We start from the raw sequence: 65299 nt of genomic DNA on the forward strand, positions 1-65299 counted from the left end.
AATTAGAGGACTTTGTAATTCAAGATTGGCATAGCAGTTGTATGAGAGAAAAAGGAGTTTGTTTGAGGTTCCTAGATGAGGTATGAATAACATAAATCCCTAACTCACATTGAGCTTTTACCGAGCTTTACTTCTAAAAGTAACGTCTTTAGAATACAAGACACTTTGTCATCTTGACCCAGTGGAAATTTTGATCTCAAGCTCTTGACACTAAGGACCATTTCTACCCATGTTTTAATTAGCATGATATCGATATTGATGAAGAACCCATTTTTCAGAGCGAATACAATTAAGCCAGCCAATTAGTTAAGAATTATATTCAGCTGTGAGTAAACTGAGGCCTGAAAAAAATAGTGTGTGGATCACACAAGAGTTTATGCTCTCATGGGAAAGAAGTCTTGGAGAGAGTTTCTCCAGGGAAGAGACTAGGATTCTATGAAGTCATTAGGACCCCCGCCTCTCCCATTGTCCTACTCCTCCATCCTTGGCCCATGGCTTCCATCTTTAAGGACTCATTCCAACATAGGCTGCTGGCAATCCAGCTATGACAGAAGGAAAAAGAAAGAGCAAGGACTAGTTACCTCTTCTTAATGAACCTCTTCAGAAACCCCACCTACCAACTCTGCTTATACATCATTGGGCACATCACAGACACTTAGCATCAAAAAAAAAAAAACAAAACTGGGAAATGTAGTTTTTTGGGAGGGTACTTCACCCAGCATCCCCCTGAGAAAGTGGGGAAAACAGTTATGGAAGGCCACCTTTAATCTAACCATACCCGTTTAATTTTTTTATTAATTTTTGACTCATCATAGTTCAAAACTTCCAGTTTTTTCCATATTTTATTTTACTAAAATTATTTAATTCATATTAATTCCTTCTTTTTTTTTTTGAAATTTACAATGGAAATTTCATTCATTCCTACATTTTAGTCTGTAACTAATTTTACCATCCACAGCTTATGCCATCGTGATTCTCCCTTTGTGTATATTATTTCTGCCAAAGTAAAATTTTCTATTATCAGATTTTGCACTTTTAAATTATCTCAAGAAAATTTTATTCTATTCCTACTGATATTGTAGAAAACAACACTGCTTTTACTCTATGATTTTTCAAGCCCCAGAATGTTTAAAATTACAAAGGCAACTACTACTAAACATTTCTTGTGTATCCTTCCACAAAAAGCCAAATGTATATTATATTTATTTCTTAGCTAATCTGGGAGAAAATAGAGACTACTTCGGTAAAAGAGATCGTTAGAAAAGCAAAGAGGAGAAGACTGCGAAGAGAAGAGACCCACAGAAGGAGTTTGACCTGAGGAAGCCCAAGCAGACAGGAAGGGCAAGTGAAAGAAAAGCCTTCCCCATCAGTCCAAAAGGATTACAAGGTGAGGCAGGTGAGACAGAGGCTGGGGAGAGAGAAGGTGGAAATATGCCCATCTCCCTGCTCCTGACTGGAGGAAAAGTATAGTAGGTAAGTCTGGAGGACCTCTTGCTTTGCAGGCCATTTGGACCTCGCTAGAGACTGCTCTGCAAGATAACCTTGCCTATACCCCTGGTGGCCTCCGCGACAACAGATAGAATGCTCAGGCAGAGACGGGATTTAGTTTGCCCTCCTGACCATCCCCCTTGCTTTCTGTGTTTCCTGAATGCTGGATTGACCAGCTGGTCGGCCATGGTGCCCACCTTCTTGGGAGACACACACTGCCCCTACTACAGGCTAAACAGCTGGACCAAGAACTGGATGGATCCATGGCAGGGACTCCCAAAGGGGGATGGGGATAAGGGAAGATATGGGAGATCTTCTAGGTCCTAACCTGTCTGAGAAAGACTAGAGACTCTATACGTAGAACCCACAAACACCAACAGAGATACCAGTGGAACATTCAAGGCCAGGACCAGGCCAGCCGTATCTCAGGGGACACAAGCTGCACATACCAAAAGTCTAGCCCAAGGTCACAAGACCCCTTTCCTATAGGGCCATGAGGTTGTGGAAGCCTGTCTTCCACATACTCGGGTGCCATCTTGGAGAAGAGTAGAGGGAAAAAGGAAGAGATCTGAAGTACTAGGAAATTATCCTCCCGACACCCTGGATTGACCATGCATAACTTTAAAGTGTGGAATCAGACCAAGTTTTAAATTGAATTGGGTTAAATCAGTTCCCATTCCCCAAAGGAATGAGAGATGAGAGGAGTTCTTGAGGCAGGATTTATCAGTTATATTTAGCTCCATAAACTTTCTTTGCAAGTAGGATTAAGGAGAAGCCATCTGTGACTTCACCAGCGCTGGTAAATTCTTTAATAATCTGAGGGTCAAAACGTTCTGCTTCCTCCCATAACTGCTGTTGCATGTGAGCCTCACTTGAGGTAGGTCTGGAGACATTGTTACCTCCATAGACAAATAAAGAGAGACGAAGGAAGTGGGTCATAAAAGAAGATGTAGTGGAAATGGTGGAAAGGGCGCAATTTCTCCAGAAAGTGCTCTTTCCACTGGGCAAATGAATGTGAGGCTCCAGATTCACCATCAAAGACCAAAACAAAAAGAAAGAAAGAAAGAAAGAAAGAAAGAAAGAAAGAAAGAAAGAAGAAAGAGAAGAAAAGAAAAGAAAAAAAGAAAAAAGAAAAGAAAAGAAAAGAAAAGAAAAGAAAAGAAAAGAAAAGAAAAGAAAAGAAAAAAGAAAAATCCAGTTTTTCAGGGCTAATGGTTATATCCCGGGCACTGCTCTCTAGATTCAGTGAAGTTTCTCACTCCAGCCAAAGAGTAGGTTTTTGGACAGAGGAGCCCCCACACACCAAGGGGACCAAAGCAGCTGCCCTCCTTCTCAGTGTTCTGTTCTCCCCAGGCATTTACAAATTCTGTTAAAGCTCCAGACCGTGTTCCTCATTTCATTTTGTGCCAAGGACAATTTATTTGCAGCTTCCCCAGCTCCCACAAGACCTCACTGTACCTCCGTTGATCTGATTTAATTAAAATCAAATTTTGGAAAAGCTCACACACAGGACTTGACTTAGAACAATGTTCATTGTTCTTCCTTGCTAATGTACTGGAAAGCCATATTTAAGCCCCGTTGCACCCACTCACTGGAGACCCGACAATATATGATCATCCAAAGATCACTTCTGAAAAAAAAAAAAATAAGATTCACTTCTCACTTCCTAAACTAGTTATATGGCCAGGCCCAGGTTCACAGGAAGCTCCGAGATCTCATGCACCTTTTCCAGGAGCCAGAGATTTGAGTTCTGTTTTCCTTTAAGATGCCCTGGAAATCTCAAGCATGGAGATGCTGTTTCTAAATCACATTCTCTCACTCTGTGGGCTCCAGCTGCTCAAGTTTCATGAGGATGACTTCTCAGGGCCTTCAGATCTTATTTCACATCCAGCTAAGTCTGGTCTTGATTAAAGCTGCAGTGGGGAAAGCATATGGCAGTCAGAGATGCAGAGACTGGTTAATAAGCCCCTGCAGGTTCACGCTGCAGAAAGTAGGAGCCCATAAACTGTCTGCCGTGCATTGAAGTTGGGCTCCAAATGAAACACGAGCTCGCACATTCCCTGTGTTTATATTTTGGGGTTAATTGAGTTCTTAATTATTAAAAGGGATTCCAGCCAGGCAAGGGATTTAGTGAACTAAGTATTAAAATAACACATCACTGAGGCAAATTTTCTCCAAAGTTCCCCTCATACAATAGGTTTGGAGAGTCTCTGCTGCCCTATATTTTTACAGGAAAGGAGGGGTGGAGCTGAGACCATTCGAACTTCACTAAGCTTTTGCATCTGCAGAGTGGAAGGGATAATGCCTTTAGCCTTCGAACTCTGTTAGGACCAGACAAAAACACTTCTCGGAAACACTTGCATTTGCTGCAAGTACCAGCCATGCGAAGAGGAAATGGAGCCTCTCTTCCTGTCGTCAAAGCTCCAGGCCAGACCAGACCAGACCAGAAATTGCACTGGGCACTTCTACAGACGTGACATGGGGACAGTCTTTGCAGAGAGATGTCCTGACGGAAGGGATAGGTACATGGTACGCTTTGTCCTAAATTCTGAGGAGCTCTTTAGGCTGTAGGAGAAAAGACTTAAGAGGCGAAGTTCCCCTGCTTCATAAATATTTTGCTTTTTTATTACAATCGTGTGGAATATTTCAAAATAGAAGGCTAGTCTTGCAGCAAGGCGCTCCTGTTTTTTAAGACGTCTGCTTCCTTTCCTGTTAAAATAATGTGCTAGTCAGTCTTTTTCTTCTTATGCGCAATTTTTAACCACCACTTTTCAAAAATGTTCCTTCCGAAGAAAGAACAGTGATGTGTTTTCACTGCAGCCCATAGGAGAACCAGGCTTGACCTGGTAACCCATACGCTCGACGGTGGATTTTTCTTGGCTACCAGTGTCCTGCCTTCGTTGGGCAGCTTTTCACAAGTCAAATCCCAGGATTTCTAGAAGCGTCCACAGTGACGCATGCCTGGGACCTGAAGGCCGGAAAACTGAAAACCTAAGAAGGAGGGAAAGGAGCCCCATCACTAAGGGAGAAAGGAACAGCACTGGGGGGGGGTGCGGGGGGGCAGGCAGACAAGTGAGATGCTCAACAGCTTCAGAGAGAGACAGCTTAACTTTGACAGCTGCAGTGTTGATGTTCTAAGGGAATCTGGGTTCTCAACACACCCATTTAGCACCTGCTCTACATAGTTTCAAGCTTAGTTCTCATGGAACCATCCCATTTTATCCATCAAGAAAGTGAGTCTGGAAGGTTAACTGACTTGCCCAAGTTTACAAAGGAAGCACAGGCACAGTAGGGATTCCCGTCCCAATGTCCAGTAGCCCAAGATCTGGGCACTTGTTCCACAGACCAAAGAACCTGATGATGCTGCCCAGAGGGTCAAGAGTTGGCTCTCCTTGAGCAATGGCATCACTCAGGGCTCTGCAGTTCTGGGGGTAGGCTTGGCGGAAGGAGACAAGAGGAACTGGACAGTTTGGCCGCCACCTCAAGGTAGAAGCAAATGGTGAGACCTCAGACCTACCCGGCTATTTGGTAGTTATTACCTACCCCTCTTATCTACCTATTTTCACTCCTACCAGCACTTTCTCTTCCCTCTCTCTCTCTCTCTACTACTGCCCCCCCCCTTGAAATACATCTCTCACCCACCCAATCACCTCTCTCCTTCCTCCCAGGGCCCAAAGGGAGCTCCCTCCTGCTGGCAGGATAGCCTAATTCTTCCTGGTTAGGGCAAAATCCTGAAAGAGAGAGAAGCAGGGAGAAGGAAGAGAAGAGAAGGAACCCAAACTGATGCCAGAGTGTCTTCAAGATGATCCCTCAGTAGGAGTTAGCAGGGGCCAGGGGGTCACTTTAGGTCCTCCTTCTGTATCCTCTTGTTCCCAACACATGTCCCTACAAGGCTCTGTGTGTCTCTACAGAACCCAGGCCCTGCAGAGCCCGGTGGCGCTCCTCCACCCCCAACACAGACGGAGGAATAGCCCTACAGATGGGACAATTCCTTTAACGTGAGTAACACTCCTTATGGAGCAATGGTGGGAGCTTTTGCCACCTGAATGTCTTCAGGGTGGAGATTCAGGGCACTGGGTGAAGTCTCCTGCCCCCTGAGATATGGGGCTGCCCCGAGACCTGTCAGGAACCTCCCAAGCTCTGTGCCAAACTGCCTGAGCACAAAATGGCCCCTGAGCAAACTTGTTCTGGCAGGTGTGTGAGGGCCAGTCTCTTTTCTTCCTGGGAGGAAGAGAGCCCTCAGGTCACCTCTCAGAAAGCCAGGACACCACCACCCCCATCCCCAGCACTTCATTTGATATCAAGGGGGTGAACCTCTGGGGAGGGGAGGAGATTTTTCTTCCCTCACAGGAATCCTCGAAGCCTCCTTCTAAAGTTTCTGGCCTGAGGATTATTTCTAAACTGGCACCAACTCAACACTAAGGCTACTTTTCTAAGGTGCAAATGCTTTACTTCAGGAGGCACGCGTGACTTTTGTCGAAGACTCATGACCTGGGTGGAGTCCCCCCGGACGCTCCCTGTCTGAGGCAGAGTTCCAGCTTCAAGGCAACCTTCAAATATTCAAAGTCACGTTGCCCCCCACCAAGAGTCCAGCCTTCATCAGCGGGTCCTTGTATGTGGCAGACGTGCGCTCACGTACAGTGGACAGAGTGTCTCCCTCAGGCTGGCTCTGGAAGGTCATGACGTCTGTTGGTCAGAAGGTGGAAGGCCTGTCCTCCTGTCAGTTATGCTTCCAACGTCCCTCCTCAGCAATGGCCCTATTGCACGGAACATCCAGAGTCCACTGCTCTGTAAGCTTAGCCAGAGGAGAAGTGATGAAGCAAGCAACCCAGCTCTCTTCTCTCAACCAAACCTGAGGAAGTGTTCTATCCATGGAGACAGCACCCTACTGTCGCCCCCATTCAGCTTCCACATTCTTCGGTGTGGTTCTGAGACGTGGCAGGCAAAGCTGCCTCTGTGGCTAGAACTCCCCCATCAGACAACCGTGGTACACCTGAAGTTTAGGACCATCTGCCTGGGACCCTGTGGAGGGGACTTCCTTTGTCAGTCGAGACCCTCGCTGGACATGGGCGAGAAGAAGCACATGAGTCTGTGGGGCCCACATATGCCCACCAGGTCCTCTAAGGTCTTGGTTGATAGAGAGGCTTCCCGTTGGACTCCCATAAGTGGTATTTTGCTCAAAGACTTGAACCTTGAAGAAATGAGTGTTCCATGCTCACACTTACTTATAATTCAATTCTTTCACTGCCAACCAAGCCTAAGGGAGCCCAGCAAAATGCTGATTTTTCCTAAAGTTACTTATTTAAAATAGCAGACCCTACGTTGTTTTCTTTGGGGGGGGGGGGTGACCTTGAGTGGCTGATACCCTAGTTCATGTTAAGTCACCAGAGGCAGCCAAGGATTGCTCTTGGTCTTGTTTCCAATTTCAAAAATCAAAAGGGAACAGCGCTGCTCCGGGTTATAAGCAGACACAGATCTGCAGGTTCATGGGAAGAGGGGGGAAAACAAGCCTTCTTTTGTTTTCAGGACTTCTATTATCATGATTAAGAATATTTAGAAATAAACAGCTTCAGTTAGAGGTAGTTCCTGCTTTTGGGAAAGAAGTGTTCCAACAGAGGAAGCTTCCCGGGACAGCAGGAATATTTCCAAATGGAATGTCTTTTCCAAGTTTCTGCATAAAATTCTCATTGTCTTTCAAAGCAGAGAGTGCTCGAGTGCTAGTGATCACGGCACCATCCTGCAGTTGCTAGAGCATTGACTTTAAAGCAACCCCCCAGTGTATAAAGACTGATGCCAAACAAGACACATATTTCAGAGAGCTCCATCCAAGAAGGCACAACGGAATCGCATCCAATAATCAACAAACCCCCATTATCTTAGATTTCCCCAAGGAAGTGTCTGTCTGACTGACACAAGATGTTCTCTTTCAGCGTGAGCGAGAGAGACTCTATTCTGCTCAAATAAAACAGTTGCCTTGTTGAATCTCTTTAAATTGCTACCCACTGAACACTTGATTAGAGATGCACTTTAGGTCCACCAGCATGATTGGCATGTATCAGACTGGCAATTCCATCCCTCAGTCCATACTGGTCGGAAACACTTCTAGGAATGAAAAGGAAAGGGATTGATCAGATCCACGTAACACAGCTCATGTGAATAGAACCTGAAGTTCTCACTCTTTTTTCTTTTTTTTTTTTTTTAGATTTTATTTATTTATTTATTTATTTATTTATTTATTTATTTGACAGAGAGAGAAAGCTCACAGGCAGGGGGGAGAGGCAAGGGGAGGAGAAACAAGCTCTCCACTGCACAAGGAAGCCCGACGCTGGGCTCGATCCCAAGACCCCAGGATCATGACCTGACCATGAGGCAGATGCTTAACCAACTGAGCCACGCAGGTGCCCCCTCATTATGTCTTGGATTCAACATTTGTCGCTTTTATGGCTGACAGACAAAAGTTGCTGATGAATGTAATTTTGTCTGATACAAGAAATTTTCTATCTTGGGTTTAGTTTGGTTTCCAATGTGATTTACTGGAAAAAATATTGACTACAATGAGATTCTCTCATCAAAACCCAGAGATAGTAGCCGTGTACTGAGCTTGTCTGTATTCACAGCACGCATCCAGAACCCAGGAGACTGCACTATCAGTATTATCCTGTCTTTACTTAAAATGCTGACACTTTGTTCACCATAGTTTTTTTTTCTTCATTAACTTTGATTTTTAAGTGAAAGGGAATAAAGGGGAAAGGAGAGAAAATGAGTGGGAAATATCAGAAAGGGAGACAGAACATGGAAGACTCCTAACTCTGGGAAACTAACTAGGGGTGGTGGAAGGGGAGGTGGGTGAGGGGTGGGGGTGACTGGGTGACGGGCACTGAGGGGGGCACTTGATGGGATGAGCACTGGGTGTTATTCTATATGTTGGCAAATTGAACACTAATAACAAATAAATTTATGATCTTAAAAAAAAGGGAAAGGAGAGAAAATGAGTGAAAATATCAGTGAGGAAGACAAAACATGAGAGACACCTAACTCTGGGAAATGAACAAGGGGTAGTGGAAGGGGAAGTGGGCGGGGGGTTGGGGTGACTGGGTGATGGGCATTGAGCGGCACTTGGCGGGATGAGCACTGGGTGTTATGCTATACAGTAAATTTATTTTAAAAAAAAATTTCGATTTTTAAATATATCACATTAAAATATTTTATTACTGAGGGGTTTTTGTTACCCAGTGCAACCATATTACTTGCTAGATAGACCCTAGTCCAGATCCTGGTGCGTACTGCTCTTCCTAATGAATCTCAGAAGAAATGCAGAAGCCCTGTTTGAAGAATGCAGTTTATATTCCCTCAGCAGGGGAACGGCAAAAATGGTTCTGACAGTGTCTTATATGAGTCTTTCCAAGAACTTTGAAGATGCCATTAAACCGGTGTTGGGCAATGCACAATTCTAGGGGACATTGTTCTCATCATAGCCCAATCAGTACTCTGCAGTGCTGCCCGCTGTCAGTCCACAAGCTGTTGGTCCTCGGTCCACCATTAAATAAAGAGCTTGCATCAGAATTTAAAACAACTGTGTCCCTAAGCACACTGGTTAACTCTTTTTTCTTTTTTTCTTCTTCTTTTTTTTTTTTTTTTAAATAGCAAGACTTTGTCCTTGAAGGAATCGGTGCATTGATTTACATTCTGGCCCAAGTTCTCTGAAGACGGGGACTTTGAGTAGCAGTAGTCCAAGTGACAGGAGCTCCCTCAGACCATGGAAAGCAAAATGTGCACAGCTGAATGTGGACTTTCTGTTTTCACCTCTCCTGCCTTCGTGATAGATGCACCTCCAATAGCAAAACCTGTTCAACCTCTCCCTCAATCCTCACCCTCTTTTCCTAAGATCTCCAACATTTGCAACGTTTCCTTTCCCCTTCCTGGATTGCTTGTGAGGTAAAGGTTACAGGACACGGTTCTGGTTAAGAGAGAAAGCTACCTTACCCAGGAGGACTTCCACAATCCTGACACCCATACACAGCATCTATTTGTTAAAATTAAATATAAATAATGTAGAAGCTTTACTACACCGAGGAAGAGTTTCCTTTCCTTCAGCCAACCAGTCACATTATCTTAAACTGTTATATCTCTGGAGATGCCAGAAGAATTGGGGTTGGAGGCTCTTTCCCAAAAGTCTAACCTGGAGGTGCAGAGCCTAAAGAGCTGGGTGAAAGCCTCAGTGAGAAATTGGGGAAGAGGAAATCCTTTGTCCATTTTTGCTCTAAGACTAGTATTTTAACTTAAACTTTGGTGCGTGGCCATTGGCAGAAGGGATATTTAACTTATCAATTCACTGACTGTAAGGATATAAATTTAAAGATCGATGTTCTCTGACAAAGTATCTGGTTAAAAAACAAAATAGAAAAAAAAAAAATCAGGCTTGGAGAAGCCAAAATGGCAATCTTCATTTTTGACAGGAAACATCTCTGCTTCTGAGACGTGATTTTAAAGGAAAGAAAATAGTTATTTAATATTAAACATTTGTCTTCCTTTCATACGGAGTTGTGGCTTTTCAAACACTAGCAATATTATTCCGATGAGTCTCTGCAATTTCTTGAGAGTTTCTTAGCAATATTACTCCATCTTCCAGGTGAAAACTAAAAGATTTGCTTAGAATAACCCTGAGAGATGAGCACTGGGTGTTATTCTGTATGTTGGTAAATTGAGCACCAATAAAAAATACATTTATTATAAAAAAATAAAAAATAAGAAATAAAAAATTTCAAAAATAAATTAATTAATTAAAAAAAAGAGTAACCCTAAGAGTTTCTGAAACTGAGCTCCCTGGGGATTTGGGGCCATGGGAAATGCTAATAATTTGAAAAATATTGGGCATCATAGAAGATCATTAAAGAAACTAAGTTCTCCTCTTCCCTGTTTAAAAGCAAAGAGCTTTGTTTAAAACATTTATTAACAAACTGAATTATATCTTAATAAGAACTCTTGGTTGACAGGGTGATGGTGTTAGGTTGCATAAGAGGATTTTAAAATTAACACACACAAATTTTGTTCTCGCTGAGGAATTGCTTCCCGGGCCTTGGGTATTAAATGTCATATCCTTTATTAGGTATAATGATATAGTTATTAAACACTCACATTTTCTATCATACTCTTTGGATTTTATGCCTGGCTATCCTCCATTAATTTAAGTATTCTCCAAATTTATGGAGACCTGTAAAACTAGTAATTAACTTATAGATTTTATCGAAGGAATTGCTGTTTATTTCCCAGTTTGTCTTACCACCACTGGCATCCTCTCACTTCTTAAGCAACATTGCCATCTCGTGGCTAAATCCATAACTTCCCAGGGAAAAACACCAAGCCTAAACTATGAATGAACTAAAGAGACCCAGAAAGCACCAAAGATTAGACTTGATTTACATCCCTAGAATTTCCTCCAATTGTGGATCGACTTGGTTAGGGAGGGAGAAATCATCTCAAGAAATTTTACAACTTGGGGCACCTGCGTGGCTCAGTGGCTGAGCGCCTGACTTTGGCTCAGGTTGTGATCCCGGGGTCCTGGGATTGAGTCCCACATTGGGCTCCCGGCAGGGAGTCTGCTTCTCCCTCTGCCTATGTCTCTGCCCACTGTGTGTGTCTAAATTTTACAACTTTAGTTTCCAATAATCAGTGCTGTTTTGTCTTACCACTATTTGGCTCTTCAATGAAGAAAAGCTGAATTCAGGCAAGGAAAACTTCAAAAAAGAAAATGACTATCATTTCCACCAAAGCATCTCCGCTAGAACTATCAGCCCACGCATTTCAGATCCTGGCACATTCAAACTGAGGTTACACTTGGCCCATCTGAATCAATATTTCTTCTCTGGAGCTAGTTTAGAACCTGCTTTTCAACTCAGACACTGTCTTGATGAGAGAGTCATCAGGCTCTAAAAAGAAAAGAAGACATGCTTTGGTTTTCATGAATGGAAGGTGAAACAGGTTCACTAAAAAAAAAAAAGAAAGAAAAAAGAAACAGGTTCACTTCCAATCTTCTCTTTGGGTCATTTGGAACTTTGCAAAGAAAACTGAAAGAGTCAAATTTCTCTCCTCTGTTCAATGTTTGGGAAAATCCCAATGGAGGTAGGCCATCTGTGAGGTCTAATATTTGGATGTCAGTTGCACTCTGTTTTCGATTTTTCTCTAGAGACTCATATGAATAATCATAAAGATGCTCTATGTCTGAAACATCCAGGTGACTAGCTGCATTTGGCAGACAATCATGACGAGGCAAACTATGGCCAATGGGGACTCATTCTTCTATGACTCTCTCAGTTACATACAGTGAACATAGATCTACAGGGTTGAAGGAAACAACTTAGGAGTTTGGTAAGAAATACACTTTCTGACAACTCAACAAGGAAGCTATCCAAACATGAAACACAAGAGAGGACAATTTTAACCTCTAGGGAAGAAAAATAAAATTGCTTTTCTTTTTCATCTTTTCCTTTCATTGAAAATCTAACTGTATAGCCCATAATTGGCCATATTTTTATACGTGTGTGCAGAAAAAGAATGAATGTGCTAAATTTCCATAATTTACCTATCACTGGAGTGTGACAAATAATTTAAAAATCTCAGAGGTTTTGAAATAAATACATTATTTTCCATTTAGAAAGTTAAGGACAACATAATACGTGCAATAAATTATTTCTGTAATATTTTGCTTATGGATCATTAGAGCCAGATATAGACTAGTGTTTTTGAAACTTGTCTGCTGATATTAAAAATACAGATGCCCCTGGAGATTCTGATTCAGACACTTGGACAGGAGCCCAACAATCCATCTCTGATAAACATGCCAAGTGATTTTCATCATCAAACAAATTTGGGAAATACTAGTCAACATTTTTATTGAAGCGACTTAAGAAACATAGACATGACCACTGTTCAGACTCACTGGAAAAATCATTTTAAGAATCGATTGTCATTTTTAATAACCCAAGTATTCCAAATTTTAGAAAATAATTATTTGAAATTTTCGTAGAAGTAATGCATTGTATGAATCAGGATATGTGCATCTTTATATGGCACGCTAGTCAGTGTTTTAATTTTGAATAATATCCACTTGTCTCTTTCATTGATTCGTAATGTCATTAAAGTTTAGGTGCTTGTTTTTAAGAAGTATAAATGCATATGCATTAGGGATATTACCTAGGAAAACTGAAACTCTGATAAAGTAAAAGGGAACGAGAGAGAAAGTAGAAACGAAGCAGCAAAAGCATGACATGGTCAGAGATTTAAGGAAAAACACAAATGCTAGAAAAGACTCCAGGGCATTGATATGGGGCTCAAGGGAATTCTATTTAATGATACCATTGATAGAAGGGAGAAGAAAATAAGACAAAGGAAAAGAGAAGCAGAGATATAAAGAGTAAAGATGGAGGCACCTGGGGGGCTCAGTCCATTAAGCGTCTGACTCTTGATTTCAGCTCAGGTCATGATCTCGAGGTCGTGAGAAGGAGCCTCAAGTCAGGCTCTGCACTGGGTGTGGAGCCTTGTTGAGATCCTCTCTCTCCCTCTCCATGTGTCCCCCCCAAAACTTATGCTCTCTCTCTCTCTCAAAAAAAAAAAAGGCAATAAGTAAGAGATTTCCATTTAGGTATTTATTTATTTATTTATTTATTTATTTAATAATAAATTTATTTTTTATTGGTGTTCAATTTGCCAACATACAGAATAACACCCAGCGCTCATCCCGTCAAGTGCCCCCCTCAGTGCCCGCCACCCAGTCACCCCATCTCCCACCCACCTCCCCTTCCACCACCCCTAGTTCGTTTCCCAGAGCTAGTAGTCTTCCATGTTCTGTCTCCCTTTCTGATATTTCCCACTTATTTTTTCTCCTTTCCCCTTTATTCCCTTTCACTATTATTTATATTCCCCAAATGAATGAGACCATATGATGTTTGTCCTTCTCCGATTGACTTATTTCACTCAGCATAACACCCTCCAGTTCCATCCACGTCGAAGCAAATGGTGGGTATTTGTCATTTCTAATGGCTGAGTAATATTCCATTGTATACATAGACCACAGCTTCTGTATCCATCATCTTTCGATAGACACTGAAGCTCCTTCCACAGTTTGGCTATTGTGGACATTGCTGCTAGAAACATTGGGGTGCAGGTGTCCCGGCGTTTCACTGCATCTGAATCTTTGGGGTAAATCCCCAGCAGTGTGATTGCTGGGTCGTAGGGCAGGTCTATTTTTAACTCTTTGAGGAACCTCCACACAGTTTTCCAGAGTGGCTGCACCAGTTCACATTCCCACCAACAGTGCAAGCGGGTTCCCCTTTCTCCGCATCCTCTCCAACATTTGTGATTTCCTGCCTTGTTAATGTTCCCCATTCTCACTGGTGTGAGGTGGGATCTCATTGTGGTTTTGTTTTTTTGTTTTTTTGTTTTGTTTTTTTTTAATTTTGTTTATTTATGATAGGCACACAGTGAGAGAGAGAGAAGCAGAGACATAGGCAGAGGGAGAAGCAGGCTCCATGCACCGGGAGCCCGACGTGGGATTCGATCCCGGGTCTCCAGGATCGCGCCCCGGGCCAAAGGCAGGCGCCAAACCGCTGCGCCACCCAGGGATCCCTCATTGTGGTTTTGATTTGTATTTCCCTGATGGCAAGTGATGCAGAGCATTTTCTCACGTGCGTGTTGGCCATGTCTGTGTCTTCCTCTGTGAGATTTCTCTTCATGTCTTTTGCCCATTTCATGATTGGATTGTTTGTTTCTTTGGCATTGAGTTTAATAAGTTCTTTTTAGATCTTGGAAACTAGCCCTTTATCTGATATGTCATTTGCAAATCTCTTCTCCCATTCTGTAGGTTGGCTTTGAGTTTTGTTGACTGTATCCTTTGCTGTGCAAAAGCTTCTTATCTTGATGAAGTCCCAATAGTTCATTTTTGCTTTTGTTTCTTTTGCCTTTGTGGATGTATCTTGCAAGATCATGGATTGAAAGAATTAATATTGTGAAAATGTCAATGTTACCCAGGGCAATTTACACATTTAATGCAATCCCTATCAAAATACCATGGACTTTCTTCAGAGAGTTAGAACAAATTATTTTAAGATTTGTGTGGAATCAGAAAAGACCCCGAATAGCCAGGGGAATTTTAAAAAAGAAAACCATAGCTGGGGGCATAACAATGCCAGATTTCAGGTTGTACTACAAAGCTGTGGTCATCAAGACAGTGTGGTACTGGCACAAAAACAGACACATAGATCAATGGAACAGAATAGAGAACCCAGAAGTGGACCCTGAACTTTATGGTCAACTAATATTCGATAAAGGAGGAAAGACTATCCATTGGAAGAAAGACAGTCTCTTCAATAAATGGTGCTGGAAAAATTGGACATCCACATGCAGAAGAATGACACTAGACCACTCTCTTTCACCATACACAGAGATAAACTCAAAATGGATGAAAGATCTTAATGTGAGACAAGATTCCATCAAAATCCTAGAGGAGAACACAGGCAACACCCTTTTTGAACTCGGCCACAGTAACTTCTAGGCTTCTTATTTAAATAGGAACTTACTTATTGGGGAAAAGTCTTAATAGGTGATAAAATCAAGATTCTTCTTTCACTTGTAAAAGTTAAGAAAACGTAACTCCCAGTGGTCAGCAGCATTTATTCTAAAAAACAACAAATAGGTTCTAAAGAGGCATTTCCTGAAATGGGTCTTCTAGAACAATACCTTTACAAGAGCACCATGAAACAAGGGTCTCATGGTGAAATAAACTTGCAGGTGCTGTATATGACATCCTCCCTGACGTTTCCCATGAACAGCAGGTGATGAAGAGCTCTTCAGGGTTTGGCAGCAAATATCGGTTCAACTCAGCTTTTAACACCTTTTTCCAAATGGACAGGGCCACAGAATACTTTATTTTCCCCACCCCATGTCTTATTAACATCCCACAGACTCAGTGAAGAGAGGGTGGGCTTAACATGAGAAAATGTGGCTTTGAGCTTTTGCTCCAACATTTACTAGCCTCATGACCTGGGATTAGGTTACTTAACGGCCTAGAGCCTTGGCTTCTCCATCTGTAAAATAGGTTTAATAGCACTGAGTGCTTACCACAATGTCTGGCATACATGAAATGTCAGTTTAAGTATGTGTTATTAGTGTTCCGCAGACAATTTTCTGGGAAACTTAGGGTCTTCTTAAGCTTTCTGTCAAATTATCAATATAAAGGAATATTAGAAAAAATAAATATTGAATTACACCATCGCTCTTAAAACATCCAGGAGAAATTTATTTTTCTAATCAAGGAAAACCCCCCCCAATGTTTCTTTTTCTTTTCCTCTCTACTCACTGACCCCCTCCTTTTTATTTTGTTAGGCAATTTCAAATCAAACCAAGAAAGGTCAGTGATTTGCAGCAACAAGCTAGAGTATGCAAGCAGATGGATCTTGGATCAAAGGTAACCGTTTTCTAAGTCTGTTCAGGATTCCGTAACAAAAATACCATAGAGTGGGTACTTTAGACAACAAGCATTTATTTCTTGTAGTCCTGGAGTGCAAGATTAGGGTGCCAGCAGATTTGGTGCCTGGTGAGGACCCACTTCGTCCTTCATCCACAGCTGTCTTCTTGCTGACGAGGTGGGAGGGATGGGGGATCGCTCCCGGACTTCTTTTATAAGGGCACCAATCCTATTCATGAGGGCTCCACCCAAATGACCTAATCACCTCCCAAAGGCCCCCACCTCCCAATACCAACATTTTGGGGATTAGGTTTCAACATATGAATTTGGGGGGAGACAAATGCCCAGTCTGTAGCAACCATTTCTAAGGTGAAGCTGCCTTTTAGAAAGAGAGCACTCTGGCCAATAAGACCGCTCATACCAAACACAGCAGTAGAAGAGGTAAACGCTGGTTTTCATGCCTTCGACCACCCCAATCAAAAGGAAAAATCTTGGCATTATATAACCTGCCAACACCCCACGAGTCGCATACTCAAGGCCCTCCTCGTCTGTCCTCCTATCCATATGACTTTCAGGAAAGAATCCAAAACCTCATTCGGATTCGGGTTACTGCTCCAAGTTATGTGCATTTGCCTTCTGGCATCCTTAAGAGTCTTCAGTTTGAGTAAAGTTCTAAAACTGAAATGTCAAGAATCTGCCAATAAAGTGCAAGTAAGTAGGGAAGCCTTGCCAAGAGGGTTCCTAAAATGCTTCCGTGGAAAGTAGATTCTTCAGTCTTGACAACATGTCTTCTCTGGTTCTGATTCATGCCTCTTTCTAAGGGTGAGTACAAGGCCCTTTATGTCCTCCATAACACTTCCGGTGTATTATTTTAAGCTGCATGTGTATCTCCTCGGGGTCATTCCCATTATACGTTACATGAAGCTGGGAAACCTCCCTCGATAAGTTAATACTGGGTGCTACATCTAGGCTTCTAGGTGACAGTACCATGGAAGATTGATTCAACCCACTATCAACATCATGGACTTAGGATGATCTCCCAAACAAGAGGTTATCTTGCACCATCTTTCAGAGAGATCACAGACCCATCCCATGTACATGCTGCCAAGGACAATTAAACACATTCTCTTCACAACTGAAAGTCTTGTTCACCATTATATTCCCAGGGCCTAACACAGTGCCTGGCACACCATTCGACAAGCATCGGCAAGTGCTTCTTAAGTGAAGGAATGATGAAACAACTAACATTTCCATTCTGCCTTCAACTTGTGACTCACTCAGCTGAGGCAATCCTAAACCCTCTTATTCTGAAGACATGGCTTGGAAACTTGTTCCCTGGTCTAAGAAGATAGCACTAAGTAGAAGAGAAATGTAAGGCCCCACCCCAGCATCCCAAGAGCTGATATCAATCACTAAAGGGTTTGATTCATCGAGTGGTACTCAGGATCTTCTTCTGTCCATTGTCCAATTACTTCTAAATAAATATATACTTCTAAAATATATCTCACATCACATTTCAATACATTATTTTGGTTGTAGCACTAAAATTGTGGTTTAAACTCTATTGAAATAAATCTATTACATACCCATTTGTCATCTTCTTTTGTTCACCCAATAGAAAATAGAGTTCGCTGCCCAATTTTGATATACTAATTGCCAGTGATACTATGGAAAGTATAATATTCATGCTGGCACCTGGTGGGCAATTTTTTAAGCATAAAATTGTCCCATTACATTTCATTTTGAAATAAGAAAATTAGTTCCTGCTTTATTTTCAAGGCCCCCGTTCACTCACTGTATTAAGGCCAACACACTTCACTGCTTTGGTATTTAAATGGCATACACCGAATGTCACTTACCCATATGGTTCCTGGGCTCACATTTCAGTGACCTAATGCAGTTTGCAATACTAGCTTCTTAAAAGCTCCATAACACGTTGCCCTTAATTATAGGTGTGATATTATCTAAAATCAGACTATGAAGAAATCTCTCACTCAACCCAAACTTTATAGAACACTGTTGGCAGCAATTCACCTCGTGAAGGATGTGGGGTGCCTAGAAATGAATTATAATGGTCTGCAAATTTCCCTGGAGCTTGGGAATATAGCAGGTGGAGCACATAGCTGTGGTAATGGGAAGTGTCAGATCTGATCTTAGGAGTTCCTTCTCCCTCATTTTACTACTAATGATCCCAGGATCATAGGTTTAGTGGATACTTGTTAAGATTGAGTGATTCACCTGTGAATGACATAACTGAGTTACACTGAGTAACATTCTTTTATACAGTTCATCACATTTTTCCTACTGCCTGGCATAACTTCCTTATATTTGCCTTCCCAATTAATGTATTTAAATTCTTCAACTGATATGCTGTGCTGATGTCATTTTTGTTTGTCTTCCATCATTATCTGCTCCCTATGACAAGAAAATCACCAAAGAATGCAACTGGACATGACATTAAGCTCCCCGAGGGCCAGAACCATGTCCACCACTATATCCCCAGTAGTAGGTACTGAATCTAGCACACTGGAGGGACTCACTGAGTAAGTATTCACTAGTGTATGAATGAATGAACCAATAAGCAAATGAAATGATGTTATAGGCTATGACAGAAAAAAAAAAAAAGACAGAGTAGATTGATATTCTGAAAGAAAAGGCCTTGGAAGAAGGTTGCATGGTGTATCAGAGGAACAGCTTCCTTACATATAAGTTGAAGACATGCCTGAATTTGCTGTAGGAGTAACTAAAATAATGTAAGTGCAAACTCCACAAAAATGGTAAAGCACTACTCACAGTATCTTGAATGTGATGACAATGGATTGTGAATAAAATTAACTAAAATTGGCAGTTAAACTACAGTATAAAATTGCAGCAACCACAAGGTCAACCCCACAAGGTCCCAGGGGTGGGAGTCCAGATTTACTGAATAAATTTTTGGGCCTGGTTCAGACCTTACAGAATGGAGATGGGCAAAGGATATCGCTGAAGGTGGGGATCTGGAAAGAAAGCATCTCAGTGCAAAGAACCTGCAGATAGAGAAGCACTCTTTTTCTTGATTTTATTATTAGATGTTAGGCCAATAATATAAAAATTGACATTTACCAGTTTACAAAGTAAGAGTTTTTCATATTTCAAAGTTACGAAAGTTAAGGTGCATGCCCAGATGAGATGAGTATAGGTCAGTCTCCTTGGCTTTTGTAGATCCTTCCCCCAAATTATTCTAGATTCTTCACCATTTCCTGTGTGGTTACAGTTCAAATTAGAGACTGGAGAAATGACAAGTATCCAGACAGGGTACAGAGCAAATAAACTGAGGCTATGTGTGAACATTTTCCAAATCAGGGCTGAGTTTCACCCCGTTCAATTCCTAAAAATGAATTCTCATTGCTTAGTGAGATTTTAGAAAAGGTCTTTTAACATATAACACAAAGTAATAGTTGCATGGTTTCAACGTACACCAACTTTTCCAGGGATGCATTTACTATGTAGATCAAGGCATGACTATGTTTTTTGTTCAAAACTCTATAAGGAGTTGTTCACCATTTCAGAATATCACACCCAGTGCTGTTTGTGATGTTGCCAGTCGAATACATATGGATCTGCACTTGTCACTCAAGACTCTACATACAGGTGTAAGCAACTAGTGACTTAATTTGACCTTCTTGGATGGCAATACCAAAGCCTTTTTACTGAAATGCATGTTATTAAAAACTGCTTTCCCTTTTTTTCTGCTTTGTATTAAAATCAGGATACTAAGCTCATTATCTAAAAGCCTATATGCATTTGGATCGTATTAACATTGAATTCTATTTCAGAATGACCAGAATATTTGCCATAAAGGGGCACTGAATCTGGCAGCGTTGAGAGAATGACTAGTCTCACCCAACCTCCACACTCTACAATGAAACTGAGACTCAGAGAGGTGAAATCACTTGCTCAAGGCCACAAAGCAAACTGATGACCAAGTCAGAGCTGGAAATACCCAGACACCAAGGCCTCCCCAAAGCATGCTGCCTCCCCTTCATGTGATGACTGCGTAAGAATACACAGAGGGAGAAAAACTAACCTCATGCTTCAGAATGAGTTATGACCATTAGACCCAAGGGGCAGGGATGGAGGAGGTCACTCCCACCTCCATCTACCAACACAAGGGACAGGATGCTTTAGGGGTTTTTTTGCTTTGGGTTTTTTGTTTTTTGTTTTTTTCACCTGAAAAACATCAGGTGCTAGTTTGGCACTGAGTTTATCCAGAAAAAGCTGTGGCCAATTCAGAGTTCCTCTCTAAAAGGCACATAGCAAAAACAGTCGTTTGTGAAGCTTGTGTTTAAGGCCACATCAAAGTGTGTGTGAGGTGGGGGTGAGAGGCGTACAACACATTGCTTATCTTGGGAAAGCTACATTCCATTATTACATAGAACTTGAATATTTCAGCAGTCCTTCACAGTAATCAAGGTATATTCGCTCAGTTTAAAATCAATAGATGGTACCCCTAGTTTTAAACCTTGAGTTTAAGTATTTTTAATCAGATGCAGTTCTTAGGACATCTAACTAGGGGGAACATGTCCAAGTCTCTTCTATATTTAACATGTACCTTAAAACTGCACGACACATTCCCACAAGGTAAACACAAGGCAATTGCCATTGATCTCAAAGCTGGCTTCTAGCCAAATCACTTCGCATTTATGAAGCAACAACATTCTCGCAGGTAAGTAGCTTTGGCATTGGAACCCAACTAAAATCAAACTGGGCATCCACAAAGTAGGAAAAGACAAGCAAGCCCATGATCTATAATCTCTGCAATCATCGCCATCTACCTGTAGCCTGAAGTCACTGCTACCACAAATTCCCCAGCCTAGGATTAGAGCTGTCCTCCAAACAAAAGAAAATTAAAACACTCAACATCATTTTCTAGCCTTAAGCCCATACCAGCAATTACAATATTTATGACCAATCTGTAAACTAAACTGACTCTGTCTTTTGAACCCCACATGGTAAAGATCTTCCACTTTAGTTTGTATGGTTGCCCTAAAAAGCCCTAGTCTCTGAAGATTAAAACCCTGAACCTCTGTGATGGACTTTGCTTCAAATGAATATGATCCTAAACACCTATGCAATCGTTTTTATCAAATTAATGGAATTTGTATCTATAAAATAAAATAAAATGCAATATGTCTGAAGTTACAAGCACGCTAAGCCAAAACATTTAACTCTCTGTGTGGAGTGATACACAGAATTGCGTTTTCACATTATCTTAAGTGAGTTCTGAGGCAGGCAGAGGAGATAGAGACGCTGGGAAAGTTGGCTGTTGCAGATGTACTGTGGCAAAGGAACATGTCGGGTGGCCTTAAAACCCTAGGGAGAAAAACAAACAGTTTGGGTTTATGGTCACTTTCTTAGCCTTTCTTTTGGAAGGACCTAAATGAAACTAGGGTGGTCAAGCTGGGTTTATAGGGATAAAGCCTCTCAAGTGGAGGCTCCTCCTGGGTCACCCATGGGACTTGCTTGGCCAGCATCAATGAGAAGGCCCAGAAATGAAAGGTGTGAGATGGAAGTTAGAGATGAGTTCCCTGGGAGGCAAAACATTCATTTTGGTCCCCAGTGCTGAGTGCTAAAAAGAGCATTAAAATGCAGAAAATTTGTTCCAGCTAAAGCATCCCACTTACTTGGCAATCCACATCTTATTGGAGAAGGGCTCCGGCTTCGAGATATCTGGAAAATATAAAAGAGTAATGTGAATGACACAGTAGGGGAAGCTCAAAGAATGAATCCCTGTGACATTTTATTCTAAAACCACTTAGCTATTTGTTCTGAGGCACTTTGGAATGATGACATCACATCTAAGGTAGAACAATTCAATTCCTTTTATATGCCCTGAATTATATGGGCACTCAATTTGGTTTAAATTATGTCATTCATTAAAATCTGGGCTCAGTGGCCTAAGTGTTTTTGTTAGTTAGTTAGTTAGTTAGTTAGTTTGTTTGTTTGTTTTAATGGTGCCTGAAGACTTTGAGATTGGATGCACAGTGGCCATATTGAATTCAATGCTTTCCAGAAAGTAATTATTGGTGGTAGTACAATGAACTAATTCAAGCTAAAATGATCAAATACTCTCTATTAGATTTTTATATGAATCCTGTCATGTGTCCGAAACCCTGTCCTATTAAGGAGGGTCACTGGGAAGCCAGGAAAGAATCACTTTCCAAATCTCACATTTGCTTTCACTAAGCAAAAGCCACCACCTATACTTATAAACGTGTTACAGCTCAGAAATAAGTGACTAGAAGCAATATTCTTGCTCTGAGCTTTCAAAAACGTTATATAAATAGACACTAACAAAGATGAAAAGCTGTTCTGGATGCATCAAGACCTCAAATGCCAAAATCAGACTAACTATAAATATTTGTATTTTATTTTCCAGGTGTACCCAGTCATTGTAAGGAGAGGATGGTGGAAAGGGACAAAGTTGGCAACAGTCTCACCACTAATAATGTATTTTAGGGGCGCCTGCCTGGCTCAGTTGATAAAGCATGTGACTCTTGATCTCAGGTTCACGAGTTCAAGCTCCACATTGGACATGGAGCCTACTTTCTTTAAAAAAAAAAAAAAAGAATATATTTTATTCTCATCTAAAGTTGAAATTATTTGGTTCTCCTTGGGCACAAAGCAGGAAAGAGAAAGGAGGGGTGGGAAACATGCATAAGGGCTTTATGTGAGGGATACTGCCCACCAACAAGCCACCCAGTGAGAGTCCAGAGGAAAAATTTGCCACGTCTGTAAGCACGATAGGTGTCTGATATTGGTTTTTGATAAGCCATGTCCTCTTAGAATAAGGAGATTGTGATTCTTCCAGGATAAAATTCTCAAGATTTCCTTTTTACTTATAAGTCCATTAAATGTTCTATCCTTTTGCTTCTATCCACTGTAAATACTTATTCATGAATATGGATAAGTGAGTTATATTAAAATTGCCAAGAGCAAAAGATCTGTGTCAGATACATGCCTTTTCCATTCTCAGGCCATTTCCTTTTTCTGGATATTCCTTCTCAGTTTCCCAGCTCATTGAAATTCCACGCATTCTAAAAAGCTAGATCAAGTACCAACTCGCCCACCTCACTACAAGTCCAGAAAGAATCCCTACCTCCTCACCTGGCTCTAGTCCTTCATGCATCTGGTATGGATGGTGGCATATACTGCACTCAGTTACTTGGTTTAAATCATATTGATCTTCCTGTACGGAAGACCATTCAAGGAAGAGACCATGTTTTCATCATTGTTGTGTCCCCCCTCCAAATCTAGCATCCATCAGAAAAGGAAGGAATAGTTGATAAAGATCATGCTGAAGTAATAGGTGCTCACTAAACTCAGAAAAGTAGATCTTATTAATGGAAGGTGGGGGGCAGTTGGTTTTGGTTTTGTTTTACAGAAGGAGTTTCAGAAGTTTATAGCTAGAGCTGCATTACTAGAGATAATTTCAGAGAAGTGGAACCCTGTCAGGTGTGATTCTCCTCCACCAGTCTCCCTAAAACAAGATTGAACAAATATATAATGAATTTTTATTTGAAGGAACAGCAAATTGTTAGTCTATCTGGTGTCCAGGTGTCTTGGTCCAGCCCGGTATTCAAAAGGCATTGACTAAATATTATTTATTTAACACCTAACAAATATTATTTGTTGAATAAATCAACAGTGGTGAATCATAATAATGTTTTTGGTTTTTAGAAATGTTTTGGCTGCTATTTTTTTGACAGAGGTATTAATAATCCTCCCAAGAACTCATACACAAGGAGCCCAATGTTGTTCTTCCTACTTTGAAGTGTGGAGGAAAATTAATACCTGCAATGCCCTATATACAGTATTGAAATCCAGACCATTTGAGCAATTTCTCCAAATTCATGAAATAAGTTGAAGAGGAACCACGGATCTGTGTTTAGATCACTCCCATTCTCCATTCAGAAAACTAGATCTGTTGCCCATTTTCATTCCAAAACAAAAATAAAACTACAAAATATGCAAAGTCTATTATTATTCTTTGAAGTAAGTAAGAAAAACACAACTTTTACTCCCTTCTTCCTAGAATGATAAATTCTTTAGCCCAAGGAAGCATAAAAATCAGTTTGGGGTTATTGCAACAGGTTCTCTTTCTACCTATAGACCTATAATCACCTCTTTTATAGGTGACTACTGGAGATAGAAGTGTCAACTATAAGATGCTTTGTGTAAAATTATTAGATATATACCGTGCTTAAACCAATACGGCTACGGGGGCAGATGGGACTTAAACTCCTGCTTCGACATCGACTTACAGATCGCACTGAATTCCACTAAAAAAAAAGAGAGAAATAGTAGTTTGTGAAAGTTCACATGGCTTAAAACAATATGCATATCCCACAGACCAAGAGGTTTTGCTGATATGACTACACTTGCCCATTACTGGGCATCAATCACCATGGGACACACTCTTCATTTCTTACAGCTGCCCAATATTTGACAATAATTTTAAGGGCACTTCCCATTACAACAGCTTTGGAATATTCAAATTCTTGGTGCTAGAATATTGTTTTGATGAATAAATTGTTAGAAATTACATTCAAGCATGCAAGTGTCAGAGAATGTAAGCCCCCTGAGAGCAGGGATTTGGATCTCTTTTGTTCATTGCTGAATCCCCAGCACCTAAACTATATATGCTTGGGTCACATATAACTATTGAATAAATAAATATTGTTGAATGAAATGAATTAATGACTGAGGAAGGGAGTGAATTAATAAGTGAATAAAAAACTAGATTCACTATAATGAGATTTTACTTGCAAAATCCTTCTTACAAATCTCCCTTCATTCAGTTTTTCCCTTTATTCCAAGTACTTCCTTTTAGGTTTTTCACATTTTGTCTTGGGAGTTTAAGCTGGGAAAAATGTTGGCAATATGCTTGAGGAGAGGAAGAAGGAAGTTAAAATGCCTATTTGACGTAGAATACATGAATAGTGGCTATTTCCTCTCTCTCCCTGCCGAATTGCACTACAGAGACTCTACAATTTCAATTTCTTAACAGAAAATGATAGTTGCAGGAGCAAGAAGCATGTTTTCCGAGCCCATTCATCACAGACAATGTGTGGCTGTCATATCAGCCCAACCTGATTTCTGTGGGTTCAACTTTCACAGCACAAAATATTTTATTGAGATACTGTTCACTATAGTGGGATGTTTAAGCTGAAAAAACTCTTAAGTTCTTTTAAAATATGCTGGTCCTGTACTCCCTTACATGTGTGAAATGTTTGCCATTGAAGCACTTTCTTATTTTCTCAAAGAGAACAGGAACTGAGACCAGCCAGATGGTGGCTTTGCACTGGACTGAAGAACTTCCCTTCAGAATTCTCTTAATTATTTCTAGGAAGGGCAGGATAAAAACCCCATTGTGTATATTATACAGAATATTCAAGCCCCCATGGCCGCCCAACCCCCACCACAACACACAGTAATAGACTTTCATACATACAGTCCGTTTTGAAGGCTGCCTAAATTTTACCATGTTCAAAACACATCATACCAAGGAGAGAAAAACAGAGCAAATTCCTCATTTCCCAAAATGGAATTTGTCAGTAAAAATTTGGCCAATTGTATCCTGAAAGTTCATTGATCACTTCCAAATGCTTAGAATCATAGAGGGCTGCCAATAAGATGAGCTCAAGGAGGTTTGCCCTTATAATAGCATATTTCTAAGATGGAGGAAGCAAATATGGCTAGTTCCATCTTATAAATAAAGCCAACAAAGAAGTTAATGCCCAAAAATCATGAAGAATCATGGAAGAATCAAAGAAAAGAATCTCTTTTTCCCAGCAAGTCCCTCTCCTCTCCTTTGTATGAAATGTTATCAAGCAATTCTTTAGACTTCCTCTATAGAATCTCTGGGTTTATAAATGTTCTCGAACTTGTGAATCAAACACTGGGGATGAATTGTCACTATGCAAGGCCACCGTACAAAAGCCCCTCTCTTGGTGACAGCTTCTCCCTTCATAATGACACAGTCATTCTCCATGAGAGCAGGCCACACATGATAGAAGACCAAGGGAGCAGTGAAATCAGAGTCATAGCTGCGACGGTACCTATTTTAAACACACAAAAGAACAAAAAAGAGACATTAAGGAATTGATATAGCATAAGAGGAGGACATCAGTGTAAATTTTCATTTTTTATTACACTCAGACTAGATAAGTATGGATCCTGATTGTGTTATTAAAGACATGATTCTGGGCTCTTAGAATAGGAACCAATGATAACACGGACCTAACATGGACTAACATAGAACAAGTCATGTCAGACAAAACTCGGTCCTTTCCTTCTCAGAATTACAAGTTACAGTTCAGGAACACCTGGGTGGCTCAGCAGTTGAGCGTCTGCCTTCAGCTCAGGGAGTGATCCCGTAGTACCAGGATCGAGTCCCACATCAGGCTCCCTGCATGGAACCTGCTTCTCCCTCTGCCTGTGTCTCTGCGCCACGCCCCCCCCCCCCCCCCCCGTGTGTGTGTGTCTCATGAATAAACAAATAAAATCTTTTTTTAAGAATTAAAAAATAAGTTACAGTTCAGGGAAACACGTAAGATGGAGACCATCTGAAGTCCTATAGGCATCCTGAAAGACTTCATATGCTATCTTTGTGGGCAAAATAAGAGAAAAAAAGGTGGATGATTGACTTAAGTAGGTCGATCAGAAACTGGTTCAATGATCTTATCCAAAGTGAAATAATTAGTGAGTCAATAAGACCTTGAATGAAGGTGCTCTCTCTCAATCTTTTTCTGAGTAACATGTTCATCAGTGATCTGTGTGAACTATAGAAAAATCACTCAAAGGCTAGGGATGAGTAGGAAAGAAGAAACAAATGACAGTTTCAAAAAAAATAGCTCAACAGACAAGAACAATAAACTGAATCTAATAGGATACAACATATGTGGATACATATGAGGTCCTAAAATTGAGTCTAAAAAGTGTATAATTGCACAGATAGAGGTGATAAAGGCTTAATCACACAAGCACAAGTAAAAATAACAGGTTTCAGTTGAATTCAAAACAATCAACAACAGTGTTATACATCTGAAAAAAAAACACAGAAAACACTGGTACAAATTAGCTGGATTAATGGAGAATAAGAATGGCAAGAGTATTGGTCTCTCTAAGCTGCTCAGTTCAAAGCAGGGGACTACACTCAGTGTGGACACTTAAAAAGGAATACTCAGAAGAGCATGGAGCACAGGCCAAAGAAACTGATCTATCAAGAAGTCTCAAATCCCCTTTACATAGAAAAACCCAAAGCCATGAAGCCAGAAGAAGGAAGATCTGAATAATTGCTTCAAATACATGAAAGGGTGCCAGGATTAAAAAAAAAAAAAAAAAAAAAAAGCATTAAAGTTGTTTTGTGAAGTCCTCAAAGTAGAACCAAATAGTCATCATTAGGAACTCTAGATTCAGCTCTGCAGTCTTCCAGATGTACAGGCTACAGAGTGCCCCAAGAAGCAACAGGTTACATCTGATTAAAGTCATGGAAGCAGGATGCCTTCACAGGCCCTCTGTGAAATGTGCAGGTTCCATAAACTAAAGTGGTCACACATTTCTGAGGGGTTCTATGCCTTCTACAAAGGAGAAAGGAATAAAGGAAGAGGGAATAAGATAACATGTTCTGTAAATAAGTCAAAAAGATCAATTGCAGTGTAATGTTTGAATGCCAGCTCTTCCATGAGTGGACACGTTAGGAGCAATGATCTGAAAGAAAATAGAAACAGGGCAATGGCAGGAAAATATGGCAAGCTAAAAGGCAATTGGAAACACCATCAGTGTGAATTGGATAAGCAAAAGAAAGTTATGTAGTCTCTGTCATCAATAGCTTGTAGAGTACTGGGTCACCGCCCCATTAACTCTACAGACTGAACAAACACCAAAAGCTAACATTTCCTGAGAGCTCACTACATGCCAAGCAGGGTCTAAGTACTTTATCTGAATGAAGTCAACTGACCCTCTCCAGCCCTAGGAAACAGGTATCATTATTTCCCCCATCTGACAAAGAGGGAACTAAGCAACAGACAAATTAAATAGCATGCCCCGAGTTACAGAGCTAATTGGTGGTAAAGCTGGGATTTGAACCCAAGCAGCCTGATGCCAGAGCCTCAAGCCTCAGAGTGTTCTTAACCACTAGCTTGCCCTCTTCCCAATCATCTCTAGCTGTATCATGAGATCCCATAAAATTTCAGTAAAATGTTTTAAATTAATTTCTTCTAATTCATAAAGGAAACACTTACCATGTAAAAGTTGATAGAAATCTAATGGTCCTAGAGAGTCTAGAGCACACATTCTCAAATGCTTGTGTGATAAGGAACACCTAGGTGTTTGTTAAATGGCAGATTCTTGAGCCCCACCCCAGACCTACTGCATAAAATATCATAGAGTGTGATCCAGGAACCTGCCTTTTTAACAAGATTTGAGTAATTCTGACACAAGTGATCTATATGCCATACTTTGAGAAACATGGTCTAAATAATGCAGTAGAAACCAATAAAAAGTAATACACATTTGTGGGTAGGTAGCATCTTTTTAACAAGTGTTCTAGACAGGCTCCAGGCATTCATTAGTTCTCCCCAAGACCAATGTATTCAATGAAAATGATAACATCCCCTCTGAATCACATTTGACTGAGAAAGAAAGTGACCCCAGGCTGGCCTGTGGTAGAGAAGTATAGAGCAGGCCCTGGAAGCCAGGTCCTTTCTGTTGATTTCCCCACCTAGAGTTCTTTTCCCTAAATTGTTTCCAGAAAAGAGAGCAAAGATCATTTATTTAAAAAAAAAAAAAAAAAAAAAAAAAAACCACCTTAGCTTCTGATCTTATGTCTCTTACTTGCAATCATTAAAAATTTCTCCATCTGCCCCAAATGCGATATCTAGGGGTGGGTCTAAAGTCTGCATTGCAAAAGCAATGCAGCATATCTCCTGGATGAAGTCACTGAGGAGACAAAAGTCAACTTCAGGAGGAAATGAAATCTTGGGATTGACATTCATGGCTCGGATTACATCCTGAAAAACAAAAAGATGGCATCGCCTTGTTACCAACCTGTGACAAGAAGCTCTGACACCCAAAGGGGGTTATGACCGGTGGGTGGTGGGGAAGAGCAAATGGGTCAGAATATCATAAACTAGAAAGGCCACACATGTGCTGAAGCGAAAGACTCACTGATGGGAAAGTAGGAAAGATGATGCAGGGGACAAATGGCATGCTAAAAGCCAAGAGAGTCTCCCCCCAAAACTAAAGCAAACACCCTTAGTGGCTTTTATTTATTATTTCCTCATTTTTCTATTCTAGGCAAGTATAGGAACTCTGTGGGGTCATGACCATTGTTGCTCCCATCTAAAGACTGGAAAACTGGGGCGCCTGGGTGGCTCAGTTGGTTAAGCATCTGCCTTTGGCTCAGGTCATGATGCCACAGTCCTGGGATCCAGCCCCACATCAGGTTCCCTGCTTGGTGGGGGGTCTGCCTCTCTTCCCCTCTTCCCCTCTCCCGGCTCATGCTCACCCACACTCTCTGTCTCTCAAGTAAATAAATAAGTAAAATCTAAAAATTAAAAAAAATTAAAGACTGGAAAACTAAAGCACAAAGGTTAAGTAAATGTGCAAGGTCACATAGCTAGTAAGTGGCACAGCCAGGATGCAAATCTATATTGTCCCTCAAGCCATTGCTCTTAAGCACTATGGCATTCTATCTCCAATCTTAAGAACCCATCTGAGGTGGGCACTTGACGGGATGAGCACTGGGTGTTATTCTGTATGTTGACAAATTGAACACCAATGAAAAATAAATTTATTTTAAAAACCATCTAAAAATAATAAAGGTTCCCCATAAAATGTCTAAGAAATATCCATTAATGACTGCTTATGCAAAGTCAATTGGATGCTCCTCCTTTCTGCTATCCCATTACATACAAGAAATGCCGAGCATGGGATTTCTGAATTATTAGTATTCCACGTAAAGAGGAGCAGCAGCAAACCAGTCCCAGCACTTACGTTAACACTGCTTTGGGAATCATATAGATCAAGATGACAAATGATATAATCCAAGACGGCATCCTCAAAGTTATTCGACCCCGCCAGAGATGGTGTCAACGATTTCCTCACACGGATCTTGAAATGTCTAAATGCCATTTTAGCTACATGGAATGCCTCCTGCAGGTAAAAATGCAGCAAAAATATTAGGTAGAAGAAGAGGAGGGAAGAGGTCTGAGGCAAGGAATGAAGAAAGACTACTCACCAAAAATTCAACATTGCATGGGTCTTCTGAACACTAAATACAGTTGGTCAAAACTAATTTTAATCTGGGAGAAAACGCAGATCTCAATTTTGAAAAGTACATAAATACATATACAACTATGCATGTTCACTAATTTCAAGACATTTGCTCATTGTTCTGCTAATCCTGAGTGGGGGAGGCAGGACAGTGCAGAGGTTCAAGGAAACAGATCATCTGTGGTTGCATCAACACTTAAAAAGTGCTGGTTAGGAGCACCTGCATGGCTCAGTCAGTCAAGCATCAGACTCTTAATTTTGGCTCAGGTCATGATCTCAGGGTCGTGGGATCGGGTCCCGTGTGGGGCTCCACGCTTAGTGGAGTTTGCTTCTCTCCCTCTTTCTCTGCCCTTCCCCATGCTTGCTCTCTCTCTCTCTCTCTCTCTCTCTCTCTCTCTTTCTCTCTCTCAAATAAGTAAATCTTTAAAAAATAATAATAAAAGTGCTGGTTGATACTATGATCCTACAGCAATGTCATCTTACTGGTCCAGAAATGAAATTATCAGTGTTTATGTTATACAAAGACACTTATCAAGCATCTGGCATGTTCCCTGGCATATATTAATTCAACAAGCATTTATTAAATGTCTGTTATATAGTAGGCACCAAGGAAACTCAGTTACACATGAAAGACATGCCCCTTAAGCTCACAGAACCTTAGCCGACCTCTTAATGAGATAAACCAGGGTTGGCAAACTCTTTTCGCAAAGAGCCAGAGAATAAATGTCTCAGTCTTGCCTAAAATACATACAGTCTCTTATCACATTTTTTTTTTGACAACCATTTAAAAATGTAAAGCCATTCTTATATTCTTAGCTCTCAGGCGGGATTTTTCTTAGAAATACAGGCCAGGACAAGCTCTGGCCCACGGGTCCTAGTCTGCTGACCCCTGAAATAAATGAATACTACAGGATAAAGTTCAGAAGGCTCTGATAATTCTGTTCTCATCCCAGTGGGTTTTGTTTTGTTTTTAAATATGGATTGTTAAACAAATAAATGATTGATTAATTGATTGATTAAAAAATAAAAATAAATAAATATGGATTGTTCTCGTGTCTCATAACAGACCCTTCGTATCTCAGTACGGTACTCACAAAACAAATATCTTTGGCTTTGAGAATTAAGGATTATATATGAGCATCTTCAACCTGCCATACTCAAGGAGCCGATGTACTAGCAGTTTTAGTAACTACTCCTACTTAAATAAACAGAAGAGTTAACACAAGCACAGCCTTCTGAGGTTTTGGAGAATGAGAGGAAATAGCAATCAAACGATAGCCCTAAGCTGCACCATCTCAATAGTGTACGTATGCACACATTGGAGGGTGCAGCACAAATCAACATAGGATACAGGCATTTGAGATAATCCTATACTTATGGATTCATCTGCTATGACAAATGTCTGGTCGATACAAATATTCATAGACACGAGTTGTTCTTGATTGTGAGTAACTGTTCATCCCAAATATTTGTAATGGAAGGAAGGAAGAAGCAAAGAAGCCAAGAGGCAAGGAAGGAAGCAGATGGAAATCCCCCCTCCTCCCTCTGCGACCTCAGGGTCAACGGGTCCCTCCCGGCTGTACTGCTCGGGTCACCCAAGCGCTGTCTGCCCGCAGCGCAGGTGTCACCTACCACGGTGGCGATGTAGATGATCCTCTGCACCGTCTCGGCCTTGTCAATGCAGCGCCGCAGCAGGCACTGCGCATCCAGGCGGGCCTGGGAGTAGGCGTCGCTGAACCGGGACAGGAGGGCAGCCTTGCGGGCCACACTGGACAGTTTGGCATGATTCGGGGACGGGGTCCTGATCTTGGCCACGGCGGTGGAGGGGCTGGTGGACCGGCTGCGGCTCTGGCTGTGGCTGCGGCTGCGAGGGGCAGGGCTGGGCGTCCGGCTCCTGGCTGACCTGTTGGCAAGAACCGGCGGGAGAGGCAGGCTGATGCGCTTCTCCCTCCTCCCCGGCCACCCGAACTGCCAGTGATGCCCGTCAGCCGTGCAGGGGAAGCAGGTGCCCCCCAGACCTCTCCACCAAGCATCCAGTACATTTGCGGTCAGATGCTCTAAATAAGCTTGGGGAACTGGCACCAGGTTATTCTTTCAGTGGCCCTGAGAGCTCAACATTGATCGCTGGCCCTGTTAGGGCTGCGGAGCTCTGAGGCTCAGAAGAGTCAATAGGGTCCCCAAGTAAAGTGGCACTGCTAGCAAGAGCCAGCGTTAAAGAGATCAGTTGACTTCTTACCCCAGCCTTAGGGGTACGAACAGATCACGGGCCATATGGTCTAAACAGGATGACCACTGAACAATGAGAAAGATCTACGTTCTCCTTCTATCGCAGTGGCACCGTTGGCTCGCCTCTCCAAAGCCTAAATTCTCACCCACAATGTGTTCGCCCTATTTCTGGGTGGGAGTGGAGCTAAGAATAGATGTGCAAGTACTGGGTGAATGTAAAGCAGGGTATCAATGAACGGCATCAAAGGCAATGGACGGGGCGCCTGGGTGGCTCAGTGGTTGACCGTCTTCCTTTGGCTCAGGTCATGATCCTGGGGTCCAGGGATCAAGCCCCGCATCAGGCTTCCTATAGGGAGCCTGCTTCTCCCTCTGTCTCTGTGTCTCTAATGAATAAATAAATATTTTTTTAAACAAAAAAGGGCACTGGGCCCCCAAGGAGGGAGGTATAGAAGAAACTATGGAGCAAACAGTAATACAATTGTGGTTTGACAATTTCCAGGGTGCACAAAATACTGCCACCAGGGCCAATTTCCAGCTATTAATGTGACATCACACTGAACTCAGAATTAGGCAGACTTGCACAGAATCGGTCCTTGGGAGCCAGGACAAGCTGGTACCAGCACAACGTGCCAGAGTGACTCCCAAAACCAAGAAAGGCCAACGTGGCATGTAGGGGAATTGGGGACCAGGTGTGGGGGTGGCTTTGATAGTTTGGATCAGGGCATGCTGTGGGGCTGGGGGAGGTGGTGGGTGTTAAAAAGAGCAAGGAAAATGCTCCAAGAGAAACATCCTGCTCTGTCCTCACTTAACTCCGAACAACCTGTCTTAACCTTCTGTCCATCCGTAGAAAGAGATGTCACGAGAACACTACAAGCTCCATCAAACGAAATGAGATACAGGAAGTAAAATGACAGGTGGCCATCCCAGAGAGAGGACTCCCAGGCCTCAGAGAACAGGACCCTCATATTATGGAATATTCTCTCAGCATGGGTATGGCGCATGCATGACAGGTGCACCCAGATCTGCTCTCGAGCCAAAGAACCGTCCTCTCCTCTTGCCTAGCTCTCAGTTTCATTCCTTGTACTTCCACGTCAGCCCCAAATTAATTAGTGCCCAAGCAGAGGTATTCTCTCTCTCTAGAAGGGTACAGTTAGAGAAAATAATCCCTCTACAATTCAACTATTGTGGGGGTTTGGATTCAGGATGTCATTTCACTTTTTTTCCAAGCCACGCTTTTACCACTACTGAAAGGAACTGAAATGAAAAGATCTGTAAGCATTTGTCAGACCTTCCTTGAAGCACAGATTTTTCAGCAGACAAAACAGCTATCTCGTCCTTCAGGGTTCGGAGCTGTTTCTCATAATCAAAAATCACTTCAGTCCGCTGGTCTGGGTTCCTCTTGTCGATGTTTCGCTGGTCCAACTTCCTCTGCTCTGAGGTCCTCGGCTCTGAGGCTCGAGGCTCTGCACCCCGCAGCTCCACACTTTTATGCTCTGTGCTTCTGTGGCGGGAGTCCTCCTGGGCTTGAAGAGATTTAAGCCTGGGCAGAAAACAAAAATTAAGGAGGAAAGAAAAGAGAAAGAGGGAAGAATGGAGGAAAGGTAATAGCAACAACTGGCATATGTGGTAACAGAGGCTACTCTACTTAGCAATGCCGTTACTGCGCTGGAAAACTCACAAGCAACCAACACAAATCAGAAAGGAGCAGATTGCCAGGGTCAGAATGCCACCCATGTCTGCAGCTTGCATGCAAAAAAGGCTCCAGGGGGCACCTGGACGGCTCAGTGGTTGAGCATCTGCCTTTGGTTCAGCTTGTGATCCCAGATGGAGTCCCACATTGAGCTCCCTGCGGGAGCCTGCTTCTCCCTCTGCCTATGTCTCTCCCTCTCTCTGTGTGTCTCTCATGAATAAATATTATCATAAATAAATAAAATATTTTTTTTATTATTTTTTTTATTTAAAAAATTTTTTTTGTATTTATTTATGATAGTCACACACAGAGAGAGAGAGAGAGAGGCAGAAACACAGGCAGAGGGAGAAGCAGGCTCCATGCACCAGGAGCCCGACGTGGGATTTGATCCCGGGTCTCCAGGATCGCGCCCTGGGCCAAAGGCAGGCACTAAACCGCTGCGTCACCCAGGGATCCCCAATAAAATATTTTTTAAAAAAGAAAGAAAAAAGAGAAGAAGGCTTCTGAAAAAGGAATATGTATGCAGATCCTCTAGCAAAAGCAGAGTGGGCCTATAGTCATCCTGGTTTCTATTAGGCTGATCTTAACTGCATAGAACTCTGGAAGCATTTGGCCTTCAAAACCGAGGTCCAGAAGCTGGCCAGAGAAGCAATCTCCTAGCTCTTGGATTCTCTGGACAGATGGAATATGGGAGGAAATGACAATACAGAAGTGGAAGGGTGAATTTATAAAAATAATGTATTCTAGAAAGAAAGCTTCGGAAATAAAATTGTCATCCTTGTAAAGATACAAAAAGGTATGACTCCCTAAAAGATACAAAAAGGTGTGACTCCCTAAAACAGCAAAGCCACACAAAGAGAAGGTGCTGTGATGAAAAGGACAATGGTATAAGATGAAAAAATAAGGACTAAGATTAAGGAGGACACAGAGAAGCTAACGATGCAATAGCAGAATTAAAAGCTGCACTGCAAACAGTAAAGAACAGAATCGCTACTACAGGAAATCATCAAATTATAGGATCAAAGAAATTGAGAAGGTCTATCAAGTAGGAAATAAGACATGAACATGACAGTGAGAGTTCTTCTCCTAAGCAGCCTGGGGTGACCTCTGAAAATGGTTCGCTAGTCACTTGACCCAGAAAACCCTGCAAAATCATGCAAATCAAGAGGTTCAGATCTTTATATTCACTTTAGGAACCCACATGAAGCTGCCCAGGCCATCAAGGGCATGCATCTCCAAAAAGCCACCAAGTATCTGAAGATATCACTTTGCAGAGCAGCATGTGCCATGCTGTCACTACACTGGTGGAGCTGGCAGGTGTGCCCGGGCCAGAGAGTTGGTCTAGACACTGGGCTGGTGGCTCAAGAAGAGTTCTGAATGTTTAATACTTAAAAATGCAGAGAATAATGCTGAACTGAAGGGTTTAGATGGAGATTCTCTGGGCTTTGAGCCCATCCAGGTGCCAAGATGAGGCATAGAACTTAACGAGACTCGTGGTCGGATTCACCCATACATGAGCTCTCCCAGCCACATTGAGATAGTCCTTACTGGAAAAGAGCAGACTGTTCCTAAGCCAGAAGAGAAGTTACACAGAAGAAAAGATATCCTAGAAGAAACTGAAGAAAACTTGGTTTGGGAGTAAATTCTGCATAGAATAAATGCAAATAAAGATAAAAAGAGTAAAAAAGAAAGAGAATGATGGTGGGAGGGGAGATAGAAGTGGAAAACAGAAAACTACTCCCAGCTACAATGTTGGTGGTGGTGTACCCAAAGAAATCAGAACAATGGAACATGTGTGAAGGCAGCAAAAAAGGTCTTCGTGTGTGTGTGTGTGTTTTAATATAACTCTCCACTTGCTTTTGGGAGGAAAAATCAAAATTAAAATCAAGGAAGGTATATCACCTTATACCTGTCAGATTGGCTGGAATGAAAAAGACAAGAAATAACAAATGCTGGCAAGGACATGGAGATAAGGGAACCTTTGTGCACTGCTGGTAGGAATGTAAATTGGTGCAGCCGCTGTGGAAAACAATATGGAATTTCCTCAAAAAATTAAATATTGAAATGTAATAATTCCACTACTGGGTATTTACCTAAAGATAACAAAAACATTAATTTGAAAAGATATATGCACGTCTATATTTATTGCAGCATTATCTACAATAGCCAAGATATGGAAGCAACCCATGTCCATTGATAGATAAATGGATCAAGATGTGGTATATGTATATGTGATGTGGTGTGATGTGATATGATATGATATGATATAAACATATATGCACATGTATATATATACATACATATATATATGCACACATTAGATATACACACACACATATACAATGGAATATTACTCGGCCATAAAAAAGAACTAAATCTTGCCCTCTGTGACAACATGGATAGACCTAGAGGGTATTATTCCAAGTGACATAAGTCAGAAAGAGAAAGGTAAATATGATAAGACTTCACTTATATGTGAAATTTTAAAAAAGCAAAACAAATGAATAAACAAACAAGTAGAAACAGACCCATAAATACAGAGAACAAAGTGGTACTGTCAGAGAGAAGAAGTGTGGGAGATGAGAAAAGAGGGTGAAGGGGAAAGGGAAGTATAGGCTTCCACATCTGAAATAAATAAGTCACAGGAACAAAAGGCACAGCATAGGGAATATAGTCACTGACATTATAATAGCATTGAAGGGTGACAGATGGGAGCTACACTTGTGGCGACCTAGCATAAGGCACAGAGTTGTCGAGTCACTATGTTATACATCTGAAACTGGTGGGACACTCAGTGTCAACTATACATTGAATTAAAAAATTCAAGGAAAGTATAACCTTAAAGCGTGTGTTTATGTTCTCCTTCTAGGAATTTATGGTTAGAGAATAATCGGAAATTTAAACTAAGACCTGCCACAACAATTATCACAGTTGTTATCTCCAATGTTTAAAATCAATACCAAGGTAAAATATTCAATATTAGGGAGATATCTAAATAGTATACTAAATAGTATACTAAATAGTATACTATTTATTTAAGTATAATAGTATACTTATACTAAATAGTATAACATGGTGCATCTATTTAAAACTAAATTTTGCAGTATTTTTTTCTTAGCAATAGAAAAAAACAAGGTTAAGTGAAAAGATGGTATCTAAAATTGTATACTTAGGCCTATTTTGCAGCACTCTATTTTTCAATGTATCAGGTGGAATAAATTGCAAAATGGTAACAGTAACTGGCTCTGGAATTACAAGAGGGTCTTTGGGTTCTTTTTATACTCTATTATACTTTGAAAATGTTCTATAGTAGATAGCTAATGTTTTTGTAGTAAGAAAAAAATACATTAAACTTAGGCCTACATAATACTTAGGCCTATTTTGCAGCACTCTATTTTTCAATGTATCAGGTGGAATAAATTGCAAAATGGTAACAGTAACTGGCTCTGGAATTACAAGAGGGTCTTTGGGTTCTTTTTATACTCTATTATACTTTGAAAATGTTCTATAGTAGATAGCTAATGTTTTTGTAGTAAGAAAAAAATACATTAAACATTAATAAAAAATATTGCTGCCTTTCCTCTCTGTGAACAGCTTCTTTCATATTATAATGGAGCACCAAAAAGCTAAATTCAAAGATCAATCAGCAGCCTACAATAATCCTGTCATTTTTTTTTTCTTACTGCTTTCTTAGCTGATTTATTTCCTCCTCTGCAGCCAAAAGGGATATGGCCGATCTGTTCTTGGTTTCTTCAAGAGTCTTTTCAGTTTCAGCCAGACTGTAAGAGAAATCAATAACTAAAGACAGATTTTTTCCAAAATTGGCAGACTTTCCAAATCAAGGCATAGGTTCTCCCAGGAACTTTTGGCATATGATATAAATTCAACATAAACAAGATCAAATTATGAGACATCTGCATCCAATCAGATGCTATTGCAAATATTATGGCGCACTTGTATGCAAAAACATGCTAGCACTCTTTCTCAGTGTCTAACACAAAGACATTACAGAGCAACTACCATTAAAAGGCTCTGTAATAATTATTAACATTAGAATGAAAAGGGCAAAGAAACTTGTTCTCCTTCATCTCCCCCTCCTAATTTATCTGCTCCAATCACACCAAATCCTCAAGCTGCCTCTCCCTATAAAATCTCCATTTTCTGCAATATAATACCATTTTCTGCAGTAGTTTCATTACTTTGCACCATAGAGTTGCATTTGACTTAATTTTCCCAGGCTTCCTAAATATAAAAAAAAAAAATTATTTGCCCACCTACAAGGAAAGTCTTCCATAAGCACACTTGACTACCAAGTATTTCATGTCTTCCTGCCTCTGACTGCCACCACTTATTGAGCATGATTTTCCTGAGTTTTTCAACATAGCTAGGTCATTGCTAGCTTCTAGGACTCTCTTCATTGTAGGTAAATCATAACAAATCATATTATTTCTTTAGGTCTATCTAAAATTTAAAAAGAAATGGAAGTACGTGGATGACATTGGATGGAGCAGTGATTCCCAATCAAGTTGCCCTAGTCCAGCAAGAGATCATAGGGTGGGCAAAGGTTTCGTGACTTCTCGGACCCTACTTCCTTAACTATCCAGGCTCTTGCATCACAGTTGTCCTGAGGCTAAGAGAGTGCAGTTGCTATCTAAACACCTGTCTTCTTCTTTCCTTTTAGATGGAAGAATCAAAGGCCCAACACTTCAGTCCTTCCCTAGACAGTGAAGAAGATTGAGAAATAAGAGGCTAGCAGGATCCCTACCAAGTCCCCACAGATTCCAGCCAACCAGGCAGAACAAGAGGTGTGGTGATTACCCAAAGTTCCTTCAGGTCTCCCCCTTCTCCTCGCCACCTAACAAGTGCCCACACACCCTGTGAGTGCTTTCTTGTACAAATGCCACCCCTGACTCTCTCAATCCGACTATGTCTCCCCTTCTCCCGAGTGCCTCCAACACTTGGTTCACACAATCTCATTACAAACACACTGTGAACTACTTAAGGGTGAGAATTTTCTTTAATTCATGTTTTTCCCCAGCACCTAAGACAGTGCCTGTAACACAGAAGATATTTTTTAAGCTGAGAAATGAATGAACAAAACGTCTAAAGTCTTTTTTAAAATGCCAAAGTAGCAATAACTTCATAATAGGACTTACTGGAGATTAAGAGGAAATTGCTGTGATTTAATTCAAAGGTGAATATGTTACAGGTTTTTTAAAGGATACATGGAGGGGGAAAAAATGAATGTTTTTGTCTAGAGAAAAATTAAAAGAAGCAAACAGACCAAGAAAGGAAGGAGAGTATGAACAGGAATAAAGTAGTTATTTTTTTTCCCAAGACATGGTACACATGTATGAACACATATACATACAACCAAAGGTACGTGCTAATTTGGCACTCTTGAGTGATATAGAGAGAGAAGAAAAGGAGGTACATCTGTGTGCCAAGCATTATTTTAAGCAAGTTAACATATTTTATTTATTTTTTATTAGAGATTTATTCATTCATTAAGAATATACCATGTGACAGGCATAATGTTGGGTGCTGGAGATACAAGAGTGTCAGAACAGCAAATACAAGACAGAAACCCTTTGGGGCTTCCAGTCTGGTGGATCAGAAACATGCCAACTGATATTTTACAGTTTCAAATTGTGGTAAGTGCCATTCTCACATCACTGTGAACTATTGGAAGGGAAGGAAAGACCTTTTGATATACCTGGTCATGGACAGACTCTGAGAAAGCCACATTTCCGCTGACACCTGAAAGATAATAAAGAACCAGCCATGCAAAGAGCCAGAGAAAGACTTCCATTTTTCTGAAAGAGCACAGGCAAAGGCTTCAAGGTGAGAAAGGGGACCGCAGACTAAATGAGGGGAGCCTGGCATGAGACAAGGGCGGAGAGAGAAGTAGGCCCAGATCACACAGGGCTGGAGAGTCCTGGTAAGGAGGTTAGAATTTTTTTTCCCCAACAGTAAAAGGAGTCCACTAACAGTTTTTAAGTAGGAGTCTGACTATAAATTTCTATGTGTAAAATGGACTGTAGTCGAGCAAGAATGGAATCAGGGTAGCCAATTGAAAGGCAACTGGTATCAGAGCCTTGAACAAAGGTGATGGTGGTCGAATAGAAAGAAAGGGACAAGGGTAGAAGACGTTTAGGAGGTAGATTCAACTGGATTTGCCAGTAGATTGGATATAGGAAATGAAGACATATGCAATCCATAACTGGAGACCAAGTATAAAATCTAAAAGTCTTCCTTTGTTGAGGATTCATCAAACTTAGACAGACCTGTCCCCATTCAGCACTGTATTAGAATTTGTGCATTTGAAACTGAGCCAAAACCAATCTGGTCTCCACAAGATTAGATATGGGGAATCTCCTTGGTGGGCCATTCATTCCACAGCAGGTAGCATCCTGATCAAAAGGCTGGTAGAGTAAGAAGAAAAGAGAGATCTAGCTATCATAGAATATGGGGGACAGAGAACACAATTTGTGATGCCTTAAAAAAATAAAAGCCACAGATGGGTTAAAACAAACTAGGAAATCTGAAGTAAAGGAGCAAATATCTTCCTCTGTGCAACTTTCAAATGAGATATACAGGGTTTGGCTGTGGGAGGGGGTGTATATATAGACACAAATGATTAAGAGAATAGGGTGAATGATCATGTCTATGGGTGTTCTTAACGCTATTCTTATAAATTTTCTGTTGGAAAATATTTCCAAAGAAAAAAACTTTTTTAAAAGCATGTGGTCATAGTTTTCTTGACCCCTGATGCTCCTTATGGGTATTTAGAGAGCCATAATGATAAGAGAGGGAAGTAGGAATTCCTGGCTCCTCTTGGTGCTGATAGAAGTAAAAAAACAGCAAAGTCTTGAAGCCCTGCCTCACAGCCAGTGGCAAATGGGAGGGCCTCGCCAGCAGCACTTGCCAGCAAATTCTCCAGAAGACTTAACCAGACAAGCCACAAATCAGCAACCCTTACTTGGCACAAAACTCTAATGCCCAGGAGGAAACAAGGCAGCAAGAACTCATAGGGTAGAACAAGACCAAAAGTCCCTCCTTTCCAGCACAAGCCATCCCTCATGAGCATGCAAGCATCCCTCTACTTCCAGATGCCAGTCTAAGGAAGGATGAGGGCCAAGGGGACTCCTGGAGAGAAGGGAGAGAAAGCGCCCCCAACAGAAGTTTTAACTTGGAATTAACTGAATATTCACAGGTAAAGGCCTATAGTAAACCAGAAGAGAAGTGGTAAATTTAATCATCCTCCTCATCTCATTCCAAAGCAGCTGAAATTAGTTGAAATCAGTTGTAGAAATTCAGAGTTTTTGCACATTACATTGGTAAATTTTGACCGTTGCAGCCATAAAACTGCTCATTGACAACAGTTCCAATTGGAAAATGCACAAGGGGTGTGGAGGTAACCCTGTGTGTGTGTGTGTGTGTGTGTGTGTGTGTGTGTGCTCATGTGCACGTGCATGCAAGCACACACAAAGAAAAATGTCTGGAGTAAAATCAACCAAAATGTTAGCAGGGATGAGATAACAGGTGATTTTCATCTTTACACTTGTATTTATCGTATGCATTTTGAATTAGCGACCATCGTGCCTCAGATAAACCTCCTTGGCTATAGTACTGCCACTGCACAAAGCTGTTGTATGCATTTTGAGAAGGGAATGTTTATTACTTTTATGTTTTCCTGAAAAGGAAATCTCATCAGAGAACACGGCAGCATGCCACACCCTATTCCATCACAAGTCCTTAAAGAATTCCTTGCTGCCCCATCCATGTCAGCAATGGAGCAGGGCTCCAAATGGAGAAACACCCAATTGACGGGTCTGGGTGAGGTCGGCTGACTGCAGTTTCATACACAGTTGTCTGCCTTCCTCAAGTGCAAACCCAAGGCTTGCACTTCTTTGCAGTGATTCCTTGAGCTTGCTACCCTGGCTTTGCCTTGATCTCTGCTGCTGCCTGGCATTGCTTAACTTTTTTTTTTCATTGCTTAACTTAAAAAAAAAAAAAAAAACTTTTCCTATCTACTAATTGTTCCAAAATCTTGAAACGCTCATTCTTTAAAGAGTCTGACTTCTCAGCCAAGCGTCTATACTCCCTAAATGAACACGTCTGACAGATGGATGCAGCCTCTTCATCCTACTCTTGCTCTCTTTTCTTAATTTTACTCTTTGTCTGACTTTCTTTAACCCTCTCCCTTTTGCATCTTGTTTTTCTTTCAAAAGATAGATTATCATGTGACAATATTCCCCTGTTTATATATATAAGCTGATAATAGGCCTCTAGAGAAGAAGGAGCCCCAGGAATGGAGCCAAGGGGACTAGGGTCTTAGGTATCCTATTATAATATAAAAATCTTATCCCCAGAGTCAAGACATTGCTCTCTGCTCTCTCTTTCTCTCTCTTTCTCTCTCTCTCTCTCTCTCTCTCTCACACACACACACACACACACACAGGAGTCATTTGCAGATGTCTACATTTTACATGAGTCACTATTCTCCTTTTAAACTTAAAAATTAAGAACAAACAATGCTTTTTGGAAAAAGATAACTTGCATTCCTCTTACTCGTCTTGAACCTGGTTGAGTTGACTACGAGTTGAATTCAACTCAGCATCTAATTGTTGAATATCCTGATCCCGAACACCAGACTCTTTATGTTTCTCCTTATCAAATGTGTCCTGGAATGATACACAAATCAAAAATAGTCTTGAATATATGAAATGGCATGATGGATTGCAACACATTGCACTGAGCAAAAGAAAAACAAGCACAAAAAGTACACAAATCCATAGTTCCATTTATAGGCAGTTCTAGTGCAGGCAAAATTAATCTAGAATGATAAAACTCAGAAGAGTGGTTGCCTGATGGGGAGGGATAGGTGACTGGGAAGTGACACAGGAAATGCTCTGGAGAAATGGAAATGTTTTATTAATAGGGTGTGGGTTACATGGATATCATCAGCCTATGGATTTCACTGCAAGTAAATGATACCTCAATTTTTTTATGGTACATCATTTTTTTAAAAGCCATTGGAATATCATCCCATATCTTCATACTCAGAATAGCACCTACAGGGTAAAAATCTAAGCAGCATGTGAAAATCCCCAGGGAAAAAAATTTGCTTAGAAACAACTGCTGTCTATGGAGTACTTACCTTATGTTAGTTGTTCCTGCACATTTATCACATTTAATTCTCAAAATGGCCCTATTGGGTCAGCAAAAGCAGTGACTCCACTCAGCAAGTGAGACAACCTACCCAGGACCATAGAAGAGTGACCAGAATTTTTGCCCCGTGACGTCCAAGCGGGGACCCTTCTGCCCCTGCCCCCTAAGGCTGCTAAGAAATGACTGCTCTACGTGCCTTAATTTTATAAAAGAATTCGTGTAAATCTACATAAATGTTTAAAATCAAGGTTACCAATGTTTAGAGATGTTAATGCCTTAAGCAAGGTGTGTGTTCTCCTTCCAGTCTGGGCTTCAACTGTCTAAAAGCTGACACCATTGCACAGAAATCACCCCCCATCAACTGCAAGTGAGGATACTCTTTGTCAGTCTCTAAGAACTAACTTTCCACTGGGTGTTATACTATATGTTGGCAAGTCGAACTTCAATAAAAAATATATTTAAAAAAAAGAAGTTTTCAATTAGTTTCACTTCATTCTTTCAGAATATGGAGCTTTCCCCCACCTCATGGTCTCTTTCTGCAGCCCCATGGTACCCTAAGTGTCTGTGTGCCTACTCTGTCATTCCAAAGCTCCTATTTAGTGCCTAGGGTGGGCAATGTCCCAGATGTGGAACATCACCAGGGCCTTCTTACAGCTGAGGAAGCAGAGGTTCACTGATTTGCCTCAGGTCATACCCTGGGAAAGAGACAAAGCTGAGAGTTGAGCGCAGGTCTGTCTGAAGACAAAGCTCAAGCCGTTGTGCCACATACTACTGCACCCAGAAACTCACCTTGTGTACCTGTGTCCCCGTTCCCCAAGTAGAGCAAAGTCCCTCAGTAGGGTAAAAGCCATATCTTAGATATGTTCCCGGAGCCAGATTGGGTTGCTGAAAGTCAAGGGTGATCCTTGAGCATCCCTACCTGCAGAGAGGGGACCTTGCTGTCAACAGGTTTTCCCAGGGAAGCTGCAGTAAAGGAGGCTTCCAGCCAAGGCAGTAGGCGCGATTTGATTATTTCCACACCATCATAATGACCGCCTAAAAGAACCCACAAATCGGGGCAGGGAGAGAAGTTCAGCCACACAGGGTGAAAGCACAAAGAACAAAAGTAAAAGAAGGGAGAGCCGGACGGGAAAGCACAGGCCCTTCTCACCTTCTTGGGCTGCAGCGGTGAGGATCCTAAAGAGCTGTCCTTGCACTTTGGAAATTTGTTCGATGAACTCAAGGCATTGACAGAGATTTTGATCACATGTGTTTGTCTACAAAAATCAAAACAGAAAATCAGTGCCTTTCCTTTCTACTGGGACACTCTGCAGGTAGACAGAGGCCGCCTGGCTCCGGTATGCTCCCAGGCGCAGAGACTGCCCTTTGTCCACCAAAACGTCTTTTCCCTTTCCTCCTGGGCACACAGCTAGACCACTTTCCCCAGCTTCCCTGGCAGTTGGTGCAGCTGTGGAACTGAGTTCCAGTCCTTGGGACAGGAAGTGATATGTGCCATTTCCAGGTAGACCCAGAAGAAAGCCCCTTGAGTGATGCTCTTCTCTCTCTCCTTCCCGATCTTCCAGCCAGCTGCAGAGGGCCCAGCAGAGGACCCCAAGGGCATAAAGGATGGTGGAGCCACAAGATTTGAAAGGCTACTCATTGAACACTTGCAATGACTGTCACATACTCAAGAAAGTCTATGTATATGTGCATGTGTCTCTGTGTGCATAAGGCCACAGAGATGTGTTTTAATAGCAATACCCCTGGACTTCCTTCCTACTCAATGGAACCCTGCAAAAAATCCTCTTATAAAGTGAATAGACCTTTTGTGACGCAAACCACTGTATCCTGATTTACCTGCTTTATGGATCCATGTCTTCTACCCAAGTTCATTATGGCCATAAAGAACACTACTCGTTAACAGTAAGAAGGTACTGGGGGGTTGAGGATACCATGTAGAAGAAGACAAAAGAGACGGCCGGGGCCCTATGGCACATGCAGACTGGGAGAGGAGGTAGCAGTGTAGACAGTTCCAGGCGATGGAAAATGTGAGCCAAGGTCTACTCCAGGGCCTACAACCTGGGAAGTCAGGGAGTTCTGAGAGGAAGTGAAATCTAGGCAAGGAGAAAGCAGGCAGATTTGGGGGGGAACAGGCAGTTCCAGTGATTTCGACATCCGCAGAACATGGCGAAACCAAGAGCTGGGCCTTTAGCTATTATTCTCTCTCAAGCCATGGAAAGGCAGGATCTGTGGGTGCTGGGGATCCTGAGGCAGGAAGCAGGGCGCCAGGAGGATAGAAATGAGAAGAAAGAGGAAGAGCGACCTCCAGGCAAAATGCTACAAGTCAAATGCATGTGTGTGCCGTCAGGGGAAGTGGTGCAGGCAGGCCATACGCTCCTGCGGGCAGAGGCTGTGGGCCTGGTCTCTGGAGTCAAACCCAGTTAAGTACTGGACAACGAGAAGATTCACGTATTTTGTGTTCATCACATAGCTCCTGTGTACCAGGCACTATTTTTTTTTTTTTTAAGATTTATTTCTTTACTTGAGAGTGAGAGCTAGAGAGAGGGTGCAAGCACACACAGGGAGGGGAGAGAGAGAAGCAGACATCCTGCTGAGCAGGGAGCAGGTCCAGGCTTCATCCCAGGACCCTGGGATCATGACCTGAGCTGAAGGCAGAGGCCTAACCGATCATGACCTGAGCTGAAGGCAGGGCCTAGCCACCCGCGCGCCCCCACCCCAGGCTACTGGTGCCTTCCGTACAGAAGCTCAGTGAAGCTCCATAGCAATGCACTGTGAAGTAGGAGCAGCACTGTTATCACCCGCATTTTCAGATGACAAAACTGAGATGCAGAAAGGTTAAATAACCCGTCCAAGGTTACCTAGCCAGTAAAACGGCAGAACTGAGACTGGTGCCCATGCTCTGAAGATCGTAATTAGTGCTGGGAGCAGAGGGAGGACAGGACGATGCAACATGAGTGAATGGGGAGGACCATCAGGAAAAGCTGCCCTGGAAGGGCAGGATTCAGAGTAGTAGAGAGAAGACGGTGATCCCCAGGGGGATCAGCAGGGGCAAAGGCCCTGTGGTGGGGACAGGAGCGAATTTAGTCACCTTGAGAACCAAAAGTAAGTGTGTAGGGTAGAAGCACAGAAGGTGAGAGAGGTTGGCAGGACAGGTCCCAGAGGGCCTCGCAAGCCTGGGAAGGAGGCTGGATGGGGTGGACTCATGGCACCCTAGGGCGAGCTGCGAGCTTAGGTCCATGCTGGTGACAGCACTGGTGACAAGCTCTGTTATGGCAGTTAAGTCTGATGCAGCCATTTGTCTCTGTGTCTCATCCTTCTATCTCCTTCTCCTAAAAAGACGAGGAGCTCTTTTTAAAAATCCCTTTGTCTCTCCTATGTCTCTATCGGTTGCCACTGGTATGTCTAACAAATCAAAGGGCTCCAAAGTATTTGACAAATGAATGAATGAATGAATGAATGAATGAATGACTTACCAGCGTAATACTGACATCGTCAGAACATTTGGAACCCCCAGCTGAACAGCTGTGCCCATCCCTCCCTTGCTGAAGCCCTTGGCCTTGCCCATATGCCTGCACTTACCACGGTGAACCTGTTACAAAACAGCTTTGGCCCCTGGCTAGACCATGCCACAGGCTGAGTGTCCAGGAGCGGGCCTGAGGGTCCAGCGGACCCGAATGATTGCCTCTCACCATTCTGGGCAATCCTACCCAGGTTACTTGACTTTCCTGAGCCCATTTCTTCTCCAGAAAAATGGGGATAATGCCTTGCAGAAGAGAATTAAATCCAAATAATGCATATCTAGCACCTCAGAGACAGAGGGCACTCCACATTTGGTACCTAGGAGGTATTACGGGTTACTGAAAGGAGCAGCGGGCACAGAAATAAGGCAAACCTGGGTTCAAATACCGCGTCCCACGTATTTGCTATAGTCTCAGAAAAGGTATTTTATTTTATTTATTTTTTTAGAAAAGGTGTTTTAAATATGAGCCTCTGTTTACTCCTATTTACATGCTGGTCTCATGAGCTAACTTAGGTGCAGAGTAGGGGAGGAACAGAATAATTAAAAGTATTATTGTAGTATTACCACCATCTGCTTCTATGCCTTACCCAGTGCCTGGTACAAAGGAGGTGCCCAAAGGAATGTCTGCTAAGTGGATTTGTACACACAACTTAAATCACAGAAGAGAATATACAGTATAGGACAGCTCCTGCTCCCAAGACCTGTCACCACACGCTGCAGCTTCTCACACAAAACATCACACAAGACACTCAAGTTGCAAGGGAGCCCATAAAATAAATAGAGCCAAGATATGAACTAATTATGCTGTTTCCTAAATTCCAACATCCATGCCTTCATAAATCAGTGGGTTCCTATTCTTTGCAAGGCCTTGGGCTGAGCCCAGGAAATAAAGCTACACTGAAAAAAAAATTAAAAGTTGCCTACTATCAGTGAGCTCACCAGCTGGGGAAGAGGGGTGAAAAATGGGAGACTACAGAGGATTAATAGTTATCTTGAAGTTTATTAAGTGCTCTAGGTGGGTCGTGAGCTGTAGAAGGAGCAAAGCATGCCCTAGTGCAGTGAAGGGCAAAAATTAAGGTATTTCCAGAGAAGGAACAGCAGGTACCCAAGGCAGGGAGCAGCAAGGTGTACCACAGGGGCAAGTGGGATACATTTGGTCCAGAGACCAAATAATGATAAACTTAATTTGCCACATGAAGGGCTCTGAGCCTTATCCTGCCACTGAGAGACTGGAGGGAGCAGATGGTGGAAAGTGCTGACGTCATCCAACTTACTTTGTGTTTTACAAAAATCACTCTGGCAAAAGCCGATCACATCGAGTTCAGATGAGAGGGTGAGCCTGGTGGGAAGGGGGCCAGTTGTAACCATGTGGCTGAGAGATGTTGAGGGTTGTGGAGATGCCAAGGGCCCCCTGAAGGCCCTTCCCAGCCCTTCACATCAGTGTCAGCCAAGGTCCCACTGGTTCTAGCATTACCTACAGAGGAAGTCAGAAGGTTTGAAATAGAAAAGAGGTGTCCGAGGGATGGGTTCTGTCTCAGACAATGTAGGGGATCTGCAGAACCTTCAGGGAGAGCTGTCTGGTAAAAGTACCTAACAACTCTTGAGCACTTACTTTGTGCCAGCCAAGCCCTGTGTTGCGAGCTTTAAATACAGTTTCACATAATCCTCAAAATAACCCTACAAACTGGATGCCATCCATCAACCCTAATTCACCAATGAGGAAAATCAAGATCTTAAGCAATTTGGAGAAAAGGTGGTTGAGCTGGAAACTAAGCCTGTTCCTGCAGCCTTTGAGGCAGAGCCAGGCTCTCAAACATGGCACTGTACCCAGAGCAGAAGGAAAAGACTCTGGATCTCAGCAGAGAGGTTGGGGCTGGAAGTGTGGTTCTGGAAGCTTCAGCAGATGGAGAGAGAGGAACCCATGTGCATAGATGAGATCCCCAGGGCAGGAGAAGGCAAAGGGCAGGGCTGAGGGCAGTTTTGCTATTTCAGAAACAGGCTGAGGAAGAAGGGCCAGTAAATGAAAACAAAGCAAGAGCAGTGAGAAATAAGAGGACAGCCAAGAAGGAAGGTAAAGAACCAGGAAACCAGAGATGGAAATGGTTTATTCTTTGCTTCACTTATGCTTTTAGGCTCTCAACAAATTTTTATGGAGGAGACTACTGTGTGCCAGATGCTAGAAGTACCATGAAGGGTAAGAGAGCCTCTTCTCTCAAGAAATTTATAGTCTAAGAGAAACATGTAAATAAATGTAAAACCAGAATTACTTGCTATATAAAAGTAGGTCTAGATTTCACAGGTGAGGCTCAAAAGAAGAAGTGGTGGGGGGCCAAGAAGATTCAGGAAGGCCTTCACATGAGGAGCTCCGTGGGCTCTCATTCCTATTTTCTAACTGCTCTAGTGTGAGGCCTGAGCACTGAAAAGTTTTTTAAAGTTTTCTGAATGATTTTTATGGGCAACCAAAAGTGCAAACCACAGCTCAAATGGGAAGGGAGATCAATTTAATGAGTCTAGGGACATTTGGGTGGCTCAGCAGTTGAGCAAAGGGAAAACTGGGGGCTACCTGACAGATATTTAACAGTAGAATCCTGAGGGTGTGATGAACCCACTTGTGAGGCATGGTGGAGAGAGGGGGCCCCAGGTTTCAGGCTTGGACCACAGCAGGGAATGCGGTGCCATTGCCCAACCACAGGACACAAGTGGAGAACCAGCAAGGTGAGAGAGGGGAAAACTAGTCCTGTTGGGTTGGTGTTGGGTTGGGGGATGTCTAGAGCATCCACATGTTGCAAGCTGGAAGGCGGGTGGTTGCCTAGGTCCGGGGCTCTGAAGAAAGCCCAACCTGGAGATAGATTTCACGGTCACTCACATCGGGGAAGTAGCTAAAGCTATAGAACTTGGTGCATGTTGAGAACAGTGACAGCAGAATGGTGTGGGGATACTTGATGTATTTCCACATTGCACGGGGTTGAGGGAGCAAATGGAAGCAAGGAAGGAGTAAAGACAATGAGGACAGACGACTCTGAAGAAGTTCCCTGGTGCAGGGAAGGACAGCAACGGGACAGTGGCTTCATTCCCATCCTTTCAAGGTCCCCACTCTCTTGCCCAAACAAAAGTTCCCAATAATATCAAGCCTAAATGTTGCCCCATTTCCCAATACCTTGCCAACATGCGTCCACATGACTTGTCCAGCCTTACTTCCCTCTGCTCCCCTGCAGCAACTCTCTCCACTGCAGCCACACCCCTGCCTTGCCTTTGCACACGTAACATGTGTACTAGAACCACCAACAACCTTGATGCCTTTCACGTCCTTTACTTGGGAGCAGCCTTGACCTTACCATTTCTCCTTGTGACAGCCTGATCATCCAAGCCTCTACCAATGGGTCTTTCACATCTTTGATTCTATTCCTCACCTTGAATCACCTCCACAACATGGAAGAGAGAACACTTTTCATCATTACATTAATCAAATTTATCACTAAATATCCTTCATCAATTTGCAAGTTGGTTGGAAAAGCTATTTAAACCCATCGATTTCAGCACAAAATACAGTGATTTGCATTTTAAGAAACCTCAGTCTAGGGACCCCTGGGTGGTTCAACGGTTGAGCGTCTGCCTTTGGCTCAGGGTGTGATCCTAGTCTGGGGATCGAGCCCCACATCAGGCTTCCTGCAAGGAGCCTGCTTCTCCCTCTGCCTGTTTCTCTGCCTCTCCCTCTGTGTCTCTCATGAATAAACAAATAAAATCTTTAAAAAATAAAACCAAAATATTGAATTTTAGTTATAAGCCAGCTTAAATATACCCCAACATTTTAGCAAAAGCTTCTATTTAGACCTCTCCGCAGGATTTTGATGTCTCAGCCTGCAGTTAATATTTCTATTGGATTTCTTTCATTAATTATTTTCCTTAAATATTAAGCAATGATGATATTTCCATTAACAAGTTTGTCTAAGAAGAAGCGAAGAAAGGAAAATTTAAAAGTTGATAGACCCTCTGTTAAAAATAATCTGTCTTTTTTTTTTTTTTTTAAATAATCTGTCTTAATCACTCGTCAATTTCTTTCCTAGCCATGAATTCCTCATTAGTAGCTGGGGCAGAAACAGTAGCACCAATCAAATATTCCACATGCTTTCCATTTCTCAGGCTCTTTTACAATTAGATTGGAGCCACATAACAATTCTGGCCTAGGGAAGATGAGTGAAAGTGATATATATAATTTAGGTGCTCTCTCTCTCTTCCCCTACTGACCTTTGAGATCCTGTGATGAGATGACTGGTCCACGAGGTAGAGGGCGCCTGAACCCGAGCCAATTGTGGAAGAGTTTTCACTGGACTTTGCATGAATGAGAAATCTCTTTTATGCAAGTTTAGGCACTAAGATTTGGATTTTTATTCATTACTGCAGCATAGTAGTAAAAAGATAAAGGGAAGAAAACGTGTTTTCTATAAATTTACTAGATTGAATCCCCAGGAATGTAGAAATGTGTTGACTATGGGGAAGGGCAAAGGCAGCCAGGAAGTCTGTTTGAAGACACCATAGCAACTACAACAGCCCTTTTGTATTGACAGTCAGGGACATTTTGTCATATAGGCAATGTCTATTTCAACCACAAAGATTATCCTATAGCAGAGGGACTCCTCCCTGAGATCTCCTTTTTATGTACTAATATTGAATATGCTGTTTTCACTTAAGAGGGCAGCTTTTTATAGCACAAGAGAGTCATGCAAGAGGATGCATCATCAGCTTTCTCTATCATCCCCACTCACATATCAGATAATCAAAAGTTTCCAGAATGTAATGTCCTGGTGTCTATTATCAAGAAATGGAATCCTATTCTCTCTTAGGGATGGGGTGATCAAGGGTATAGTAAGGTCTTACCATTTGCCTCTCTAATTATATATAGTACATTTTAAAAAGTAATAAATCGCAGAGCATCTGACCAAAAGCATCTCCCTAGTCCACAAGACTCTGGGTAGAAACAAAAGAATCTCAGGAGGAGGAGAGTTTCAGCCCAGAGCTGACCTTCTCCAGGTACTGCTAACATTGGAAGGAAGTTAACTCTTCATCTTAACATCTCTATGGGTTAATTTGGTCATCAGAACCCAGTTCTGCATAGGTGGTCATTTGACCCTTTTGTAGAGTTAACCAAGAGGTCCATATAGATGTTGCATGATCAACTGGGGGCATTTTGGGGCAGCATACTCTTTCTTACTTGAAGGATGCTTCTCAGAGTCTGACCTTGTCTCCTCACTGCATGACGCTTTTGGTTTCCCCCACCTCCGCCCCCACCATTGCTCCTAAGATAAAGTTCAAACTCCTTAACATACCACCCAAAGCCTCTACCCTCTGGCCCAACCACCCCACCTCCTCAGCCTCATCTCACTTCCACTCCTTGCCTTGAACCATTCACAGGCTTCCCCAAATAGGCCAGCTTCTTCATGCCTCCCTGCTTTTTACACATGCTGTTTCCTTTACCCTTCATCCTCTTCTCCAACTGGAAGTCTATCATTAAGATGCAACTGACATTTCTAGTCCCAGCACTGAGCACAGACACATCATAAACTCTGAAAAAAATATTAAGTTAATCAATAAATGTACATTGCCAAATGTGTAAATATAGAGTGTCTAGTCCAATAACCATTTATTGAGTGAATTATTAAGCTCTTAATAATTGGCTCAGTTCTTGGTTGAACAAGAAGAGATTTTCTATGGCTTTTTCACCAACATACTCAATAACCACAAAGACGGAAAAACAATTCTGAAGGTACATGTTTGTACCAAGCTGTCCCTGCAGAGCCAATGGAATCCAAGTTTTAAAGACCAAGTAATACAATAATTCAACTTCTCTTTAATAACTAAAAGAAAGTGAATTGGCAGTGTTTGTTGTTGCATTTATTATGTTTCTCTAGTGGGGTTTTGAAAAATATCCCTCCTCATAATTTGTTTTTAATGAATAATTTTTTAAAAAAAAATCAAGCAAGTAGTGGTTCTGCCTAGGGCCCAGAAGATTATTAGATGTTGCAAGATTAAAATCCAGCCAACAAATAAAAATCAAAAGCTTTGGGGCAGAAAATTACATTTTTTAAAAATTTACTGTGTCTGACAACATACATAGGGCACGAGGAAAAGATGGTGGTGATGGACAGATTAAGGCAGAGGAAATGGGAATCCATATGAAGGAAATTATAGGACAGAAAGAAGAAAAACTAAATAGGATCTGTTAATCCAAATGAAGGAAAATGAAAATTTTGCATTGTGTTTTAGAGCTAAATCTATTCAAGTTATTGATCTTTTTCACTGAAAATAAATTGTTTCCCAAGGGGATGATTTTAATCACATTCTTAATTCTAGTGTAGTATTTATGGTCTTTTATTTTGCTTGAGTTTAGTTAGAACTAAATCAGTGTGGTCACAGTCAACAAAATCAACTTTGCGTAACAAACATAATTTAAAGCTTTTAATGAAAAAACCTCTACAACCAACATTTTAATAATGTAGTTTGCTATAATGACTATTCTGTATCTTAAGATTTCAAGGAAAAAGTCCTTGGAACTAGTAAAACAAACTTGCAGTATTACAGGAAACATCTTAGCAGTTGACCAAAACCCACACTGTAGGTGACAAGTTACTAAATAAGTCTAGATGTAACCTAAATTTTGGTAGGTGGCTTATAGATATATTCTTATCCTCTGCCTTTCACCACATACACACACACCAAAAACAACAACAACAACAACAAAAACTATTAAAAACTCTTGCATCCTCTCAATTGTGCCCCTACTTGGAAATCATGGCTTTTGGTTTCAATTCCAATTTCAATAAAGGCTGAAATAAAGATACTGGAGGATCATCTTTAATTCTACACTGGATATGAGGTTTTTAAGAAGAAAAATGAGTCCAAGAACCCGGATGTCTGGGAGAATGGTGGTGGCACTCAGTCAGTCATTATTTTCTGAGCACTACTAGGAGGCAGGCAGGCATTATTCTAAGTGCTGGAAATACAGTGATGAGCAGGAAAAGGGAGAAATCTTGGCCCTCTGGAGCTTACCTTTTAGTGGGAAAAGGAGAAGGAAAGATTGACAATTCAGTAAAAGAATAAGTAAAAATGAGAAGATGTAGCTATCACAGAAGTAAGAAAGCAGAAAAGGGACACAGTGAGTGCCAGCGGCAGGGGTGGGAGATGGTAATTGTAAACAGGGTGGTTTCTCCTGAGGTGACATTTAAACAAAGACTTAAGGAGGAGAGAAAGTGAAAATGTTGATATCTTACTTAAATATCCACAGGCAAAAGTTTTCCAGGCAGAGGGGAACAGAGAGTGCAAAACGTCCTGAAACAGGAGACTGGCTGGTATGCTCTAGACTTCTGTCCAATAGAGTAGCTACTATCCATATGTGACTATTTGGGTTTAAATTAATTAAACTTTAGTTGAAATTTACTTTTTAAAATTTAAATGAAATTTAAAATTCAGTTCCTTAATTTGCACTTGCCACAATTCTAGTACCAAATAACCACCATATTGGACAGTGCCTGTATAGACCATGTCCGATCCTAGAAAGTTCTATTGGACAGCTTTGCCAATAGAAAGAGCAACAAGACCAATATCGCCGCAGTAGATTAAGGGAGTAACAGATGAGGTCAGAGTTTAAAGGAGCACAATTGTGTAGGACTTTGATAGTCATTGTAGGAACTTTGGCTTTTATTCTAGGTGGGATAGAAAGTCTGAGGATTTTATCAGAGAGGTAACTTGATCTGACTTGACATTTAGGAGAATCACTTTGAGATATTTTTATAATAATCTAGATGAACGATCATGGAAGGATGGTTATAGCAAAGGTGGTAAAAGGGTTCTGTGCGCATTTTGAAGTAGGTGCCAACAGATTAAGCAGGTGAACATGTTGTGAGGTGTGTCATGATGAAGACTGTGAAGTCAAGAGGCCAGTGTTCATGGCATGGGCGAAGCTAAGTTAGATTTTAGACTGATTGGACTTCGAGATGATGATAGCACAACTGAAAATGTCTAAAAGGCAATCAGAGAAGTGAGCTCAGATGAGAACAGGCCCTGAATACAGATATGAGATTCATGGGCTTATATGTGGGAGAGAAGCAAGGATGGAGGCCCAAGAGAAGATTGATAAAGTCTTGAATAATTACTATAGGAGGGAAGTGGACAAGGCAAGGAGACAAACTGTTAGAGCCTTAGAAGAATGGAGATGTCAACAGCCAAATGCAACAGAAACACTAGACAGCCCAGGAGAAATGATCATACAGAGAAATGGTCACAGATTTTTTTTAGAAAGGCATTGGTCTCTAAAAGTGCATTCTCTATGAAGGGGGGGGGGGGGGAATGAGCCTGGCATGGGGGAGATAATCTAGATTGAAATAGTTTGTAGATGGACCACTGTTACTAAGAAAGGGAAGTGTAATAAACTTTGGCATGTCTTAGTACTTATGTGTAGTTTCTAAAACAATCATTTGATTCAGCGAAATGGTAGTGTCATTTATGTTAAACATGGTCTTGTGACAAACTGAATATATTTTTTTGTAAAAAAAAAACACATTATTATTATATTTTTAAGTAATTGAGGCTTAAACTTACAACCCCGGGGATCCCTGGGTGGCGCAGCGGTTTGGCGCCTGCCTTTGGCCCAGGGCACGATCCTGGAGACCCGGGATCGAATCCCACGTCAGGCTCCTGGTGCATGGAGCCTGCTTCTCTCTCGGCCTATGTCTCTGTCTCTCTCTCTCTCTCTCTCTGTATGACTATCATAAATAAATAATAAAAAAAAATTAAAAAAAGAAAACTTACAACCCCAAGATTGAGAGCCCCAAGCTCTCTCTCCTGGCTGAGCCAGTCAGGCACCCCCAAACTGAATGTACTTTTTAACATTCGGAGTTTACTTAGGTCACAGGGTAATAACAAGAAAAAGGATGGAAGGAGGGAAGGAAAGAAAGAAGGGACGGAAGGAGGGAGGGAGGGAGGAAAGGAAAGGAAAGGAAAGGAAAGAAAAGGAAAGGAAAGGAAAGGAAAGGAAAGGAAAGGAAAGGAAAGGAAAGGAAAGGAAAGGAAGACGGAAATGGAAGAAGGAAGGAAGAAAAAGAAAGAAAGGAAAAGAGAGGAGGGAGGGAGAAAAGAAAGAAGGAGGGGAGAAAAAAAGGAAGGAAAGAAATAGAAAGAATATGCTATAAGATGTAGTAGGAGGCAAATGTCAATTTCCCTGCAATCTTATACAATTAAATTAAAGTAAATTAAAAAAAAAAAAACACAGATCACAAAAAAATGGGTGGCTCAGTGGTTTAGCACCTTCCTTCCACCCAGGGTGTGATCCTGGCGTCCAGGGATCGAGTCCCACGTCGGGCTCCCTGCATGGGACCTGCTTCTCCCTCTGCCTGTGTCTCAGCCTCTCTCTCTCTCTCTCTCTCTCTGTCTCTCATGAATAAATAAAATAAAATAAAATAATTTTTTAAAAAACACAGTCCTGCAATCTTGATGGGGAAGGAATAGTCACAGTGCTCATTCTTTAAAAGTGGGCAGAGGTGGTAAATACTCAGCAGCAGAGAGGGGGGCAAGGAGAAAGCTCTAAGTGCTGTTGGAGCTCCCCTCCACTGAGGGAGCCCTGGTCCAAGGGGGAACGCGGAAGCCCAGAGACTCAGACCGCATCCAGTTGCATTTGTCCTGGTAGGATTTCAGAAACAAGCGGATTTAAATTCAAAAAAAAAAAAAAGAGAGAGAGAGAGAGAGAGCGAAATTTGAGATCCGAGAAAGAACTTCGCGTATCATCTGGTTGAGCGAGTCTCTCCTATTTAAGAGACGAGGTACGAGAGGCACGGAGGGGACCTGCATGGGCGCAGGGGCCTCGGCGGGTCTGTGCGGCGCCGGCCCTAGAACGGAGGGGGCGGAGGGGGGCTGGGTGCAGGGCCTCAGGGGGGCTGGGTGCAGGGCCGCAGGGGCCTGGGTGCAGGGCCGCAGGGGGGCTGGGTGCAGGGCCGCAGGGGGCCTGGGTGCAGGGCCCCAGGGGGGCTGGGTGCAGGGCCGCAGGGGGGCTGGGTGCAGGGCCGCAGGCGCCCCGCGCTCCGCCCGCCCTTCCACTCGCTGAACCTCTGCGCCTCCCCTGCGTAAGGCGCACGGGTCAACCTCAGCAGATGCAACACTGAGTTGCACTGGGTGGTGGTGGTGGTGGTGGTGGTGGTGGTGGTGGTGGTGGTGGGTCGGGGGTGGGGGGGGCGGTTAATGGGACTTGAGGAGCTCTATGGGTTCGATGCCAGAACGCCGGCTTCCTGCAGAAGCCCTGGCCCCAGGCCTCCTGAAGTCGGCACACGCCTGAAGCCCGCAACGTTGACAAGTGTCCATGTCACTGCCATCTGGGGGTATTTTTTATAAAAAGTCATTTGGAAAAAATAAAAATACAAAAAATAAAAATAAATAAAAAGTCATTTGGGGAATATAAATAATAGTGAAAGGGAATAGAAGAGAAGGGAGAAGAAATGGGTAGGAAATATCAGAAAGGGAGACAGAACATGAAGACTCCTAACTCTGGGAAACGAACTGGGGGTGGTGGAAGGGGAGGAGGGCGGGGGGTGGGGGTGACTGGGTGGCGGGCACTGGGAGGGGGCACTTGGCGGGATGAGCACTGGGTGTTATTCTGTATGTTGGCAAATTGAACACCAATAAAAAATAAATTTATTATTAAAAATAATATAATAAAAAAATAAAATAGAATAGAAAAAATAAAATAAAATAAAATAAAATAAAATAAAATAAAATAAAATAAAATAAAATAAAATAAAATAAAATAAATAAAATATCACCGCGAGAGTCGCGGGGAGGCAGGACCAGGGCTGCGCTCCGAGCTGGGGACCCGGACGCGGCCCGTTGCTAGGGCCGCCAGCGTCCTTGGTTACCGCGCGGGGGCGGGGCGGGGAGGGCGCCCTGGGACCCGGGGGGCGTCTGCGGCCCCGCGCCCCCCCACCCCCGCCATCCGGGTCCCGGGCGGCCCCCGAGCGAGCCCCAGGAGGCCCCCGCCGGGACAGGAGCGCCCCCCGCCCGCCCCGACTCACGCTGTACTCCGCCCGCCAGCGCTCCAGCTGCTCGTGCAGGGCCCGGAGCGGCTCGCCGGAGACCAGCCTCCTGAGGTTCTCTGCCATCGCTCCCTCCTCCCGCGGCCGCGCGCTGGGCGGCGGAGACCGAGCGCAGGACAGCGGGCGGTGGCCGGGGCGGCGGGAGGGGTGTTCTCTCTCCGGGGGGGCGGGGGGCTCAGAGCGCGGCGGGAGCTTCCATCCTCCCCGCTCCGGTCAGACGGGGCAGGGTGCCCTGGGCCACAGCCGCCGCGCCTCAGCCGCTGCCCCCGCGGCCGCCCAGACCCCCCCCGCCCCCCAAATACCCGGCGATTATTAAACAAACCTTGACGTGGGCGGCCGGCTGCTAGGGACGCGCACTGCGCAAGCCTTGGCAACGCCAACGCCGGGCGCGGCGGCCCGCGGGGACTGCAACTCCCACCCCCCCACCCCCCACCTCCCACCTCCCACCCCCCCACTCCCGGGGCCGGGCACCTGCCCTGGAGCGCCCTGGCGCTGCTCCTGCTGCTGCTGCTGCTGCTCCTGCTGCTGCTGCTCCTGCTCGCCGATGGCTAGGCTGCCCGAGGCCGCGCACAGTCCGCGGGTGGCCGGGGCCGGGGTGCCGAGACTACCGAGGGCGCCCGCTCCACCCCTTGATGGACCAAGACTCGCCTGCAGTGTGGGATGGGGGGTCCCCGAGGCCTCCTGCCTGGAAAAGCAAAGGTGGTTTCTCCAGGGACAGTTTGGTTAGGCAGTAGGTAAGCACCTATTTGGCGCCTAGGTAGTAGGTAAGCACCTATTTGGCGCCTAGGTAGTAGGTAAGCACCTATTTGGCGCCTAGGCAGTAGGTTAGCCTACCTGGCACCTTCCTCGGTCCTCTAACTTCTCAGGCCTTCAGTGCTTCCCTTGTAATACTTAGGATCTGGAGGGTGCCCGAGTCAGTAGATTGGAAGCTCCGGGAATGTTCACAAAACCAGGGTGATCCCTCGGGTTTGGACATGATTTGGTGTCGTTTCAGGATCGCTGATCGCTCTCAAGTTTCACTTACTTCTCATTCTCTAACAAACTTTGTGAAAGTTTCAGACCCCGTTTCGCACTATTTCAAAAGGGTGCGTTAATGCCACAGTGATCGTTTAAACTGCTTAAGAAATGAAACAATTTCAACCATCATTAAGCAGTTTAGAAGCCCTTATTTTATATGCTTCAAATGATGAGCTGATTGCAAATCGTCCTTATCTAGTCATTAAAACAGCAGGAGTGGATCGGGGCCTCAGGTAGCCAGCTCGTTTAATTCAGTTCCATTTCTTTAGGTACTTGAAAATATATGAACATTGCACTGTCCAAATATGATAATATTCAGGATTATACCACCTTTTTTTTTTTTTAAATTTCTCTTCATTACCGTGGTTTTACTGTCCTCCAGTAAAAATGAGAGGCTTATTTCTGGAGCCTGTGTTGCTACCATCTTCTGTAGACTACAAAATAAGAACTATAAAAGTTCTCATCACAAGGAAAAAAAATTGTGGCTATGTGTAGTAATAGATGGAGTATTGTGTTGGTCATTTCACATTATATGCAAATATTGAATCATTATGTTGTACACTTGAAACTAATATAATTACCTTTGTCATTTATATCTCAATAAAAACAAAAACAATAAGGACCATAAGGGTACATGACACATTTTATCATAGTAGAGCAATAATTACTAAAGTAAGAGAAAAAATCAGAAAACCTAAGTATTCATTAGTTCCTTCCTTTAAAAAATATATTAAGAAGAAGGAAAGGGATGGAGAAAAATCCCACAGCTCTCTTAATTTGGAGCTAATAATTGCATATTTCAATAGGCGGTTGGCATGAGCAGTCCTACTTATTTATTCATAAAAAACAAGATGCAATATTTGCTTATGTCAGATTAGGGGTTAAGTCCTCTTCCTTGCTGTGGGCTCTTTAACTGCTACTCCTTGGTTACATTATAAACAAGGAACAATAGTTCTTACTTCACAGGATTATTGTGAGACTAAATTTAAAAAATCCCTGTGAAGTGTTTAACAGTGTATTACTACAATGTAGATCACAGTATTGTATTTAATGGTGATAACTAGGTTGGAAACAATCTAAATCAACAATACAGTGACGGTTGAGCAAATCCTTCAATTCAATGTTGCACAATACAAACAAATCTCGTTACTGAAGAATATCTAGTATCTAGGAATTCTCACTATAAAGTTAAGTGAAAAAAAGCAGGAACACTAAATTATATATATATTGTTATACAGTATGAACCCAAAGCATGATTATCAACTACTTTGCTCCTTTACACTTTTCTGATTTTCCGAATTTCTACCATGAACACTGATTGCTTTTATGAAAACTTATTCAGAAGCAGAATTACCCAAAGGATCTTACCACCTTCAGAAAAATGTTAGCCCAAATATCAATATTAAGTTGACTCAAAACAGAATGTGCTTTGACCAAATGTCCAAATTACTAATTGAATAGTCTTAGAGTCTTAGAATAGAATGGATCTTTGAAATCACTTTAGAGTTTGCTACCTGAAACTGTTTATCTCTACATATGCTCTAGCCCCACAGCTGGATTCAAGACCCTTACGGCCTGGAGTCATTTCGTGTACCACTTGGTTTCCCCAGAACTCTGGAGCACGTGCGCCATGTGTAGCAGGAACTTCACGTTTATCAATAACAAAGCATCATAGTCAACAATGACTCAAAACGAAGTGTTTTAGATATTTATTCATTATTTATTCCCCGCTACTTCCAAAGGAGGATCTGAGATAACTTATAGTAAAACACTTGTAGAAAATATCATTGTTAGATCAGAAATATTTTTGTAGTGCAAAAAGCAAATATGCCCCCAGTGTAAGCCTATGTATTAAGATTGAGCTTCATTTAACATTTAACCTGCACTTTGTGGAAGCCAATGCAGAAAGGAAAATGACTTTTATGATTATTGTTATTTGAGTTTAAAAGTACACAACCACTTCTTTTAATGGAAACACATTTTCCTGGTACCAATTCCAAAATACGCTTATTCTTTTCTAAAGAGCCTAGAATAATACAGATGACAGTGTACCTCCCCCACTTTTCTTTTTCTTTTCTTTTCTTTTCTTTTTTTTTTTTTTTTTTTTACCAAATACAGCAAGAGTCTTGATATGATTGTTTCTTGTGGTCACCTTTGATCAATGCTGAGGGGGTGACACTAGAACACATGTCATCAAAGAGAAGGCCAAGCAATTGATACCCCATTTCTTAGCTCTCTAGTGATGCTACCCAGTAACAAACTTAGAACTTCCATACTGGTAGGAATAAGTGGACATCCTCATAAGCGCCCTTAATAATGGTCCCCTCCACAGAGCTTCTGTTGGGTGCTGGATAGCGATCAATTTAAGAGAGAGCTGAAGCCTGGAGTGCATAATAGTCTGTGTTGCGGATGAAAGAAGAAGCCATATGCCTCATATCACAAACGTGAAGCCAACAAGGTTGAGATTCTATTTTAAAAGCCTACTTTTGGGGGATCCCTGGGTGGCTCAGTGGTTTAGCACCTGCCTCCGGCCCAGTTCGTGATCCTGGAGTCCCAGGATCAAGTCCCAAGATCAAGTCCCACATCGGGCTCCCTGCGTGGAGTCTGCTTCTCCCACTGCCTTTGTCTCTGCCTCTCTCTCTCTCATGAATAAATAAATAAAATCTTTAAGAAAAAAAAGCCTACTTTTTTATACAGATGGAAGAAAACATCAGATTAATAAAGGCTTTATTTGGAAAATATTTTTTGTCTCAATTTGATTCTTTTAGGATACTATCACTAAGGCAATTATTTGGAAAGAAAAGATAAAATCAAATTTTTCTTTTGTGGTACACTATAAAGTATACCGCAGAATTTGAAAAAACAATAAACTTGGATCATGATGGACACTCTTGCTTTATCTCACCCTCTGCCAATCAGTGGTTTCTTGTGATTTTACAGAAGTCTTTAATCACCCTGAACTTCACTTTTATTCCATCTACATAATGAAAAACATGGACTAGATCAACTCTAAGCAATCTCTTGCACTTCTGACGTTCTTTAATGCTGGTTGTTTCTTTTGTTTGCTTCTTTTAACATACTGGTTGTAGTTCAGATTGAGCAAATCATGCCCTTTATTTCAATTCTTGGTTCACAGTTCAGCTTGGGTCAATTCTTGCATACAATTTATCCTGCGGGGTTGCAGGAAGAACTAATGCACTTAACTTCCAGGAAATAAGCAAGGAGTTTCTCTATAGTTGCACTTTTAATAAATTTAAACCTACCTAAAGCTGACAAAATCTTCCTAACTCCAACCCCCCACCCCTACCCCAGGCTCTCAGAGCTCATCCCTGCTCTTGTTTATGCTCTTTCTCCTCTCACTTTTGGAGGTGTTGATATTGTTGCAATTATCACATTATATTAAACTTATTTGTCTGCCTCCTGTATAAGCTTGTAAGCTTCTTGAAGAAATAGAGGGAGGTTTATTTGGCTTTCCTCAACATAGGAACAGACACATGCCCTCTAAAAGTTTGTTGAACCAAATTGCTAATAAGTGAAAGAAAGAAAAAAAGAAAGGAGGAAAGGAGGAGAGGATTGGCTGCTTTATATCTGATGTCATAATCCTGTTGAGGCAAGAGACAGCAAATTTAACAGCCAGTTGGTGGTTCTTATGGCATCATAATTCTACCACTAGCTAGGAGCCATTTGTTCTAGAGAAGTGTCATGTGACAAAAGTCTGGACGGAATAGGAAAAGTCCTTAATTTGGCCCACTCTGAATTTTACCTGCATCAGTCAACTGGAAAGATTTTTAGTTAGAGATTTTTAAGAAACCAAGAAAAGATTAACTGAACCCACTCAGTGTCATGAGAGGTGTGTATATACGTAGTTCAACACTACATGAAACATAAATATATGCAACAAACTGCAAGGATATACAGTGGAATCCTCATGATTTTCACTTCTTCCTCATTAAGTACAGTTGCACTTAGCCAGTGTGGTTACAAGAATACTCTGTTCAGCTCTGGCCTGGACGCTTTTACCGGTGCCCCAGATACTAATCTGTATGCCATGCTATTCTTGTCCTACAGCTGTCTGTGTTAGGACATTGCTCCTTTAGGGTAGGGCTTATTGGCATCAGAAGAAAATCTTTTAACCTTTTCTCACCCACTTGCATGAAGCTTCCTTTAAATCCAGTTGTCTTTGGTGGTACTGCTCAGATGCTTTGTCTCCACTCGCAGGTAGCAAAATACTCATTTATCCATTCACTTCATGTTCTTCAGTCTGAGTGCTCCCTATACTCATTTTATCAGCTTCAATGGGCCCTTTTTGTTCTTTGCTACATTGCAAGAAAGGAAAAGATTTTAAGAGTTTAAGGGGCACCTGGGTGGCTCAGTCAGTTAGGATCTACCTTTGGCTCAGGTCATGATCCCATCCTGGCTGAGAGCCTTCTTCTCCCTCCCCCCTTCTCCCTCCTCACTGTGCTGGCTTTCGCTTAGATAAAATATTTTTAAAAGTAAAAGATTTTAAAGAAAAAAAAACACCACCCATTGGAGAAAGAACTAATTGGTTGGGATCTGAACTGAAGACAGGTTCCCCCACTGCACAGAAGCAGGGATGCTGTTTCCTGTGTTGTACCAATAAGCATTCCCTGCTCAAAGCAACAGTTCAGGATTTTTCTGTAAAATTATTTCATGCCCCTTATTGGTTAAACTATAAAAACAAGAGGAAAATTTTAATATCGCAACTATATCACCTTAGCACCTAAACTATAGAGCTTTTGTAGCAAATACAGATAAGAAGGGGGAGGGAGCCAATTCAGTGTGAGTTTTGAGCGCCACAAGGTAGCCCTCCTATCTCAACCCAGGTCTTAATTATCATTGTGATGGAATATTGAGGCATCCTTGTCCTCAATGTTTTCAGCTCTGCTAGCTAAATGCAATGGCAAATACTTGGCTCTGAAAATGGCCATCGAAGGGGTTCACTTAGGATATTTTAAGCTGTTGCAAATGTGCACTGGGTGTGACCTACACTGTAGGATGTCCTTAAGCATCCTGGGAGAGGACCTGGGACAGCATGAGGGCAGTCCCTAAAATGAAGGATGTTGAAATAGGTTTTTTTCATCACATTTGATAAACATTTACTGAATTTCTAGGCAACAGAAACATCTACCACAATCATAAGGCAAGATTAGACTTGATCTCTGCTCCCTAGCATCTCATAATCTATTCAGAAAAGAGATACACAACCATAGATCAATGTGAAAGTTGTAACAGTAAATATAAAATTATCTGGAAACACTACCCTTCCCCTACTTCCTCCTCTAGCTTCTTGAAGAAAGGGCCAGAGGAAGTTACAGAAAAGAGTGACATTTAGAGTCAGATCTGGAAGGATGGAGAGGAGTTTCACCAGGAAGAGATGGAACAGAATGGACAGTAGCAAAGAGGCATGATTGCATGGAGAGGCAGGGAAGGATGAATGCTAGTCCAGTGTGACTGTAGGGAATTCAGGGAATCAGAGCCAAGACTAGGAAGATAATCCTGGGTTCAACTGTGATTCAGTCTTGTATATCAGGCTGAAGTCAATCATTATTTTGTAGGCAATGGGGAAGCAGCACAGGACTATAAACAGAAAAATGGTCTTTTTGATATCATGTTGGTGCTCGTAGAGGTGAAGTTTGGAGCTGGGCTGGACCCAGAAAGAGCTCTTAGGAGACAAGATTTGAAAGTTATTGAGGCTCTTCCATGGAGTAATGCATGGTGAGCATTAGAGTGGACATGTATCAGAGACATTTAGATGTCAGTAATATTTTTTACCCAGCAGAAAATTAATCCAACATTCATTCATCAGAATTATTAAGTACATTTACTTGGATCCTATAGTATGTTCAGGATTTGGAGCACAGAAGTGGTAACACATTGACACTGCTTTGTAAGGAACTTACAGTACACTCTGGGACAAACTGTACATGCATGAAAAGTAAAATAACATGATAGCATATTATGGAGTATCCAAAGGGCATCATAGCAAATCAGTGCAATAACTACTGAGGGCCAGAGATATCAGAAATTTGGGATGAGGAGAAAAATTATGAAGGGCTTCCCAGAAAAGATATCCTTTGAGCTGAGTCCTGGTAGACAAGTAGAAGAATAGCTAGATAAAATAGAGAGATAGCCACATGTGCAAAAGCACAGACATTAAGAACTCGATGCACTCAGGCAAATACATGAGAACTACAAATACTACACATGGCTGGAGAGAAGATGAGTTTGTAAAGGGGCAGGAAAGGAGGATAGAAAGAGGTAGACGGGGACCAAAAAGTACAGAACTGTATGTGCTAAGATAGACTTTCATTGTAAAA

The 65299-nt window shown here is 42.1% G+C and overlaps 1 protein-coding gene across 2 annotated transcripts; it reads right to left on the bottom strand.

Annotated features, from left to right (window-relative positions):
• Positions 1-18992: 18992 nt before the first annotated feature.
• Positions 18993-58233, bottom strand: SPATA18 (spermatogenesis associated 18). Of its 2 annotated transcripts, XM_072749009.1 has the most exons (13): positions 57924-58233; positions 44503-44608; positions 44272-44387; positions 42753-42865; positions 37862-37957; positions 33777-34028; positions 31895-32165; positions 29984-30142; positions 28823-28998; positions 25923-26046; positions 24184-24267; positions 21610-21655; positions 18993-21298 (listed from the first exon to the last, which is right to left on the bottom strand). In XM_072749009.1, the coding sequence occupies exons 1-13, from the start codon at positions 58008-58010 to the stop codon at positions 21291-21293; spliced, it is 1638 nt and encodes a 545-aa protein (XP_072605110.1). In that variant the 5' UTR covers positions 58011-58233; the 3' UTR covers positions 18993-21290. The 2 variants fall into 2 exon arrangements, with proteins under 2 accessions (XP_072605110.1, XP_072605111.1); XM_072749010.1 differs by lacking the exon at positions 37862-37957 and having other exon boundaries at positions 57924-58228.
• Between the last annotated feature and the right edge of the window lie 7066 nt (positions 58234-65299).

The sequence above is a fragment of the Vulpes vulpes genome, chromosome 2 (genome assembly GCF_048418805.1).
Source record: "Vulpes vulpes isolate BD-2025 chromosome 2, VulVul3, whole genome shotgun sequence".
NCBI lineage: Eukaryota > Metazoa > Chordata > Mammalia > Carnivora > Canidae > Vulpes > Vulpes vulpes.

Bases quoted from the DNA above. Each gene is read 5' to 3' on its own strand.
- SPATA18 (XM_072749009.1), bottom strand. From the start codon at position 58,010: ATGGCAGAGAACCTCAGGAGGCTGGTCTCCGGCGAGCCGCTCCGGGCC. The intron at 44,388-44,502 runs GTGAGAAGGGCC...GGGTTCTTTTAG, and splicing joins CACCGCTGCAGCCCAAGAAG to GCGGTCATTATGATGGTGTG. The intron at 34,029-37,861 runs GTAAGAAAAAAA...TTTTCTGCCCAG, and splicing joins ATAAATCAGCTAAGAAAGCA to GCTTAAATCTCTTCAAGCCC.